A 72,089-nucleotide genomic window follows, 5' to 3' on the forward strand; every position below is an offset into this window, starting at 1 on the left:
ACAGATAGGTTTCAGCACATGGACCTCATCTCAAGCTTGTTTTCACCACTTCTAAATTTCCATCTCCTGAGTGAAGTTGAGATCCGTCAACAATGCAAATCACTGCTGGACAATTATCCAAATGACCTTACTTCCAGTTTGGAAAACGAAATAATCCACCTTAAAAGTATCTGCAAAGCAACCTTTGGAGAACATGTCTCTGGCCCTCTTTCACTGCTGAATGCAATTTACAAGCTGCAGTTGGAAGACATTTTCGGAGAAGTTTGTATTGGATTACGAATCTTCTGCACTCTTCCAATTACAGTCGCAGAAGAGGAGCAAGCATTCAGCAAACTTGCCATTATAAAAAACCACATGCGAGCAACCATGCTTGAAAGCCGCTTAAATCGTTTAGCATTGTTGTCAATTGAACATGAAATAGCACGGAGTATTGATTTCACTGATGTTATAAAAGATTTTGCTTCCTTGAAAGTAAGAAGACTCTTGTAACTTTCAATGCACAGGGTGTCATTTATTTTGGTTTGTAAAAAGAAAAATGTTGATGTTGTTTATCACATAGTTTGTTAAATATTAGAGAATCTTCCTTTTTCTGTATTGCAGAGAGTTGTATTATTTTGTAATTATATACTGTGGATGTTCCATTAAAGTTTTGTTTTCCAGACGTTAGAGAGTCTCTAATTTTATTTTTAATATACTTGTGTCCTGTAGGTTATATGGGTCCCTGTCCTGTTTCCTGAGGGGGAGGAGGGGGGGGGGGCGCAGAGATATCAGTGTACCGGGCCCCAAAATTTCTGTTGCCGGCCCTGCTCACACATACTTACCTACATCCCACGCCGGTCACGTCCACTTGTCCAGTAGAATCCAATAGGGGAATCTGTAAAAATGAGAGACAGATTACTTACCTACATCCCACGCCGGTCACGTCCACTTGTCCAGTAGAATCCAATAGGCCATACATGTGGAGGAGAGAGTGCACACAATTTGTTCTGTGGCAGACTTACTTACCTATACACTCAGGAGTATGCATTCAGGAGTTTGGAAGGAGAGAGAGAGAGAGAGAGAGAGAGAGAGAGAGAGAGAGAGAGAATGAACGAACCTCGGCTGACTGAAACTGTTTCCGGACACCAACTGCTCCTGCTGTTGCCGGCGGAGGGAGCAGGTCTGACAGCGGCTCTTCTCAGCAGCACCCGGCATGGACAGAGAAGTAGGGGGAAGATATGCGGCAGGTGTGGGGCGGAGGGAGCAGCTCTGACAGAGGGCTCTTCTTAGCGGCACCCGGCGCGGACAGAGGAGGGGGAAGTGACAGCGGGTTCTTCTCAGCGGCACCCGGCGCAGACAGAGGAGGCGGAAGATATGCGGCAGGTGTGGGGTGGAGGGAGCAGCTCTGACAGCGGGCTCTTCTCAGAGGCACCCGGTGCGGACAGAGAAGGAGGGGGAAGATATGCGGCAGGTGTGGGGTGGAGGGAGCAGCTCTGACAGCGGGCTCTTCTCAGCGGCACCTGGCGTGGACAGAGAAGGAGGGGGAAGATATGTGGCAGGTGTGGGGTGGAGGGAGCAGCTCTGACAGCGGGCTCTTCTCAGCGGCACTCGGCGCGGACAGAGAAGGAGGGGGAAGTGACAGCGGCCTCTTCTCAGCGGCACCCGGCACAGACAGAGAAGGAGGGGGAAGATATGCGGCAGGTGTGGGGCGGAGCGAGCAGCTCTGACAGCGGGCTCTTCTCAGCGGCACCCGGCGCGGACAGAGAAGGAGGGGGAAGATATGCGGCAAGTGTGGGGTGGAGGGAGCAGCTCTGACAGCGGGCTCTTCTCAGCGGCACCCGGCGCGGACAGAGAAGGAGGGGGAAGTGACAGCGGGCTCTTCTCAGTGCCACCCGGCGCGGACAGAGAAGGAAGGGGAAGTGACAGCGGGCTCTTCTCAGCGGCACCCGGCGCGGACAGAGAAGGAGGGGGAAGATATGCGGCAGGTGTGGGCCGGAGGGAGCAGCTCTGACAGCAGGCTCTCGTAAGCAGTGCCCAGTGCGGACAGAGAAGGAGGAGGAACATGCCGCCATCCAATCACATCTGGCCCTATCGACGAGGCACTTATAATAGTGCCGCTTCCTCATCGATTTTCAATGGGCTTTTACAGCCCAGTGATTGGTCACGCCCCCCCGCTTCATCCTCCGTCCCATTCACAATGGGAGGCACTGCTATTAGTGCCTCCCAACCTACTTCCGTGTCTTACAATGGTTAAAATAATATAACGAAGATACTTATGACACAGGATATGTGTCATAAGTATCTTCCTTGTATTATTTTACTCATTAATGACAGGGGAGGCACTGCCTCCCCTGACCACACGTCCCTGGTTTAAAGTGTAGCTGCATGATTGTCCAGGAGTATATTCAATGTTACCAATGTTCTCATATGATTTGAGATAGGGGGCACCTGTATAAATACCTGCCTGAGCTGTCAAAGATAGAGGTGCAGCTTACAGGTGGTGTTTAGCTCTAAAATTGTGATGTTTTGCACTATAAGCCACATCTGATCAATTATAGCCTCACGTGATTTTACAGAGGCTTTTTGAATTTTAACATATTAATAGCAGACACCAAGCTACCTCATCTAGTGTGATATTGACTTGTGAAACTTAACACCCCTGTTAGACCACTGTGGGATGTATTCAATGTTATATTGTGTTTCTGTATGATTGGGAACAGTGGGAAGTCATTATTGTCAAGTATCAGCTGTTACTAACTCTGCTGAGGCACCTGTACCGGATACTTTGGCAGCTGATACAAATCACTCTGCTTGTGTATATGTATATATATATATATATATATATATATATATATATCTATCTGTGCCGTGATCAGAGAGGAATTGTTTCATTTGGAAACATTCATTTTTTATTTTATTTTTTTGAGACCTTGTATTGAACTGCAGTGTCCAATGGTTCATTAGCAAACGTAACATCTGCAGTTCTGACTAAGGAGGATTAGAGCCAAATGGATACACCATCTATTGTCTGAGAAAGAATACAGAACATATTAGGATACCTATATGCTTGGCTACACAGATCTCTATATTATTTCAGTATCTTGCACTATATCGATTATTGTTAGCTCTTGTATAAAGAAGAACAACCGCTACCTGCTGCAATCAGGACAGATTACTGTCCTATCCTATGTATGAGAAGAATATCCAGTTATTATGGACTAATCTCACCCACTATTCTCACCACTAGGACGAATACCACGTCTAATATTAGAACGCTAAGGAAATTAGTTTGCTAATCACACTTAAATTGTACTTCCCACTTATTTTATAGGTAATTTTGTTAAATACAAGTTAAGTTTTAATTGAAAACAAACATTTCAATATTCTTTAAAAGAGTGCTCCAAACAAGGGAGTTTTCTTCTTTCCAATGTGTTATGGTCTCACCACCAGAGTCGGATTGGCCATAGGGTTCACAGGGAAGATTCCCGGTGGGCCGGTGCACCCGTGGGGCCTGTTTTGTTTGAGGACATGTGGTCCTTTTTATAGACATAATGAATAAGATGCTAAATAATTTGCATATATGAAAATTACTTTGCCACTTAGCCTGTGATTGCAGATGATCTAGTGTATGCTCTGTATGCCTGCTTGGCTGTTATATAAGATTAAGTGAATAGGGATAATTTTATTTCTTTTTAACTTCCCCCTTGATGCTGGACATGCCCACTATCTGGAAAGTCTTGGGAAGGGGGGGGGGGGGGTGTTGCTGCCATGCCCTTACACCTCTGGTGCTGCCCATGTGGGGCCACTAGTACAAATTTTTCCAGGGCCGCTTTTTGCTCCCAATCCGCCCCTGCTCACCACCACACACACCGGATATATGTGTGGCAGCCACAGTGGTGCAAGTAGAAATATTTTCTTAGTGGTACTGAGTGCCGAAAAATGGGCGTAGTCATGTGTTGCGAGAAGGCGTGGCCACATGGCACCAGTGGGAGTGGCTACATGACACTAGCGGACATCACAGACCCTTTTCTTTGGATTATGGGGGCAAGGCTAGAAATATATAGTAGTACCTCCAGTATAATAAATACATATAGTAGTGCCCCCAATTTGATAATATATAGTAATGCCTCCAGGATGCTTTGTGGTGCATTATAATTGTGGTAATGGCGGTCAGGGGTGCAAAGTGTGTTGCAGGTGGTACTGCGTACCCGCTGCCAAATTCTTAATGGTACTCCGTACCCGAGCGTACCCGCATACTTGCACCACTGGGCAGCCGTACAGTGTAAGGTAAGTGCTGCTGCTGGATGGGACTACTATAAAGGGCAGGGGACAGCAGTGCTGCAAGTATGGCGGTACAGGGCGGTACTGCATACCGGTAAGAAATTCCCAGCTGGTACCCAGTACCGCCGGGCCGCCATCTTGCAGCCACGGTATCGGGGAGAGTAGAGCGCAGCATGCGCCTCTCCTCTCCTGCCCGTCTCCTGCCCAGTCAGTCCGGTGACCAGTCTCTCTTACTCCGAGTCCGGTAGTGGCGGCGTGTATTACAATCAAACGCTGGATAGTGAGCCAATCAGAGCTCATGGACCGGTAGCCAATCAGGAGCCACCGCTGCCGGACCGCGAGCCATAATTGGCTCACAGACCAGAGCCTGATTTGAGATACAGGATGCCACCGCCACCGCAGGTGGAGACCGGACTGAGGGCAGGAGAGGCGCGTGCTGCACTCTCCTCTCACTGACAGTGACACTGCACAGCCGGCCCCAGGCAGCAGCAGCAACAGTGAGTTGCACTCAGACTTGCTGACTTTCAGGATGCTCCCTCCGGGAGGGAGCAGCCAGGTCGTCTGAAAAGGGGGTGGAGCTGTGAAACAGGGGCGGGTCTCTGAAATAAAGGTGCAGTCTGGGGGCGTGGAGATGTGATCGCATAATCGCGACCACGCCCCCCGCTATGCAATGCCCACATTACATGCGCTGCAAAGTGGGGGGAAGGCCTACGATGATGCGATTCACTGCAAATCGCATCATCAGCATCCCTAGACCACTCATTTTCAAGACTTTCCTGCCTTTCCGGGGGCACTACCCGATTTTTGGGAGCCTCCCGGCCAATCCGGGTAGGGAAAGCAAGTATGGTTGCACTGCTGGGGGCATATGTGTATCTGGCACTATCCAACCTGATTGAGGCCCTCAGAGCAGGCATGTCAAATTCAAAATCCCAACTGGGCCGAATAATCAAGGTCTTAGGTCTATTTACTAAGCCTTGGATGGAGATAAAGGCCCTCATTCCGAGTTGTTCGCTAGCTGCTTTCGTTCGCAGCGCAGCGATTAGGTAAAAAAGCTGTACTTCTGCGTATGGGGCGCAGTGCGCATGCGCGATGTACTTTCACAAAAGCTGATGCAGTTTCACACAAGGTCTAGCGATGCTTTTCAGTCGCACTGCTGGCCGCAGAGTGATTGACAGGAAATGGGTGTTTCTGGGAGATAACTGACCGTTTTCAGGGAGTGTGTGTAAAAACGCAGGCGTGTCGGATAAAAACACAGGAGTGGCTGGGGAAACGCAGGCGTGGCTGGCCGAACGCAGGGCGTGTTTGTGACGTCAAAACAGGAACTAAATAGTCTGAAATGATCGCTAGCTAGGAGTAGGTCTCGAGCTACTTTGAAACTGCGCAATCTTTTTTTGTAGCAGCGCTGCGATCCTTTCGTTCGCACTTCTGCTAAGCTAAGATACACTCCCAGAGGGCGGCGGCTTAGCGTTTGCACGGCTGCTAAAAGCAGCTAGCGAGCGATCAACTAGGAATGAGGGCCAAAGTCGCTGGAGATAAAGTACCAGCCAATCGGCTCCTAACTGCCATGTCACAGGCTGTGTTTGAAAAATGACAGTTAGGAGCTGATTGGCTGGTACTTTATCTCCAGCGACTTTATCTCCATCCAAAGCTTAGTAAATAGACCCTTGTGTGGGCCTCAAGAAAAAGAAAGAGTCTTATATGTCTTATATATCAGTGTGAGCTGGAGCTGTGTTATTCCCCCTCATATATCACTGTACAGACACCTCTCCCCTTTAATATCTAATAATAAAATCACTTATCAGTGTGACCTGACAGCTGTGTTATTTCCCCTCATATATCACTGTGCGGTCCCCTCTCCCCTATATAATAATAATAATAATAATAACAACACATATCAGCGTACGCCGAGGGCTTTGTTATTCCCCCTCATTTATCACTGTGCATTTCCCTCTCCCCTATATAATAATAATAATACCACATAATTATCAGTGTGAGAAGACAGATGTGCTTTTCTCCCTCATATACAGTAGCGGATCTTGCCACGGGCAAGCAGTACTTTTGCCCGGGGCGCCGCCTTCCGGAGGGCGCAGGGCGCCCTCCGGAGGGAGCCGCACCAGGGCAAGATCCGCTACTGGTGTGTGCCCCCTGCTGCCCGCTGCCCGCCGCCCCCGGCCGCTACCGCTGGGAAGGGAAACTAGACGCGTACGCGTCTAGTTTCCCTTCCTGGAGAGGTCCTTTACTGTGCGGTGCGCGATGACGTCATCGCGCAACGCACAGCAAAGGTCCTCTCCACGAAGGGAACTAGACGCTACGCGTCTAGTTTCCCTTCGTGGAGAGGACCTTTGCTGTGCGATGCGCGATGACGTCATCGCGCACCGCACATCAATTCAGCTGTACAGGGGGCGTAAATGACCACGCCCCCTGTACAAAGCCACGCCCCCTAAAGCCGCCCGGGGCGCCACAAGCCCCGGAGCCGGCCCTGCTCATATATCACTGTATGGATTGGACCCCTCTCCTCTCACTTTAATTAATATTTATAACAATAGCTGTAAAGATCTCTGTTGGTGAGACTCACACTCAGTCTTCAGCATCCTCATGTGCACTCTTTACTCTCAGGGCTGCTTCCCTCCTCACAGGAGACATGTGATCTAACTGTTAGACAGTGGATCACTCTGCATACCCTCCAACATTATTTTACACATAAAAATCGGTACAAATTAGGAAAGGGGAAGTGGCCACGGGTAAAGTGGCATGGCCACGCCCCTTTTACTATACTGTCAATGGAACAATGGAGAGTCAAAAATCGGTACAGACCATAGAAAAAAGGTACTGTACCTGCCAAAAAGGTATAGTTGGAGAGTATGCACTCTGCTGTCTGTCTCCATTCCCAGCACTAGAGGTAGCTTCCCTGCTCTAGTGTTTTCCCTCCTAGTGTCAGCTCAGTGCAGAAGGAGGTGCTTAGTGCACAGTCTGAGAGTTCTTCATGGGAGAGACATCTTCCTGGGAGAGACATGCAGCTTCTGCTCTCCTGAGTGTGTGACCTTGTCTACCCCGCAGCCACATCCTGTGTGTACTGAGACGCTGTGTCACCATTGTACTGCTTCACATGTATACTGTCAGTTCCTGCAGAACATCTTCTATATACTACAAGCTGTTTTCTCTAACGTCCTAGTGGATGCTGGGGACTCCGTAAGGACCATGGGGAATAGACGGGCTCCGCAGGAGACTGGGCACTCTAAAGAAAGATTCAGTACTATCTGGTGTGCACTGGCTCCTCCCTCTATGCCCCTCCTCCAGACCTCAGTTAGAATCTGTGCCCGGCCAGAGCTGGGTGCTCCTAGTGGGCTCTCCTGAGCTTGCTAGAAAAGAAAGTATTTTGTCAGGTTTTTTATTTTCAGAGAGCTTCTGCTGGCAACAGACTCTCTGCTACGTGGGACTGAGGGGAGAGAAGCAAACCTACTCACTGCAGCTAGGTTGCGCTTCTTAGGCTACTGGACACCATTAGCTCCAGAGGGATCGAACACAGGTACCTAACCTTGATCGTCCGTTCCCGGAGCCGCGCCGCCGTCCCCCTCGCAGAGCCAGAAGAACTGAAGCAGCAGAAGCAAGAAGACATCTAAAGCGGAGGCAGAAGACTCCAGTCTTCACTTAAGGTAGCGCACAGCACTGCAGCTGTGCGCCATTGCTCCCACAGCACACCGCACACTCCGGTCACTGTAGGGTGCAGGGCGCAGGGGGGGGGCGCCCTGGGCAGCAATTAAGTACCTTTTGGCAAAAATAGACATATATACAGTCTGGGACTGTATATATGCCCGAGCCCCCGCCATTTTTTACACATGAAAGCGGGACAGAAGCCCACCGCTGAGGGGGCGGGGCCTTCTTCCTCAGCACTAACCAGCGCCATTTCTCTTCACAGCTCCGCTGGAAGCAGCTCCCCAGGCTCTCCCCTGCAGTATCCAGGTATAAGAAGGGAAAAAAGAGAGGGGGGGCACATAAATTTAGGCGCAAAAACGTTATAATCAGCAGCTACTGGGTGGACACTAATTACAGTGTAAATCCCTGAGTTATATAGCGCTGTGGTGTGTGCTGGCATACTCTCTCTCTGTCTCCCCAAAAGCCTTTGTGGGGCCCTGTCCTCAGTCAGAGCATTCCCTGTGTGTGTGCAGTGTGTCGGTACGTCAGTGTCGACATGTTTGATGAGGAGGGTTACGTGGAGGCGGAACAAGTGCAGTTGAATGTGGTGTCGCAGCCGTCGGGGCCGACACCGGATTGGATGGATATGTGGAACGTCTTAAATGATAATGTAAGCTCCTTACATAGAAGATTGGATAAGGCTGGAGCCTTGGGACAGTCAGGGTCTCAACCCATGTCTGATCCTGCAGCTCAGAGGCCGTCAGGGTCTCATAAGCGCCCACTATCTCAGCTGGTTGACACAGATGTCGACACGGAATCTGACTCCAGTGTCGATGATGATGAGGCAAAATTACAGCCTAAAATGACCAAGGCCATCCGCTACATGATTATTGCAATGAAGGAGGTATTGCACATTGCAGAGGAAAACCCTGTCCCTGACAAGAGGGTTTATATGTTTGGGGAGAAAAGACAAGAAGTGACTTTTCCCCTTCACATGAGTTAAATGAATTATGTGAAGAAGCGTGGGGTTCCCCTGATAAGAGAGTGGTGATTTCCAAAAAGCTAATGATGGCGTATCCTTTCCCGCCAACGAACAGGTTACGCTGGGAATCCTCCCCTAGGGTAGACAAAGCGCTGACACGCTTATCTAAGAAGGTGGCCCTGCCGTCACAGGATACGGCCGCCCTAAAGGATCTTGCGGATAGGAAGCAGGAAGCTATCCTGAAGTCTGTTTATACACATTCTGGTACTCTACCGAGGCCAGCCATTGCTTCGGCCTGGATGTGTAGTGCTGTAGCAGCATGGACAGATACTCTGTCGGAGGACATAGATACCCTGGACAGGGACGCTGTTTTACTAACCCTGGGGCATATCAAAGACACCGTCCTATATATGCGGGATGCCCAGAGGGACATTTGCCTGCTGGGCTCTAGAATAAATGCAATGTCCATTTCTGCCAGAAGGGTCTTATGGACTCGGCAATGGACAGGGGATGCCGACTCTAAAAAACACATGGAGGTTTTGCCTTACAAGGGTGAGGAATTATTTGGGGACGGTCTTTCGGACCTTGTGTCCACAGCCACAGCTGGGAAGTCAAATTTCTTGCCTTACGTTCCCTCACAGCCAAAGAAAGCACCGTATTACCAAATGCAGTCCTTTCGTTCTCAAAAAAGCAAGAAAGTCAGAGGTGCATCCTTTCTTGCCAGGGGCAGGGGTAGAGAAAAGAAGCTGCACCAGGCAGCTAGTTCCCAGGAACAAAAGTCCTCCCCGGCTTCCACTAAATCCACCGCATGACGCTGGTGCTCCACGACTGGAGCCAGGAGCGGTAGGGGCGCGTCTCAGAAATTTCAGCCACCAGTGGGTTCGCTCACAGGTGGATCCTTGGGCTATACAAGTTGTGTCTCAAGGATACAAGCTGGAATTCGAAGTGACACCCCCTCACCATTTCCTAAAGTCGGCCTTGCCAGCTTCCCCCACGGAAAGGGAGGTAGTGCTGGCGGCAATTCACAAGCTGTACATCCAGCAGGTGATAATACAGGTTCCCCTCCTTCAACAAGGAAGGGGTTACTATTCCACGATGTTTGTGGTACCGAAACCGGACGATTCGGTAAGGCCCATCTTGAATTTAAAATCCCTGAACATTTATCTGAAGAAATTCAAGTTCAAAATGGAATCGCTCAGAGCGGTCATTGCAAGCCTGGAGGAGGGGGATTTTATGGTATCTCTGGACATCAAGGATGCTTACTTGCATGTCCCCATTTATCCACCTCATCAGGAGTACCTCAGGTTTGTGGTACAGGGCTGTCATTACCAATTCCAGACGCTACCGTTTGGCCTGTCCACAGCACCGAGAATATTTACCAAGGTGATGGCGGAAATGATGGTGCTCCTTCGGAAGCAAGGAGTTACAATTATCCCATACTTGGACGATCTCCTCATAAAGGCGAGGTCCAGGGAGCAGTTGCTGATCAACGTAGCACACTCTCAGGAAGTGTTGCGTCAGCACGGCTGGATTCTGAATATTCCAAAGTCGCAGCTGATTCCTACGACGCGTCTGCCCTTCTTGGGCATGATTCTGGACACAGACCAGAAGAAGGTGTTTCTCCCGGAGGAAAAGGCTCAGGAGCTCGTGACTCTGGACAGAGACCTACTAAAACCAAAACGGGTATCGGTGCATCACTGCACGCGAGTCCTGGGAAAGATGGTGGCGTCATACGGAGCCATTCCCTTCGGCAGGTTCCATGCGAGGATCTTTCAGTGGGATCTGCTGGACAAGTGGTCCGGATCGCATCTTCAGATGCATCGGCTGATCACCCTGTCTCCCAGGGCCAGGGTGTCTCTTCTGTGGTGGCTGCAGAGTGCTCACCTCCTCGACGGCCGCAGGTTCGGCATACAGGACTGGGTCCTGGTGACCACGGATGCAAGCCTCCGAGGATGGGGGGCAGTCACTCAGGGAAGAAACTTCCAAGGGCTGTGGTCAAGTCAAGAGACTTGTTGTTAGGCGCCGGGGTCCGCTTGTCTGCGCGGCCCGGCGCCTAGCAACTAGAGACGCCGTGCGCGTACAGCCGCCGGCTCCCTAGCAACGCTAGACGCCGGGCGCGCAGAGCCGCACGGACCCTAGCAACGGGGACGCCACTGGCGGACCGCGTTCCCCATTGCTAGGCTTTAGGAAATTAAGATATTCACCTGCTCTCTGGCCGTGCAGCAAGGCAGCTGCACGGCATTTATTCTAATCAGCCTTTAGCAGCTGATTGGAGGACTCCTTGTTAAATACACTCCCAGGGCTTCTCACAGACGCCGGTAATAGCTTCCTGCATGCTGCCTTTGTTTGCTGAGAGTCTGTTTCCAGTCCTGCTGTATCCGGTCATTCCAGTCCTCAGAAGTCCGGTATTCGGGAGTTGTCATCTCATCCCAAGAGGTCGTTTGGTTCCCAGGAGTCCTGACTGATCACCGTTTTATATCCAGTGGTGTTCGTGAGTTGCGGCTCTGCCGTGTGTTGCGGCTCAGCCGCTTTATCTTTGATATTTTGTGTTTGGAGCATTTGCGGAGGGTTCCGCTTCCACAAGTCCTCTCTGGTACTCGGCGGTGCCGGGTAGGAGAATTGGACAAGTGGATATTTTGGTTGTCCTTTTCCCTGGCGGTTGTTCTGCACATATTATAGTTTTGACTTTGCTTAGCCCCTGGCCTGGTTGTTTAGTTAGAGGGCCTCTTGTTATCACCCTGTCTCGGGTTTCCCTTTGTCTCTCATTAAGACCGGGGGGCATCGAAGTTGGGCAGACATAATCCGCCCTTCAAACGCGGCTGCCAAGGGCTCAAGAAACCATAGTCTCGCAGGGGATTTCTGACAACACGGGTGAGACAACAGAGTTAGGGCGCCAGGGGCTATTTTCCTGTCCTGCTCCCTTCCCCAGCATTCCGTTCCAGTGCTCCGGTCCTTGCCATAAGATCTCCTCTGACCAGAGTGCTGGAATCATAACATTATTACCGGCCATACCAAAACTTAAAATTAAACGGGGTTTAATTTTTTCTCATTCAGTTTTGTGAGTTTATCGGCCTCATGAATCCAACAGGTTTAGGGCCAAATCCTGGTCAGCTCTTAGTCAGCCAGATTCAAGAACTTACTCAGATGGTTCAGGATCTTTCTCTTCGGGGGAAGTCGCAGGAAGATCTTTTGCGAGCTTCCCCAGGGGTAGTCCCTGAACCAAAGATGCATTTGCCTGACCGTTTTTCTGGTGATAGAAAAGAGTTTTTTAATTTTAAAGAATCCTGTAAACTTTATTTTCGTTTAAGACCGACTTCCTCGGGTACTGAATCTCAGCGGGTCGGGATTATTATTTCTTTGCTCCAGGGGGATCCTCAGACCTGTGCATTTGGTTTAAGAGCAGAGGATCCGGCATTGTTGTCAGTTGACGCTTTTTTTGAGTCTTTAGGGCTCTTGTATGATGACCCTGATAGAGAGGCGTCCGCTGAAAGTCAGTTGCGCGCTCTCAGACAGGGTAGAAATCCTGCGGAAGTTTATTGTACGGAGTTTCGCCGTTGGTCGAACTACTGTGGCTGGAATGACCCAGCCCTGCGCAGTCAGTTTCGCCTCGGCTTATCAGAGTCTATAAAAGACAGTCTCCTTCAGTACCCCGCTCCTGAGACTCTCGATAAACTCATGGAGCTTTCTATTAAGATTGATCGTCGTCTCAGAGAGCGGAGGGCTGAAAAAGGAGCACCTGTAAGGTCAAGTCCGTGTGTATATTCCATTCCTGAAGACGTAGAGGAGCCCATACAGATGGGTCTCTCCCGGCTGTCTCCTGAAGAAAGAGCCAGAAGGCAAAATTCTGGTCTTTATCTGTACTGTGGGGGTAAGGGACATTTTGCTCGTAATTGTCCGAACAAGTCGAGGAAACGCTTTGACCAGGTGAATTGTGAGGGGGTTCACCTAGGTCTGCAGCTTATCTCCTCGAATAACTCCCTTTTAGTCCCAGTTAAAGTTTCCTTTGGCAGCCTCAGTTCTTCGGTGTCGGCTTTTGTTGACAGTGGAGCTGCAGGAAACTTTATGGATTTAACTTGGGCTAAGGCCTTAGGCATTCCTCAGTTATCTTTGGGTAGGTGTGTCACCATGCATGGCTTAGATGGGAGTCCGCTGTCTAATGGGATTATTTCTCTCCATACACCCCCTGTACTACTTACAGTAGGAGCTCTACATTCTGAGAAAATCGAGTTCTTTCTTACACATTGCCCAGCAGTTCCAGTTGTTCTGGGTCACCCTTGGCTGGCCTTTCATAATCCCACCATTGATTGGCGGTCGGGGGAGATTTCACAATGGGGTACTTTTTGTGATAAGGAATGTATCACGTTTCCAGTCAGAGTAGCAGCTATCATTCCAGAACTCATTCCGGTGGAATACCAGGAGTTTGCTGATGTTTTCTCCAAAGGCAATGCGGACATTCTGCCTCCCCATCGGACTTATGATTGTGCTATTGAGTTAATTCCTGGTGCCGCATTGCCAAAGGGAAGATTATATGCATTATCCGGGCCAGAAACTGCGGCTATGAATGATTATGTAAAGGAGAGCCTTGAGAAAGGATTTATTAGACCATCAAAATCTCCTTTAAGTGCAGGCTTCTTCTTTGTGGAGAAAAAGGATGGCTCGCTTAGACCTTGCATTGATTTTAGAGCCCTGAATAAGATCTCAGTTAAAAACACCTATCCTTTGCCGTTGATTTCTGTACTCTTTGATCAGTTACGTTCTGCTATGATTTTTTCTAAAATTGACCTTAGAGGAGCGTACAACCTCATCCGAATTAAATCTGGAGATGAGTGGAAAACGGCCTTCAGTACTCAGTCGGGTCACTACGAATACCTGGTGATGCCGTTCGGCCTGTCCAATGCTCCGGCAGTTTTTCAAGACCTCATTAACGATGTGCTCCGTGACTTCCTAGAGAAATTTGTGGTCGTTTACTTAGACGACATCCTGATTTTTTCTGAATCAATGGAACAACATGTTACCCAGGTGCGTCTGGTTCTTCAAAAGTTACGTGAGAATCATTTATATGCCAAGTTGGAGAAGTGTGAGTTTCATGTCACGGAAGTATCTTTTTTAGGGTACATAATTTCCCCTCAGGGATTTTCCATGAAACCAAAGAAACTCCAGGCCATCCTTAGTTGGGCGCAACCCACCAATTTAAAAGCAATTCAGCGCTTTTTAGGGTTTGCGAATTATTATAGGAGGTTCATTCATTCTTTTTCTGACCTGGTTGCTCCCATTGTAGCTCTGACAAAGAAAGGAGCGGATTCTACCAACTGGTCGCGTGAAGCTGAGTTGTCCTTCCGGGCCTTGAAACAAGCCTTTGTCTCGGCTCCAGTCCTCAGACATCCTAATCCGGAATTGCCCTTTGTGGTGGAGGTTGATGCCTCGGAGGTTGGAGTGGGGGCTATCCTTTCTCAAAAGGATCCGGAGTCTCTGGAGTTACATCCTTGTGCCTTTATGTCCAGGAAATTCTCCTCCGCTGAATCCAACTATGACGTTGGTAATCGGGAGTTACTGGCGGTAAAGTGGGCTTTCGAGGAGTGGAGGCATTGGCTGGAGGGAGCAAAACATACTATTTCGGTATTGACTGACCATAAGAACCTGCAATACATTGAATCGGCTAAGCGGCTTAATGCCCGGCAGGCACGTTGGGCATTATTTTTTACGCGTTTCAAATTTATAATCACTTTCAGGCCTGGTTCCAAGAATACTAAGGCTGATGCCCTGTCACGTAGCTTTCTTCCGGTTCACAATAACAATCCTGTTACCCCCATACTTCCACCTTCGGTCATCTGGGCGGGCCTCACACAAGATTTATTTACCCAGTTAAAACAGCTTCAACACCAAGCTCCTAGAATTACTCCTGCGGGTCGTCTTTACGTCCCTGAGTTTTTGAGAGCTACTGTTTTAACGGAATTCCATGATAACAAAATTTCAGGGCATCCAGGAGTCTCTAAGACATTGGAGTTAGTCTCTCGCTCAGTATGGTGGCCTGGTCTTTCTAAAGACGTCAAGGAATTTGTTTATTCATGTCAGGTTTGTGCACAGCATAAGGTTCCCCGTTCCTTGCCCATCGGGCAACTTATGCCCTTAAATGTTCCTCTCAGGCCGTGGTCTCATATTTCCATGGATTTTGTGGTTGACCTTCCCCTTTCAGCCGGATTCCGAGTCATATGGGTGGTAGTGGACCGTTTTAGTAAAATGGCTCATTTTATTGCTCTTCCCCGATTGCCTTCTGCCCAAGGGTTGGCAGTTTTGTTTCTCCGCCATGTATTCAGGCTTCATGGGTTGCCTACTGATATTGTTTCTGATCGGGGTCCACAATTCATCGCACAATTCTGGAAATGTTTTTGTGCCTCATTGAAGATGAAATTGTCGTTAACATCCGGTTACCACCCACAATCCAACGGGCAAACCGAACGAGTTAACCAATCATTGAAACAATATTTGCGCTTGTATTCAGCCAAACTCCAGAATGATTGGTCTGAGTTTCTTCCGTTGGCTGAATTTGCTTACAATAATTCTAGTCATTCCTCCACTAAAGAGTCTCCATTCTTTTCAGTTTTTGGTTTTCACCCCAGAGCTAATTCTTTTTTTCATCATTCCTCAGTCTCCTCGCTAACCTTAACCTCCCATCTCAAAGCCATTTGGAAAAAGGTGCACCTTGCTCTCAGAAAAGCGGCCTTTCGAGAGAAGAAATTTTCTGACAGGCTCCGACGTCCTTGCACTTTTAAGGTGGGAGATAGGGTGTGGTTGTCGACTCGCAACATCAGGCTTCGACAATCCTCGGCTAGACTGGGACCCAAATTTATTGGGCCATTTCTTATTATTAAAAGAGTCAACCCAGTTGCCTTTCGGTTACGTTTACCAAGATCTCTCAGCATTGGAAATACGTTTCATTGTTCCCTGTTGAAACAATATGTTTCTTCCAGTAGATTTCCTCGGAAGATCTCTCAGGGTAGATCTCCAGTGGATGTACAGGGACAACAGGAGTTCTTGGTAGAGAAGGTTCTCGATTCCAAATTGTCCCGGGGTCGGCTGTATTTTCTAGTTCACTGGAAAGGCTATGGTCCGGAGGAAAGGTCTTGGGTCCTGGATAAGGATCTTCATGCCCCGAGGCTCAAGAGGGCATTTTTTCGGGAATTTCCTCAGAAACCTGGCTTTAGGGGTTCCTTGACCCCTCCTCAAGGGGGGGGTACTGTTAGGCGCCGGGGTCCGCTTGTCTGCGCGGCCCGGCGCCTAGCAACTAGAGACGCCGTGCGTGTACAGCCGCTGGCTCCCTAGCAACGCTAGACGCCGGGCACGCTGAGCCGCATGGACCCTAGCAACGGGGACGCCACTGGCGGACCGCGTTCCCCGTTGCTAGGCTTTAGGAAATTAAGATATTCACCTGCTCTCTGGCCGTGCAGCAAGGCAGCTGCACGGCATTTATTCTAATCAGCCTTTAGCAGCTGATTGGAGGACTCCTTGTTAAATACACTCCCAGGGCTTCTCACAGACGCCGGTAATAGCTTCCTGCATGCTGCCTTTGTTTGCTGAGAGTCTGTTTCCAGTCCTGCTGTATCCGGTCATTCCAGTCCTCAGAAGTCCGGTATTCGGGAGTTGTCATCTCATCCCAAGAGGTCGTTTGGTTCCCTGGAGTCCTGACTGATCACCGTTTTATATCCAGTGGTGTTCGTGAGTTGCGGCTCTGCCGTGTGTTGCGGCTCAGCCGCTTTATCTTTGATATTTTGTGTTTGGAGCATTTGCGGAGGGTTCCGCTTCCACAAGTCCTCTCTGGTACTCGGCGGTGCCGGGTAAGAGAATTGGACAAGTGGATATTTTGGTTGTCCTTTTCCCTGGCGGTTGTTCCGCACATATTATAGTTTTGACTTTGCTTAGCCCCTGGCCAGGTTGTTTAGTTAGAGGGCCTCTTGTTATCACCCTGTCTCGGGTTTCCCTTTGTCTCTCATTAAGACCGGGGGGCATCGAAGTTGGGCAGACATAATCCGCCCTTCAAACGCGGCTGCCAAGGGCTCAAGAAACCATAGTCTCGCAGGGGATTTCTGACAACACGGGTGAGACAACAGAGTTAGGGCGCCAGGGGCTATTTTCCTGTCCTGCTCCCTTCCCCAGCATTCCGTTCCAGTGCTCCGGTCCTTGCCATAAGATCTCCTCTGACCAGAGTGCTGGAATCATAACACTTGTCTGCACATCAATATCCTGGAACTAAGGGCCATATACAACGCCCTGAGTCAAGCGGAGCCTCTGCTTCGAGACCAACCAGTGCTGATTAAGTCAGACAACATCACGGCAGTCGCCCATGTAAACCGCCAGGGCGGCACAAGAAGCAGGGTGGCAATGGCGGAAGCCACCAGGATTCTTCGGTGGGCGGAGAATCACGTGCAAGCACTGTCAGCAGTGTTCATTCCGGGAGTGGACAACTGGGAAGCAGACTTCCTCAGCAGACACGATCTCCACCCGGGAGAGTGGGGACTTCATCAAGAAGTCTTCAAGCAGATTGCAAATCGGTGGGAACTGCCACAGGTGGACATGATGGCGTCCCGCCTCAACTAAAAGCTAAAAAGGTATTGCGCTAGGTCAAGGGACCCTCAGGCGATAGCTGTGGACGCACTGGTAACACCGTGGGTGTTCCAGTCGGTCTATGTGTTTCCTCCTCTTCCTCTCATACCCAAGGTACTGAGAATCGTAAGAAAAAGAAGAGTGAAAACAATACTCATTGTTCCGGACTGGCCAAGAAGGACTTGGTACCCGGAACTGCAAGAAATGCTCACAGAGGAACCATGGCCTCTGCCTCTCAGACAGGACCTGTTGCAACAGGGGCCCTGTCTGTCCAAGACTTACCGCGGCTGCGTTTGACGGCATGGCGGTTGAACGCCGGATCCTAGCAGAAAAGGGCATTCCGGATGAAGTTATTCCTACGCTGATAAAGGCTAGGAAGGACATGACAGCAAAGCATTATCACCGTATATGGCGAAAATATGTTGCTTGGTGTGAGTCCAGGAAGGCCCCTACAGAGGAATTCCATCTGGGTCGATTCCTGCACTTCCTACAGTCAGGTGTGACTATGGGCCTAAAATTAGGGTCCATAAAGGTCCAGATTTCGGCCCTATCCATTTTCTTTCAAAAAGAACTGGCTTCACTGCCTGAGGTTCAGACGTTTGTTAAGGGAGTGCTGCATATTCAGACCCCTTTTGTGCCACCAGTGGCACCTTGGGATCTTAACGTGGTGTTGGATTTCCTGAAATCCCACTGGTTTGAGCCACTTAAAACCGTGGAACTAAAGTATCTCACGTGGAAAGTGGTCATGCTGTTGGCTTTAGCTTCAGCTAGGCGTGTGTCAGAATTGGCGGCTTTGTCATGTAAAAGCCCCTATCTGGTTTTCCATATGGACAGGGCAGAATTGCGGACTCGTCGGCAGTTTCTGCCAAAGGTGGTGTCATCTTTTCATTTGAACCAACCTATTGTGGTGCCTGCGGCTACTCGTGACTTGGAGGACTCCAAGTTGCTGGACGTAGTCAGGGCCCTGAAAATATATGTAACCAGAACTGACTCGCTGTTTATCCTGTATGCATCCAACAAGCTGGGTGCTCCTGCTTCAAAGCAAACCATTGCTCGCTGGATCTGTAACACGATTCAGCAGGCTCATTCTGCGGCGGGATTGCCGCAGCCGAAATCAGTGAAAGCCCATTCCACAAGGAAAGTGGGCTCTTCTTGGGTGGCTGCCCGAGGGGTCTCGGCATTACAGCTTTGCCGAGCTGCTACTTGGTCGGGTTCAAACACTTTTGCAAAATTCTACAGGTTTGATACCCTGGCTGAGGAGGACCTTGTGTTTGCCCATTCGGTGCTGCAGAGTCATCCGCACTCTCCCGCCCGTTTGGGAGCTTTGGTATAATCCCCATGGTCCTTACGGAGTCCCCAGCATCCACTAGGACGTTAGAGAAAATAAGAATTCACTCACCGGTAATTCTATTTCTCGTAGTCCGTAGTGGATGCTTGCCGCCCGTCCCAAGTGCGGACTTTCTGCAATACGTGTATATAGTTATTGCTTAACAAAGGGTTATGGTTATGTGGCATCGGTTGAGTAATGCTCAGTTGTTGTTCATACTGTTAACTGGGTAAGTTTATCACAAGTTGTACAGTGTGATTGGTGTGGCTGGTAAGAGTCTTACCCTGGATTCCAAAATCCTTTCCTTGTAATGTCAGCTCTTCCGGGCACAGTTTCCTTAACTGAGGTCTGGAGGAGGGGCATAGAGGGAGGAGCCAGTGCACACCAGATAGTACTGAATCTTTCTTTAGAGTGCCCAGTCTCCTGCGGAGCCCGTCTATTCCCCATGGTCCTTACGGAGTCCCCAGCATCCACTACGGACTACGAGAAATAGAATTACCGGTGAGTAAATTCTTATTATCTCTGTTACATGAATAAACCAATCATCCTGGCTAAGTGCCGTTGTGTGGACTAACATCCTTATCCGACACCGCAACACTCTGCCAACAGGTTATGGGTCCAGGACCCCAAGTTGGAAAGGCATTCTAAAACAGAGGTACATAAGAAATAAAAGTGCAGCTGATTAAAGAAGGAGTACTTTTATTAAATATAAAGAAGAATGTATAGTACAGGGAACAGCGTTAGCTTTACAAAGCTAAAAGGCTCAGAGAATTACACAACGTGGAAATTCGCCATGGCGATGCAGCTTAAGCAGGAAAAGTTGTGGAAAGTCACAATTGAGCCAGGAGCAGACCCAAACCCAGTTGAAGTGGATAGAGCCATCGGGACGATAGGTTTGGCTGTGGAACAACACGTCTACTCCATTATCAGCGGGAAAGTGTCAGCTAAAGACATGTGGACGACGAGGAAGTGGCGGTGGCGATGTTACAAAATCTGATGCCAGAATTCGATTTCCTGGTAGTAGCTTTGGAGTCTAACGATACCAAGCTGACAACAGAAATTGTAAGAGACAAGCTGCTGCAGTTCCAAGAACGTATTCCTGTCGAGATACATGCTGAGTGTTCTGCCTTATTCACAAAAGGTGCTAAGTCCAGAAAGCTCAAGTTCAAGTGCTTTATATGTCACAAGGTGGGGTACAAGGCCTCAGATTGCAGACTGAGAAACCGCAGTAGTACGCAGAAGAAGCGTGACAAACCAAATGAGTCAGTATTGAATGTAGCAGATAGTCACAAGAAGAATTGCTGGTACATGGACTTGGGGGCCACTAGGCATTTCAGTTGTAATCAGGAATGGTTCAGTTCACTGACAACTTGTGAACCCATTTCAGTAAAAGGGATTAGAGACAAAGTCCTTACTGCTTCAAAACTTGGAACAATCACAGTGCGTCTAAGAATTAAAGGTGAAACAGTTATTATGGACATCCAAGACGTCTTGTTCGAGCCAGAATTGGGAAGCAATCTCATTGCTATAAGCATCCTGGAGAAGAGAAAAAGGGTTACAGAGTCCAGTTTGCAAAGGGCAAATGTAAGGTGCAAAATGAGAATGGGACTGTAATTAATTCAGCAACCTGGTGCAACCAACTGTATGTCCTGGACACCGAGCAGTGTTCTGCAATGGTGGCCTCTGATTCAAACCAGTCAATGGAACTGTGGCACAGGTGCCTAGGTCATCTGGGATATGACAACGTCCAGAAAATACTCGATGGAATGGCAACTGGAATCACGGTGAGTAATACTAAGAGACCTGTGTGTGAGAGTTGTATAAAAGGAAAGCAGACTTGCACCCCATTTCCTAAGTCTACTAGTAAACCAGAAATACCACTAGCCCTAGTGCATACTGATGTATGTGGTCCGATGGAGATGGAATCAATGAGTGGCTACAGGAATTTTATAACATTTATGGATGATGCCACAAGGATGACACGTGTATTTCATGAAAGCTAAAAGTGGAGTTGCCAATAAAATTGTGGAATACAAGAACCTGGTGGATACTCAGACGTGTCAGAAATTAAAAGTCTTGAGATCCGACAATGGCGGAGAGTATGACAACAGAGTTTTAGCAGTGCCTGAAAAAATATGGCATACCACATCAACTAACAATTGCTTACACGCCAGAACAAAACGGTGTGAGTGAGCATTCAAATTGTACAATTGTTGAGAGAGCTCGGACTATGTTGAGTGACGCAGGCCTAGAGAAAAGCTTTTGGGCAGAAGCAGTGTCTCCTGCAGTATATCTTAAAAACCATGCGCCCACAGTAGCTGTAAAAGGTAAAACGACACTGGAGGCATGGTACAAGAAAAAGCCACCTGTCAATTATCTCCATGTCTTCGGCTGTAAGGCTTATGGACATATACCTAAGGAGAAAAGACGGATATTAGATCCAAAGTCAGTGGAATGTATTATGCTAGGATACTGTGAAGAAAGCAAAGGATACAGGCTTTGGGACATTACAAACGTCTTCTAAAGTCTAGAGAAGTAGTTTTCCATGAGACAGCACCAATCACCGGAACAGTAGAACAAGAATCACAGCAACAATATGTATCACTGGATGTACAGGAAGCGGAAAGCCTGTCTGAACCTGAAAGAGTTAATGTAGATACCCAATCAGGAAACAGAAGTTCCATGAGAAGCAATAAAGGTGTTCCATCCAAAAGATACAGTGAGGAATATGCAAATATAGCTTACTGTGAACCCCAAAATATACAGGAAGCAAAATCAAGTAGTGAGTGGAAAGAATGGAAGTCAGCAATAGATACAGAGCTGTTAGCTCTGGATTATAACAGTACATGGACTGTAGTTGACAGGCCGAATAACCATAAGACAATCAAGAACAAGTGGGTCTTTTGCAGAAAGCTGAATGCAGACTGGACTGTTGCTTGTTATAAAGCTTGCCTTGTTGCTAAAGGATCTACACAAAAATCTGGGATCGACTACGGAGAGATCTTCTCACCTGTCGCAAGGTACAGCACCTTGAGGTTAGTCATTGCTATTGATATACTTCATGATTTATTGTAATACCAGTTAGACTTTGATTCTGCATTCCTAAATGGAGAATTAATTGAGGAGATTTATATGGAATCACCTGAGCATTATGATGAGAGTATGTTCCAAGAGGGAAAAGTTTGCCTCTTAAAGAAATCTTTGTATGGCCTAAAGCAGGGGTGGGGAACCTGCGGCCCTCCAGCTGTTGTTGTACTACACATCCCAGCATGCCTTGCAACAATTTTAGCATGGCCAAATAGCAAAACTGTAGCAGGGCATGCTGGTATGTGTAGTTCAACAACAGCCGGAGGGCCAAAGGTTCCCCACCCCTGGCCTAAAGCAAAGTGGTCATTATTGGTATGTAAAGCTGGATGCTGTACTGCTAGAGATGAACTTTGTTAGGTCAGAGACTGATAACTGCTTATAACACAAAACTATAGAAGAAAAGCGGTTCATCATAGTTGTATATGTGGATGATCTATTGCTAACAAGTCAAGAAGAGCACATTACTGATGTAAAACAGCAGCTGAAGCAAAGATTCAAGCTAAAGGATTTAGGCCCTGCAAATCATTTGTTAGGCATGAGGGTTAGGGTTACAAATCCTAAAAGATGGGACTGTTACAATTGATCAACAGACATATATTGAAGCAATACTTCGCAAGTATGGAATGTCTGATGCAAAACTAGTGAGCACTCCTATTGACAAAAGCATACAGATGGTAAAGGCCATGTCACCAACCAGCCAGGAGGAGATAGAGGAAATGAGAGAGGTTCTTTATAAAAATGCTTTTGGTGGCTTAATGTATGCAAGTATTGGGACTCGCCCCGACATCACACATGCAGTGAGCCAGGCAAGCCAGTTTGCAATTAACCCTGGGAGGCAACACTGGATTGTAGTTAAAAGAATCTTAAGGTACTTAAAAGGTACAAGTTCATTAAAGTTGGTGTTTACAAAGTCAAAAGGTACGACTTTTGAAGTTTTCTGTGATGCCGAATGGGGATCAGATGAGGATGACAGTCATTCCTAAATGGGATACTTCTTCATTTTGGCAGGTGCAGCCATCAGCTGGGCAAGCAGAAAGCAACCCACTGTTGCCCTATTCACCACAATGGTGGAGTACATGGCACTTACAGAAACTGCAAAAGAAGCTTTATGGATGAAGGAGACTTTATGTGAGCTTAGTCTTCTTTACCACAGTGAGACTATCAACATTGCATGTGATAACAAGGGAGCAATTGATTTGTCTTCCAGCACCAAGCATTAGGGATGGTCCAATCACATTGCCATTAGACATCACTTTATCCCTGAGTTAGTGGAGAACAAGTCTGTCAATGTGGATTACATAGCAAGCGAGAGCAATGCTGCAGATATGTTGACAAAGGGACTGTCATCACACTTGCTGAATATGTTCATGACAAAATGTGGACTGGAATACTTTTGAGAAATGTTGATTTGTTTTACTGTTTGCTTACCATGCTTTTTTAATGTGTTTTCGGTTACAGGAAAACTTTATTGAGAAATGTTTTGATAAAGTGTTATGCAAATGTATGTAACTGGAGACAGCCTTGAGCGAGGGGGGGTGTTAGACAGTGGATCACTCTGCTGTCTGTCTACGTTCCCAGCACTAGAGGCAGCTTCCCTGCTCTAGTGTTTTCCCTCCTAGTGTCAGCTCAGTGCAGGAGGAGGTGCTTAGTACTCAGGGGCAGATTTATTAAGCCTGGTGAAGTGATAAAGTGGAAGGTGATAACGCATCAGCCAGTCAGCTCCTAACTGTCATTTTTCAAACCCAGCCTGTAACATGGAAGTTAGGAGCTGATTGGTTGGTGCGTTATCACCTTCCACTTTATCACTTCACTAGGCTTAATAAATCTGCCCCTCAGTCTGAGAGTTCTTCCTGGGAGAGACAACTGCACTGACGTGCAGCTTCTGCTCTCCTGAGTGTGTGACCTTGTCTACCCCGCAGCCACATCCTGTGTGTACTGAGATGCTGTGTCACCATTATACTGCTTCACATGTATACTGTGAGTTCCTGCTGCTGCTGAACATCTTTTATATACTACAAGCAGTTATCTCTGAGTTTGACACTGCTAATGTAGAGAGTACCACTGAATACAGCAGCCCCAGCTCCTTGATGAAACACAGCCTCCCTGAAGGACACAAGTACCAAGGACATGCAGTAAGTTAAATAGCTCAGGAGGCACTGGCTAGAACCAGAGCCATATTTGCATGCATTATATGAGCCAAAGCATATATGTGTACATTATACACAGGTGCAGCAGTATAAACTCCTGGAAATTTGGTGAGTTTTGATCTGAGATGTGCGGAAAAGATAGGTACAGTAGGTGAGGCACTGCCTCTCCTGCCATAGACTTTTTACTCCAGAGTTTTGGCTATTAAAAGGATTAGAATAATGCAAAGAAGATCTTTCAAACAAATTCTTTGTATTTTTCATATACTTTATACAGTCAAAACTCTGGTGCAAACGTTAGTATGACAGGAAAGGCTCTGCCTCACCTGCCTCACCCCACTGCACGTCACTGACAGGTACCCCTTTAGTAGCACCAGCCCCTTGATTGACAAAAACATAGCACCCCTGGTTGGACACCGCTCGGACGCGTCCATTCACTACAACCTCCACAACCAGAGTAAAATGGCGCAATCACCAGGGGCCTTATATAGAATCCAACATCCGTGAGAATCCGACAGTGCGAGAATGATGTTTTGCTTCGTTTTGGGATCTGAGTAAGACAGGAAACCCCGAGCCAGACTCGGATCCCTGCTCAGATCGCAATGTTTGGGTGGGTCCGGTTCTCGGACAACTGGACCCGCTCATCTCTGGTATATGCTAGGAGATAATAGTAGTATATGCACCAGGTATATGCCAGAAGAGAACAGTAGTACAGCATATGTGCCAGGTTCACCCCAGGAGAGATCAGCAGTACAGTATATGTGCCAGGTTCACCCCAGGAGAGGTCAGCAGTACAGTATATGTGCCAGATACACCCCAGGAGAGATCAGCAGTACAGTATATGTGCCAGGTACACCCCAGAAGAGATCAGCAGTACAGTATATGTGCCAGGTTCACCCCAGAAGAGATCAGCAGTACAGTATATGTGCCAGGTTCACCCCAGGAGAGATCAGCAGTACAGTATATGTGCCAGGTTCACCCCAGGAGAGGTCAGCAGTACAGTATATGTGCCAGATACACCCCAGGAGAGATCAGCAGTACAGTATATGTGCCAGGTACACCCCAGGAGAGATCAGCAGTACAGTATATGTGCCAGGTACACCCCAGGACAGGTCAGCAGTACAGTATATGTGCCAGGTACACCCCAGGACAGATCAGCAGTACAGTATATGTGCCAGGTTCACCCCAGGAGAGATCAGCAGTACAGTATATGTGCCAGGTTCACCCCAGGAGAGGTCAGCAGTACAGTATATGTGCCAGATACACCCCAGGAGAGATCAGCAGTACAGTATATGTGCCAGGTACACCCCAGGAGAGATCAGCAGTACAGTATATGTGCCAGGTACACCCCAGGACAGATCAGCAGTACAGTATATGTGCCAGGTTCACCCCAGGACAGATCAGCAGTACAGTATATGTGCCAGGTTCACCCCAGGACAGATCAGCAGTACAGTATATGTGCCAGGTTCACCCCAGGAGAGATCAGCAGTACAGTATATGTGCCAGGTTCACCCCAGGAGAGGTCAGCAGTACAGTATATGTGCCAGATACACCCCAGGAGAGATCAGCAGTACAGTATATGTGCCAGGTACACCCCAGAAGAGATCAGCAGTACAGTATATGTGCCAGGTTCACCCCAGAAGAGATCAGCAGTACAGTATATGTGCCAGGTTCACCCCAGGAGAGATCAGCAGTGCAGTATATGTGCCAGGTTCACCCCAGGAGAGGTCAGCAGTACAGTATATGTGCCAGATACACCCCAGGAGAGATCAGCAGTACAGTATATGTGCCAGGTACACCCCAGGAGAGATCAGCAGTACAGTATATGTGCCAGGTACACCCCAGGACAGATCAGCAGTACAGTATATGTGCCAGGTACACCCCAGGACAGATCAGCAGTACAGTATATGTGCCAGGTTCACCCCAGGAGAGATCAGCAGTACAGTATATGTGCCAGGTTCACCCCAGGAGAGGTCAGCAGTACAGTATATGTGCCAGATACACCCCAGGAGAGATCAGCAGTACAGTATATGTGCCAGGTACACCCCAGGAGAGATCAGCAGTACAGTATATGTGCCAGGTACACCCCAGGACAGATCAGCAGTACAGTATATGTGCCAGGTTCACCCCAGGACAGATCAGCAGTACAGTATATGTGCCAGGTTCACCCCAGGACAGATCAGCAGTACAGTATATGTGCCAGGTTCACCCCAGGAGAGATCAGCAGTACAGTATATGTGCCAGGTTCACCCCAGGAGAGATCAGCAGTACAGTATATGTGCCAGGTACACCCCAGGACAGATCAGCAGTACAGTATATGTGCCAGGTTCACCCCAGGACAGATCAGCAGTACAGTATATGTGCCAGGTTCACCCCAGGAGAGATCAGCACAACAGTATATGTGCCAGGTTCACCCCAGGAGAGATCAGCACAACAGTATATGTGCCAGATACACCCCAGGACAGATCAGCAGTACAGTATATGTGCCAGGTTCACCCCAGGACAGATCAGTAGTACAGTATATGTGCCAGGTACACCCCAGGACAGATCAGCAGTACAGTATATGTGCCAGGTTCACCCCAGGAGAGATCAGCAGTACAGTATATGTGCCAGGTACACCCCAGGACAGATCAGCAGTACAGTATATGTGCCAGGTTCACCCCAGGACAGATCAGCAGTACAGTATATGTGCCAGGTTCACCCCAGGAGAGATCAGCAGTACAGTATATGTGCCAGGTACACCCCAGGACAGATCAGCAGTACAGTATATGTGCCAGGTTCACCCCAGGACAGATCAGCAGTACAGTATATGTGCCAGGTTCACCCCAGGAGAGATCAGCAGTACAGTATATGTGCCAGGTACACCCCAGGAGAGGTCAGCAGTACAGTATATGTGCCAGGTACACCCCAGGACAGATCAGCAGTACAGTATATGTGCCAGGTACACCCCAGGACAGATCAGCAGTACAGTATATGTGCCAGGTTCACCCCAGGAGAGATCAGCAGTACAGTATATGTGCCAGGTACACCCCAGGAGAGGTCAGCAGTACAGTATATGTGCCAGGTACACCCCAGGACAGATCAGCAGTACAGTATATGTGCCAGGTACACCCCAGGACAGATCAGCAGTACAGTATATGTGCCAGGTTCACCCCAGGAGAGATCAGCAGTACAGTATATGTGCCAGGTACACCCCAGGAGAGATCAGCAGTACAGTATATGTGCCAGGTTCACCCCAGGAGAGATCAGCAGTACAGTATATGTGCCAGGTACACCCCAGGACAGATCAGCAGTACAGTATATGTGCCAGGTTCACCCCAGGAGAGATCAGCAGTACAGTATATGTGCCAGGTTCACACCAGGACAGATCAGCAGTACAGTATATGTGCCAGGTTCACCCCAGGAGAGATCAGCACAACAGTATATGTGCCAGGTTCACCCCAGGACAGATCAGCAGTACAGTATATGTGCCAGGTTCACCCCAGGACAGATCAGCAGTACAGTATATGTGCCAGGTTCACCCCAGGAGAGATCAGCAGTACAGTATATGTGCCAGGTACACCCCAGGACAGATCAGCAGTACAGTATATGTGCCAGGTTCACCCCAGGACAGATCAGCAGTACAGTATATGTGCCAGGTTCACCCCAGGAGAGATCAGCAGTACAGTATATGTGCCAGGTACACCCCAGGAGAGGTCAGCAGTACAGTATATGTGCCAGGTACACCCCAGGACAGATCAGCAGTACAGTATATGTGCCAGGTACACCCCAGGACAGATCAGCAGTACAGTATATGTGCCAGGTTCACCCCAGGAGAGATCAGCAGTACAGTATATGTGCCAGGTACACCCCAGGAGAGGTCAGCAGTACAGTATATGTGCCAGGTACACCCCAGGACAGATCAGCAGTACAGTATATGTGCCAGGTACACCCCAGGACAGATCAGCAGTACAGTATATGTGCCAGATACACCCCAGGAGAGATCAGCAGTACAGTATATGTGCCAGATACACCCCAGGAGAGATCAGCAGTACAGTATATGTGCCAGGTTCACCCAAGGAGAGATCAGCAGTACAGTATATGTGCCAGGTACACCCCAGGAGAGGTCAGCAGTACAGTATATGTGCCAGGTACACCCCAGGACAGATCAGCAGTACAGTATATGTGCCAGGTACACCCCAGGACAGATCAGCAGTACAGTATATGTGCCAGGTTCACCCCAGGAGAGATCAGCAGTACAGTATATGTGCCAGGTACACCCCAGGAGAGGTCAGCAGTACAGTATATGTGCCAGGTACACCCCAGGACAGATCAGCAGTACAGTATATGTGCCAGGTACACCCCAGGACAGATCAGCAGTACAGTATATGTGCCAGATACACCCCAGGAGAGATCAGCAGTACAGTATATGTGCCAGATACACCCCAGGAGAGATCAGCAGTACAGTATATGTGCCAGGTTCACCCCAGGAGAGATCAGCACAACAGTATATGTGCCAGGTTCACCCCAGGACAGATCAGCAGTACAGTATAGGCTGGGAGATGTGGCTTTACAGTGAAAGCAGATTTTTTTCTTTAAAATAAAATAAATAAAATCCAGTAGAACGTAAGTTAAACTATTTTGCCAGATACCTGTACATCTTATCTTATTCTTAAATGAAACTGAAATAATGTAAAGTTACTGATAACTCTAAACTACAGATCACAAGCAGACTGTACTGTAGTTCCCATATTAAATGACAGTCTAATTCAATAACTGTGCCTGTGCTTTTATTTTTACTATACAAATTATTAGTAAACAGCAAAGAAGATGTATAACTTACAGTATAAACATGATCTTTGTATTATTCTAATCATTTTTACAGTCAAAACTCACCAAATTTGAAGGGCTCTGCTGGGAAAATGTCAGGGAGTGAGCAGAGGTGAGTTAGCTGTGAGCTGGAAATACAAGAACTGTCAGGGAGAGAGCAGAGTTGAGGCAGCTATGAGCTGGAAATATAGGGACTGTCAGGGAGAGAGCAGAGGTGAGGCAGCTGTGAGCTGGAAATACAAGAACTGTCAGGGAGAGAGCAGAGTTGAGGCAGCTATGAGCTGGAAATATAGGGACTGTCAGGGAGAGAGCAGAGGTGAGGCAGCTGTGAGCTGGGGATACGGGGACTGTCAGGGGATAGCAGAGGTGAGGCAGCTGTGAGCTGGGGATACAGGGACTGTTGGGGAGAGAGCAGAGGTGAGGCAGCTATTAGCTGGAAATACAGGGACTGTCAGGGAGAGAGCAGAGGCGAGGCAGCTATGAGCTGGAAATATAGGGAGTGTCAGGGAGAGGGCAGAAGTGAGGCAGCTATGAGCTGGAAATAATAGGATTTTAATACCTACCGGTAAATCATTTTCTCTTAGTCCGTAGAGGATGCTGGGGATGCTTCAAGAACAATGTGGTATAGACGGGATCCGCAGGAGACATGGGCACTTTAAGACTTTGAATGGGTGTGAACTGGCTCCTCCCTCTATGCCCCTCCTCCAGACTCCAGCTATAGGAACTGTGCCCAGGGAGACGGACATTTTGAGGAAAGAATTTATTGTTAAACCACGGTGAACGTCTTACGAGCTCACACCTCAAGCATGCCGAAGAACGTGGCATTCAATAGAACACCAGTCGACGGCATGAAAAATATGCAGCAATATGCTGACATAAAACGTAACACAACCTGTGTGCAACACAACCAATAACAGCATAACGCATGCTATGGCATGAATAACATCAGCAACAGGCTGACTTAAACGCAACACAACATGTGTGTAACCATAACCAATAACTGCAGATACAGTACGCACTGGGACGGGCGCCCATCATCCTCTAAGGACTAAGAGAAAAGGATTTACCGGTAGGTATTAAAATCCTATTTTCTCATACATTCTAGAGGATGCTGGGGATGTTTCAAGAACCATGGGGTTTATACCAAAGCTCTAGAACGGCCGGGAGAGTGCGGATGACTCTGCAGCACCGATTGACCAAACAAGAGGTCCTCATTAGCCAGGGTATCAAACTTGTAAAACTTCGCAAAACTGTTTGAACCCGACCACGCAGCTGCTCGGCAAAGCTGCAATGCCAAGACCCCACGGGCTGCCGCCCAGGATGAGACCACCTTTCTGGTAGAATGGGCCTTCACCGATTTCGGTAATGGCAATCCAGCCGTAGAATGAGCATGCTTAATCATATTACAGATCCAGCGTGCAATAGTCTGCTTGGAAGCAGGCACCCCAATCTTGTTGGGAGCATACAGGATAAACAGATCCTCCATTTTCCTGATCTGAGCCATTCTGGCGACATAAATATTCAAACTCTGACCACATTGAGAGACTTCAATTCCGCCAAAGGCGTCAGTAGCCACAGGTACCACAATAAAGGTTGGTTCATGTGAAACGATGAAACCACTTTTGGCAGAAATTGCTGACGAGTTCTCAACTCCGCTCCATCTTCATGGAAGATTAAACAGGGGCTCTTGTGAGTCAAAGCCGCTAATTCAGACACCCGCCTTGCGGATATCAAGGCCAACCGCATGACCACTTTCCAAGTGAGGAATTTCAACACAACCTTATGTAAAGGTTCAACCAATGAGATTGCAGGAACTGCAACCCCACGTTAAGATCCCATGGTGCCACAAGGCGCACATAAAGGGAGGTTGGATATGTAACACTCCTTTTACGAAAGTATGAACTTCTGGAAAGGAAGCCAATTGTTTTTGGAAGAAACCAGACAAGGCTGAAATCTGAACCTTAACTGAGCCCAACTTAATACCCGCATCCACTCGATTTTGTAATAAAATTGGAGATATCGACCCAACTGGAATTCCTCCATAGGAGCCTTCTTGGATTCACACCAAGACACATACTTTCTCCAAATACGGTGGTAATGTTTTGACGTTACTGCTTTTCTGCCTGAAGAAGAGTAGGGATGACTTCACTGGGAATACCCTTTCGGGCTAGGATCCGACGTGCAACCTCCAAGCCGTCAAATGAAGCCGCGGTAATTCTTGGTACACGCACGGCCCCTGCTGTAACAGATTCTCTCGTAGAGGAAGAGGCCAGGGATCTCCTACAAGTAATTCCTGAAGATCCAGATACCAGCCCTCCTTGACCAGTCTGGAACAATGAGGATCACCTGAACCTTTGTTTTTCTTATGATCTTTAGCATCTTTGGAAAGAGTGGAAGCGGAGGGAACACATAGACCGACTGAAAAAACCCACTAGGGCGTCCACCGCTATTGCTTGAGGGTCCCTCCACCTGGAACAATATCTCTGAAGTTTCTCTTTTTTTCCCCCCAAAATATATTTTATTGAGGTATAAGTATAAGCCAAGATGGGCGATACACACAGTAAATACAGGACCCGATGTACAGAAATAATAGCTTGCTACCAGAGAGTTATAAACGGGTAACTGTATAATCTCGAAAATACCTCACATTTTCCGTTTTCAAACTGTTACGCACACCAGTGCTAACAGGAGTATACCGGTGTATGAACAGAGAGGGATGCGAAGCAAAACGAACTCACAGACAGTATAACACAACATACACAGGAGGTGATGGAATAACTAATAAACACAAAATGAACGGGGAAGCCCAAAGGCTCAGGAATTGGGTGTCTCCCTAGTGTCAGGAATGCTCAGATGGAATAGAGCGGACAATGAAGCGAGATGTAGTGATTTAACATGTGGAGCACCCGAAATGATGTTGCTAAGAGCAACAGAAAAAACCCCAAAGGGTTACCAACGGGTGTGGTAATAAACTCCTTGGTCAGAGATAGAAATATAGACACAAGGAGAGTATCCACAATCCTAACCCCCACTTGCAGGGCACAGGTTCAGCTTACTGCCACTAAACTGACACCTGGACGCCCTGCACAGTGAGGGAGGATTAAGCAAGCAGGTCTGAGAGTACAGCCGCAAACCTGCTGGGTTCACAGAATAGCAAAAGAACCCAGCAGGTTAAACAACTGACTCCAGTCTTACTGCTAGGTCCGGATTGGCAGAATGAAGTACCGAATCCCAAGGCCTATTCGCAGTAAGCAACAAGTAAATACAAAGTCGCACAGTACTAGCTAACTCTCTGGAACTGACTAACAAACAAAGATTCAGCAGCATTTGCCTAGCCTGAGAGGATGGTTTATATAGCAGGTGCTGTCCACGCCCCACTCAGACCTCACAGACTGTGAGCACAAAACCAGCACCGGATTCCCTGCCGTGCACAGAGCCTGTAACCACTACACAGTAAAAACCCGGACCGGAGTATCAGCTGCGCTCAGGTTACTTCGCTAACACTTGCCTCCCGGTTGCCATGGCGACGTGGCAGCACAGAATAGGAGATCCTAACAGTACCCCCCCTCTGACGAGGGGTCAAAGAACCCCTACCACCAGGTTTATCGGGGAACTGCGAGAAGAAAGAGCGTATCAGTTTGGGGGCATGAAGATCACAACTGCGCACCCACGACCGCTCCTCCGGGCCATACCCCTTCCAGTGCACCAAAAATGACAGCCGACCCCGAACCATCTTGGAGTCAAGAACCCTTTCAACTACAAACTCCCTCTGACCCCGTATCAGAAGAGGAGAAGGTCTTCCACTGGAAGAAGGATTACTAACCGCCAGTTTTAAAAGGGAACAATGAAATGTTTTATTGATACCCAATGAACGGGGCAGATCTAACTGAAATGCCACCGGATTGATAACCCTGGTGATCTTATAAGGGCCGATGAACCGGGGGCCTAACTTATGAGATGGCTGTCTCAACTTCAAATTCTTAGTGGACAACCAGACGAAGTCTCCTAATTTGAAGCTGCAGGGTCTTCTCCGCTTATCAAAAACCCTTTTGGTCACTAATGACACAGACACAAGGGCTTTCTTAACTTTCCTCCAAATACCCCTAAGGGCCGAAACCACAGAGGAACCACCAGGCGTGGAATCCAGGGGGTCAAAAGAATTGGCCTTAGGATGAGGCCCATACACACAAAGGAAGGGAGAGATCCCTGTAGCAGAGTGAGCCGCGTTGTTATAGGCAAACTCCGCCATGGACAGATGAGCAACCCAGTCAGTATGACACTTGGAGACATAACACCTGAGGAACTGCTCCAAGGACTGGTTCACCCTCTCAGTCTGCCCATTAGACTGTGGATGGTAGCCTGACGACAAGCTCACAGAAATCTGGAGATCAGAACAAAATGCCCTCCAGAATTTGGCCACAAACTGGGATCCACGGTCAGAGACCACATCAAGTGGCAACCCGTGGAGGCGCACAACATGCTGCATAAATTACTCAGACAGGCGTCTGGCCGATGGCAGCCCAACCAGTGGAACGAAATGCGCCATCTTCGAAAACCTGTCAACGACAACCCAAATGGCTGTCATCCCCGAGGATTTGGGCAAGTCCACCACAAAATCCATGGAAATGTGGGTCCATGGCGTAGATGGAATAGAGAGTGGATGTAATGGGCCGACAGGAACCCCTCTAGGAGTTTTATTTCGGGCACAAACGTCACATGCCCGAACCCACTGATCCACATCCCTAGCCACCGAGGGCCACCACACCGCCCTAGACAGCAACTCCCGAGTTCTGGCAATACCCGGATGCCCTGCCGACCTCTTGGCATGGAATTCCAGGAACACTCGCTGTCTTAACCTAGGAGGCACAAACAAGAGACCTACCGGAAGGTCTGGAGGAGCCTGCTCCTGTGCTCTAAGGACTAATGACAAGAGGTCCTGGGTAATGCCCACTTTAATACATGATGGGGACACAATGGGCAATGGCTCCTCGGTGGTCTCTTGGACTGGAGCAAAACTCAGCGAGAGCGCATCAGCCTTGATGTTTTTTGACCCAGGGCGATATGTTATCAAAAAATTAAAGCGAGCAAAAAACAAAGCCCATCGTGCTTGCCTGGCATTGAGCCGCTTCGCTGACTCTAAATATGCCAGATTCTTATGGTCGGTGAGAATTGAGACCACAAACTTAGCCCCCTCAAGCCAGTGTCTCCACTCCCCGAGTGCATCCTTTATAGCCAACAATTCCCGGTTACCCACATCATAATTCATCTCGGCAGACGAAAATTTACGGGAAAAGTAAGCACAGGGATGAAGGCGATTATCAGACACCCCCATCTGAGAGAGCACTGCCCCAATACCTATCTCAGAGGCATCCACTTCTACCACAAAAGGACGCTCTGGATCTGGGTGTCGCAGCACCTTGGCCGAGACAAATGCCCTTTTGAGACGGGCAAAGGCCGCTTTGGCCTCACAAGACCAGTGAGCAACATCCGCCCCTTTCTTAGTGAGTGCCACCAAGGGGGCCACTATAGACGAAAATCCAGCGATGAACCGTCTATAAAAATTTGCAAAGCCCAGAAAACGCTGAAGCGCCTTCAAACTAGTGGGCTGCACCCAATCCAGGACTGCCTGTACCTTAGAACCCTCCATTTGGAAACCTTCTGAGGAGATAATATACCTTAGAAATGCGATTTGCTGGACTTCAAATTCGCACTTCTCCAGCTTCGCCCCAAGCTGGTGGTCTCTGAGTTTCTGGAGGACTAAGCGTACATGCTTCCGATGTTCCTCCAGGGAATGGGAGAAGATTAGGATGTCATCTAGATAAACAACTAAAAATCTATCCAAATATTCCCTGAGCACATAGTTCATGAATTCCTGGAAGACTGCCGGGGCATTAGAGAGCCCAAAAGGCATCACCAAATATTCATAATGCCCTGAGTGGGTATTAAAGGCAGTCTTCCATTCATCCCCCTCTCTTATTCGGATTAGATTGTAAGCACCGCGTAGGTCAATCTTAGAAAAAATGGTGGCAGTACGAAGCTGGTCAAACAAAACCGAAATGAGAGGCAGTGGGTACGAGTTTTTAATCGTGATACGGTTCAATTCCCTGAAGTCGATGCAGGGTCGCAACGAACCGTCCTTTTTACCCACGAAGAAGAACCCCGACCCAACTGGGGACTGTGAGGGTCTGATAAATCCCTTAGCCAAGTTCTCCTGAATGTACTCTGCCATAGCCTGAGTCTCAGGACGTGACAAGGGAGTACAACCTGCTCTTGGGAAGCTTAGCATCCGGCAACAAATCAATGGCACAGTCATAGGGGCGATGGGGAGGTAGTACCTCCGCAACTTTTTTGGAGAACACATCCGCAAAATCTGCATAACATCCTGGCAATCCTGGCAAACTTAGCTGCGAGAGCCTGACTGGAAGGCTCAAGCAACTCCTGAAACAATCACTACCCCAACTAAGAATCTCCGACCCAGAAGACTGGGGCCTAAGCCTGAAATATAGCTTACAGCTCTCCTTGAAACAAAAGAACTGCGAGCGATCTCCAGAAAAACGATGCGGGAGATTTACTTTCGGCTCCTTAACCCCTAAACTTGCCGCTGCTGCTGCGGGAGCTCCGCTAGCGGCCTGCGGGGTGTGCATTTTAATGGACATCTCATTAAATTGTCGAGTCAGGACCTGCACCTGATCGACCACCTGTTGCAAAGTATTTTGAGGGGTATGCTCCATATTCCCACAAAATTTCAACAGGAGTAGGGCTGCTGAATATGTTACGCACACCAGTGCTAACAGGAGTATACCGGTGTATGAACAGAGAGGGATGCAAAGCAAAACGAACTCACAGACAGTATAACACAACATACACAGGAGGTGATGGAATAACTAATAAACACAAAATGAACGGGGAAGCCCAAAGGCTCAGGAATTGGGTGTCTCCCTAGTGTCAGGAATGCTCAGATGGAATAGAGCGGACAATGAAGCGAGATGTAGTGATTTAACATGTGGAGCACCCGAAATGATGTTGCTAAGAGCAACAGAAAAAAAACCCAAAGGGTTACCAACGGGTGTGGGAATAAACTCCTTGGTCAGAGATAGAAATATAGACACAAGGAGAGTATCCACAATCCTAACCCCCACTTGCAGGGCACAGGTTCAGCTTACTGCCACTAAACTGACACCTGGACGCCCTGCACAGTGAGGGAGGATTAAGCAAGCAGGTCTGAGAGTACAGCCGCAAACCTGCTGGGTTCACAGAATAGCAAAAGAACCCCAGCAGGTTAAACAACTGACTCCAGTCTTACTGCTAGGTCCGGATTGGCAGAATGAAGTACCGAATCCCAAGGCCTATTCGCAGTAAGCAACAAGTAAATACAAAGTCACACAGTACTAGCTAACTCTCTGGAACTGACTAACAAACAAAGATTCAGCAGCATATGCCTAGCCTGAGAGGATGGTTTATATAGCAGGTGCTGTCCACGCCCCACTCAGACCTCACAGACTGTGAGCACAAAACCAGCGCCGGATTCCCTGCCGTGCACAGAGCCTGTAACCACTACACAGTAAAAACCCAGACCGTAGTATCAGCTGCGCTCAGGTTACTTCGCTAACACTTGCCTCCCGTTTGCCATGGCGACGTGGCAGCACAGAACAGGAGATCCTAACACAAACAAATAACATAATTACTAGGAGAGGTGACTGGAACATTATACAAGATAATCAGTGCAAAAAGAGGCAAAAAAAAAAAAAAAGTTTACCTCTATAAAATCAGAAATGGTCTAAAATGATACTAAAGCTGTAGTTATATAAAGGCATCCTACAACAGGGAGGATGCATAAAACAAATTAATACACACAAACGAAACAAAAAAAAAATACAACAAAAACCGTGTCCGCCAAGGCCAGGGGGCCACCGACCCATCCATGGAGCAAATATCTGAACAGAGAAAAGAGAAAGATACAAGTACTGGAGGTATAAGAGAAGTCGAAGCGGGGATAGAGAGAGGTGGAGGAGATAAAGAGAGAGAGGGGTGATGATGTGGAGGATAGGGAGAGGACATCTGCAGTACAGAGTTATGGGATAGAGATCTAAGATCTAGAAGTTGGTGGCAATACCAGGTGGTGTGGTGGAAACATTGTTGAATGGCAAGTTTGGTGGGTGTGGGTAGTGTATGTATGAACTTTCCCCAGCATTGGAACAACGCGGGAGTTAGAGTCTCCTTATCAAGAGTAGTCTCCAACCAATCCATGGTAAAGAGAAAGAGCAGTCTAGAGGTAGCCATGGCTAAGGAGGGGGGAGTATCGTGTATCCACTGTTGAAGAATAGCCTTCCTCCCCACAGCCGACAAAAGTGTCACTAGTTTTTTGTCGGGAGAGGGAATGTTTGGCTGATCTAGGAGGTATCCGAAGAGGGCCCAAGAGGCGGTACATTGAAAGTCAATACCCAGTGTAGAGGAGCTATACGCCTGTAACCCACCCCAAAATGTTTGTATATGAGGGCAATGCCAGAAGCAATGCATGATGTCCGCTACCAGTGCGGAGCATTTGTTGCATGCTGCAGACTCCGAGAGGCCCATCAAGTGACTTCGTTTTGGGGATATGTAAGCCCAGTGTAAAATCTTGTACGACATTTCCTGGTAGATACTCGCTGGAATAAGTTTCTGTTATGCACACCAGTGCCAGCAGGAATGTACTGGTGTCTGAACGGAGAGGGATGCAAAACAAATGAACTCACAGACAGACTGGGGAATATGACATTACATACACAGAAGGTGATAGGGTAACAAAATAAACACAAAGTGAACAGAGAAACCCAAAGGCTAAGAAACTGGGTGTCTCCCTAGTATTAGGAATGCTCAGATGGAAAGAAGCGAGATGTTGTGATTTAATACGTAGAGAACCCGAAATGCTGTTGCTAAGGGCAACAGCAAAACCCTAAAGGGTTACCAACGGGTGTGGCAGTAAACTCCTTGGTCAGAGATGGAATAATAGACACAAGGAGAGTCTCCACAATCCTAGTCCTCACTTGCAGTGCACTGGTTCAGCTTACTGCCACTAAACTGACACCTGAACACCTTGCACAGTGAGAAAGGATTTTGGCAGGCAAGTCTGAGAATACAGCCGCAAACTTGCTAGGTTCACAGAGTAGCAAAAGAACCCCAGCAGGTTAAACGACTGACTCCAGTCTTACTGCTAGGTCTGGATTGGCAGAGTGTACTACCAAATCCCAAGGCCTATTTGCAGTAAGCAACAAACAAATACAAAGTTTACACAGTACTAGCGAGCTTTCAGGAACTGACTAACCAACAAAGATTCAGCAGCATCTGCCCAACCTGAGAAGAGGGTTTATATAGCAGGTGCTGTCCACGCCCCACTCAGACCTCACAGACTGTGAGCACAAAAACCAGCACCGGATCCCCTGCCGTGCACAGAGCCTGTAACCACTGCACAGCAAAAGACCCGAACCGGAGTATCAGCTACGCTCAGGTTACTCCGCTAGCACTTGTCTCCCGGTTGCCATGACGACGTGGCAGCACAGAGCAGGAGACCCTAACAGTACCCCCCCTCTGACGAGGGGTCAAAGAACCCCTACCACCGGGTTTATCGGGGAACTGCGAGAAGAAAGAGCGTAACAGTCTGGGGGCATGAAGATCACAACTGCGCACCCACGACCGCTCCTCCGGGCCATACCCCTTCCAGTGCACCAAAAATGACAGCCGACCCCGAACCATCTTGGAGGCAAGAATCCTTTCAACAACAAACTCCCTCTGGCCACGTATCAGAAGAGGGGAAGGTCTTCCACTGGAAGAAGGATTACTAATCGCCCGTTTTAAAAGGGAACAATGAAATGTTTTATTGATACCCAAAGAACGGGGTAGATCTAACTGAAATGCCACCGGATTGATAACCCTAGTGATCTTATAAGGACCGATGAACCGGGGGCCTAACTTATGAGATGGCTGTCTCAACTTCAAATTCTTGGTAGACAACCAGACGAAGTCTCCTAATTTGAAGCTGCAGGGTCTTTTCCGCTTATCAAAAACCCTTTTGGTCACTAATGACACAAACACAAGGGCTTTCTTCACTTTCCTCCAAATACCTCTAAGGACCGAAACCACAGAGGAACCACCAGGCGTGGAGTCCAGGGGGTCAAAAGAATTGGCCTTAGGATGATGCCCATACACACAAAGGAAGGGAGAGATCCCTGTAGCAGAGTGAGCCGCGTTGTTATAGGCAAACTCCGCCATGGACAGATGAGCAACCCAGTCAGTCTGACACTTGGAGACATAACACCTGAGGAACTGCTCCAAGGACTGGTTCACCCTTTCAGTCTGCCCATTAGACTGCGGATGGTAGCCTGACGACAAGCTGACAGAAATCTGGAGATCGGAACAAAATGCCCTCCAGAATTTGGCCACAAACTGGGATCCGCGGTAAGAGACCACATCAAGTGGCAACCCGTGGAGGCGCACAACATGCAGCATAAATAATTCAGACAGGCGTCTGGCCGATGGCAGCCCAACCAATGGAACGAAGTGCGCTATCTTCGAAAACCTGTCAAAGACAACCCAGATGGCTGTCATCCCCGAGGATTTTGGCAAGTCCACCACAAAATCCATTGAAATGTGGGTCCATGGCTTAGATGGAATAGAGAGTGGATGTAATGGGCCAACAGGAACCCCTCTAGGAGTCTTATTTCGGGCACAGATGTCACATGCCCGTACCCACTGATCGACATCCCTAGCCACCGAGGGCCACCACACCGCCCTAGATAGCAACTCCCGAGTTCTGGCAATACCCGGGTGACCTGCCGACTTCTTGGCATGGAATTCCAGGAACACTCGCTGTCTTAACCTAGGAGGCACAAACAAAAGACCTACCGGAAGGTCTGGAGGAGCCTGCTCCTGTGCTCTAAGGACTAATGACAAGAGGTCCTGGGTAATGCCCACTTTAATACATGATGGGGACATAATGGGCAATGGCTCCTCGGTGGTCTCCTGGATTGGAGCAAAACTCCGCGAGAGCGCATCAGCCTTGATGTTTTTTGACCCAGGGCGATATGTTATCAAAAAATTAAAGCGAGCAAAAAACAAAGCCCATCGTGCCTGCCTGGCATTGAGGCGCTTCGCTGACTCTAAATATGCCAAATTCTTATGGTCGGTGAGAATTGAGACCACAAACTTAGCCCCCTCAAGCCAGTGTCTCCACTCCTCGAGTGCATCCTTAATAGCCAACAATTCCCGGTTACCCACGTCAAAATTCATCTCGGCAGGCGAAAATTTACGGGAAAAGTAAGCACAGGGATGAAGGCGATTATCAGACACCCCCATCTGAGAGAGCACTGCCCCAATACCCATCTCAGAGGCATCCACCTCCTTCACAAAAGGACGCTCTGGATCTGGGTGTCGCAGCACCTTGGCCGAGACAAATGCCCTTTTGAGACGGGCAAAAGTCGCTTTGGCCTCACAAGACCAGTGAGCAACATCCGCCCCTTTCTTAGTGAGTGCCACCAAGGGCGCCACTATAGACGAAAATCCAGCGATAAATCGTCTATAAAAATTCGCAAAGCCCAGAAAACGCTGAAGCGCCTTCAAACTAGTGGGCTGCACCCAATCCAGGACTGCCTGTACCTTGGAACCCTCCATTTGGAAACCTTCTGGGGAGATAATATATCCTAGAAATGCGATTTGCTGAACTTCAAATTCGCACTTCTCCAGCTTCGCCCCAAGCCGGTGGTCTCTGAGTTTCTGGAGGACTAAGCGTACATGCTTCCGATGTTCCTCCAGGGAATGGGAGAAGATTAGGATGTCATCTAAGTATACAACTAAGAATCTATCCAAATATTCCCTGAGCAGTGGCGTGCGGTGAGGTCTGTGGCTGGTGAGGCACTGCAGTCATAATGTTCGCACTGTTGACCCATACCACCACTGTGTTTGTAGACATGCCCCCTCACAGAGAGCCTTCCTCATGCTGACGGCCAGGCCAAGCAGCAGAGGTTTGCAGTTGCAGCGACTCTTGCAAGAGAGCCCGCTCACCCTCTGGGGCTCCCAGCACCTGTAGTGATCCCCACTGCCGTGATCCTCCCCTCCATGGCACTCCCTGCTCACCTGGACCACCGACCAGCGCTCACTTGGAAACCCGTTGGCGATGCAGTGTACAGGGAGGATCCGGGTATGGTGCAGGGACACTCGGGACCCATAGACAAGTAGCAAACAACTCTCTAACCCACTGCTGACAGTGTCGGCAGACACCATGTGACCTGGTTTCGGGGACAGCGGGAGACACACAGGGAAAGGACCCTTATACACGTTACGCCACACACTAGTGTCCCTTATACACGTTATGCCACACACTAGTGCCCCTTATACACGTTATACCACACACTAGTGCCCCTTATACACATTATGCCACACACTAGTGCCCCTTATACACGTTATGCCACACACTAGTGCCCCTTATACACGTTATGCCACACACTAGTGCCCGTTATACATGTTATGCCACACACTAGTGCCCCTTATACACGTTATGCCACACACTAGTGCCCCTTATACACGTTATGCCACACACTAGTGTTCCTTATACACATTATGCCACACACTAGTGCCCCTTATACACGTTATGCCACACACTAGTGCCCCTTATACACGTTATGCCACACGGTAGAGCTCATTCATGTTATGTCACACAGAGCTTAGCGTTATGCCACATAGTAGTACCCCTTATACACATTACTAAGTTTACATAGTCACAGTAAAATGGAAGCACAATAATAGTTTCATACAGAATAATCTAATTGCTATAGGTAACATTAATGTATGTGGTAAGACTACTGTATTTAATCTGAAGTAAACTGAAAAATTAAACATAGCTGTATTAACTAGTATAGCCAAGGATTTATCCAGTCAGACACAAAATAAATGCACTCCTATGTAATATAAGGATATCGCTATAAGGACAATGGACCCAGACTGAAGTAGGTATAATAAATAGCTGCAAACATTCCACTTTATGTCGCAGATCTCATTATATATCAATTAAGGTATAACTTGCAAGTGTAGGCCAAGTGTTTCATGAAGGCTCTTTGGATTCAAAATATTGAGGCTGTCACTCCAACCTTCAGGCAGCAGGTGCTGTGCAATGGGAATCCTTCCCTGCGTGTCTAGCCTCCAGGGGCTCCAGTGAGTGGTGGACTCAGCGGCGCATGTGTACCTTAGGCCCTTCCTCCTTAATCTGACCCTCCCCCACCATGGTAACCAGCTAGTAAATCAGAATCACATATAACGATATTAACAGCTGACTACTGGATCGAGTACTCTGTTATCTGGTTGTATGTGAAACCGGTTTACTAGTTACTAGCTGGGCAGGGGTGTGAGTGGTGTTGGGGATGGAAGGGGCGGGGCCTCAGACAGCGCAGGTTGTGAGCGAAACAGGAATTGATTTTGATTCCTGTACACACTTCCAGTCTCCAGCAGATCTGACTGATATAGAATAGATTATTGATGATGTCCGTGGGGAAGCTATGTGGCATGCTCTCTATTGAAAGGCAGGGTGTGCTTGTTGTGTATCATTATTATTAACAAGAAAAAAGTAGTAAAATAGAGAAATCATCACCCGGACAATGGTGGTCATTCCGAGTTGATCGCAGCCAGCAACTTTTTGCTGCTGCTGCTGCTGCGATCAACTAGTCCCCGCCTATGGGGGAGTGTATTTTAGCTTAGCAGGGCTGCGATCGCTTGTGCAGCCCTGCTAAGCTAAAAAATTTCAAGCAAAAGTAGACTAGTCCTGGACATACTTACCCTGTGCGACGATCTCTGCGATGCTGGGGCCGGCTTTGACATCAGACATCCGCCCTCCGTTCTACTGGACACGCCTGCGTTTTCTTCTCCACTCCCCGAAAACGTCAGGCAATGGTCCGGTGACGCCCAGGAACGCCTTCTTTCTGTCAATCTTCTTGTGGTCGTATCTGCCACCACTTTCTTCGTTCTCCGCGATGTACCCCTGTTGCCGGGCAATGACGCGTGTGCGCAGTGCGGCCGCCACGCATGCGCATTCCGGACCCGTTTGCACCGCAGCGACAAACCGCTGCATGCAAACGGGTCGGAATTATCCCCAGTAGGCAGCCTCCTCAGACCAGACATGCTGTTAAGTGTAATAGCCCCAGTAAATCTGCTTCTCCTGCCAGCCTCTGGAAAGGGAAGTTTATCATCTCATCTGCCGGCGCCGAGGACACTATCAGCAGTAGCTGCTCTTCACGCTGCAGCAGCTGGAAGCAACAACGCAAACCAGCAAGGCTGTAGACCGCGCCTCCCTGCTTTGCATCATTTACTGAGCGGTGCGCGCGGACACTGGGGACCCGTGGACCAGCAGCACACCCACCACTGACTGTGCCAGCAGACACCATCTGACCCGGCCAGCTGCGGGGACAGCGGGAGAAACATGGGGAATGAGTAGATGCAGTGGCGGAACTAGCAAGTGGTAGGCCCAGGTGCAACAATATGCATTGGGCCCCACCACATATTCCAATTAGTGACCGTGCACGCTGAAGGTGTAGTCTCATTGAAAAGGGGTGTACTCCTTATACGTTACGCCACACATTAGTGCTGCTTATACATGTTATGCCACACACCAGTACCCATTATACGCTACACCACACAGTATCGCCTCCTATACAAGACAACCGCATTAAAATATTAGATTGAACAAGACTGCAGCTCATTATAAGAAACTGTTAAGGAAAAAGATAGATAGATAGATAGATAGATAGATAGATAGATAGATAGATAGATAGATAGATAGATAGATAGATAGATAGATAGATAGATAGATATGATGCTGAATTCCTTTTATATAAACATTATTAAATGAATGATGAAATATTTGATAGCTGATAACATTCTGTCACACATATTAAAACTGAAGTTAAACGGAGATTAAACAAATAAAACAAATACAATGTGCAAAGTGGCATTGAACGGATAATTAAGGCAGATCAGTGGTGAGATGGTGGGGCGTGACACCTGTACGGAAACCGGTGGAGAGATATATTTAAATTCATCCACCCGGTAATTCTTAGGAGCCCATACTGACCGAGGTGGCTGTTGAAGGAACGGACTGCGGCGCTGCTGATGTCCCGCTGTTTTTGAGCCGTATCTGAGTGGGCGGAGCATCAGCGTGACCGGAGTACGGACCATAGCACCGGTGAATTCTGGCAGGCGGGCAGAGCAATCCCCAGAGACAGCTCTTACAGCGGAGAAGCGGCTGAAGACCAAAGCCTGCACTCCGCTGACAGGACACAGTACTGCTGTTATAGGTGGACCTGGAATTCTAAAGCCCTGAAGTGACGGTAGGCGCACTGGTAGTAGTTACGCCTCTGAGTGGATGGGGGCACACAGTGGTCTCTGTGCCCGAGGCAGGTGGGGAGGCAGAATTACTTACTGCGGCATGGTATGTTGGGCAGCGGCGCCCTCCTAAATGTGGTGCCCACGCTGCACACAGCGGCTGCCTCAACCAGGTCCAGGAGTAATGATCAGGCCGGCCCTGCCCCCTGCCCAATCACATCTTCCCCAGTGACAGGGGCGTGCTTTCATATGGACTGAGAGCACGCCCCTGTCAAAGCGGCACTTCTGTTAGGTGCCGCTTCTACTGCTTTTTTTAATGTGCTTTCACCGTCCAGTGCTTGGCCCCGCCCCCTGCTTCCGGCGCTTTCACACTGACAGCGGGAGGCACAGAGAACGGTGCCTCCGAAGCTAATTTAAAACTGTTTTTTGTATATGGCAAAAATTATTAAACCAATACACAGTCAAAAGCAGATACTTATGACACAGAACATGGTGTCATAAGTATCTTCAAGTTCTTTGTATTATTTTTATCATTATGACAGGGGAGGCACTGCCTCCCCTGCCTCCCCTGACTGCACGTCCCTGTCCCTGAGCACATCGTTCATGAAGTCCTGGAAGACTGCCGGGGCATTACAGAGCCCAAAAGGCATCACCAAATATTCATAATGCCCTGAGTGGGTATTAAAGGCAGTCTTCCATTCATCCCCCTCTCTTATTCGGATTAGATTGTACGCACCGCGTAGGTCAATCTTAGAAAAAATGGTGGCAGTACGAAGCTGGTCAAACAAGACCGAAATGAGAGGCAGTGGGTATGAGTTTTTAATCGTGATACGGTTCAATTCCCTGAAGTCGATGCAGGGTCGCAACGAACCGTCCTTTTTACCCACGAAGAAGAACCCCGACCCAACTGGAGACTGTGAAGGTCTGATAAATCCCTCAGCCAAGTTCTCCTGAATGTACTCTGCCATAGCCTGAGTCTCAGGACGAGACAGGGAGTACAACCTGCTCTTGGGAAGCTTAGCATTCGGCAACAAATTAATGGCACAGTCATAGGGGCGATGGGGAGGTAGTACCTCTGCAACTCTTTTGGAGAACACGTCCGCAAAATCTGCATAACATCCTGGCAATCCTGGCAAACTTAGCTGCGAAAGCCTGACTGGAAGGCTCAAGCAACTCCTGAAACAATGAGTACCCCAACTAAGAATCTCCCCAGAGACCCAGTCAAATTGAGGATTGTGGGCCCTTAACCAGGGTAACCCCAACACCAATGGGGCAAAAGTACAGACAGTCACATAAAAGGACAATTTTTCAGAGTGTGTGGCTCCAATAAACAAAGAAATCTGGCTAGTGCAAAAGGTAATCTTACCCTGGGATAATGGTTCCCCGTTTAACCCACGAATCTCAATTTCCGATGCCAAGGGTACTAAGGGAACAGAGTGTTTCAGGGCGAATTGGCGGTCCATAAAAACCCCGTCGGCCCCACTGTCCACAAAGGCCTCAGTCTTGACAGTTTGACCGAGGATCTTCAAGGTCACCGGAATGATAAAAGTCCTCTTGGGAAATTCTGACTTCTGGCCTGACAGGATATTTCCCATCACCCTCAGGCCCTGAAGTTTTCCGGCTTTTCTGGGCATGATACTACCACATGACCTTTATTCCCACAGTACAAACATAACCCCTGCTGTCTCCTCCGCGTCTTCTCACGCGAGGAGAGGCGGGTAGCCCCAATCTGCATAGGCTCCTCGGAAAATTCCTCAGAGTCTGAGGTTCCCTTGGGAAAGAAGGAAACCTCGGTCTCCCTTTCAAGCCTGCGCTCTCTCAGCCGTCTATCCACCCGAATGGATAACTGCATGAGCTGATCCAAGCTATCAGGCAAGGGATATTGTACCAGTTGGTCTTTTAACTGGTTAGAAAGACCTCTTCGGTACTGGTGTCTCAGGGCTGGGTCATTCCACTGGGTATCATGGGCCAACCTCCGAAACTCTGTACAATAAACCTCAACTGGCCTTCGCCCTTGCTTAAGGATCGAAATCTGAGCCTCGGCTGAGGCCGTCTTGTCAGGGTCATCATACAACATGCCCAGTGCCGTAAAAAAAGCATCAACACTTTTAAGCGACGGACAGTCAGGCTGCAACCCATATGCCCAAACCTGTGGGTCTCCTTGTAGCGAGGAAATCACTATGCCCACCCGCTGAATCTCCGACCCAGAAGACTGAGGCCTAAGCTGGAAATATAGCTTGCAGCTCTCCTTGAAACAAAAGAACTGCGAGCGATCTCCAGAAAAACGATCCGGGAGATTTACTTTCGGCTCCTTAACCCCTGAAGGTACTGCTGCTGCGGGAGCTCCGCCAGCGGCCTGCGAGGTGTGCATTTTAATGGACAAATCATTAAATTGTCGAGTCAGGACCTGCACCTGATCGACCACCTGTTGCAAAGTATTTTGAGGGGTATGCTCCATATTCCCACAAAATTTCAACAGGAGTATTGGGCTGCTGAATATGTTATGCACACCAGTGCCAGCAGGAATGTACTGGTGTCTGAACGGAGAGGGATGCAAAACAAATGAACTCACAGACAGACTGGGGAATATGACATTACATACACAGAAGGTGATAGGGTAGCAAAATAAACACAAAGTGAACAGAGAAGCCCAAAGGCTAAGAAACTGGGTGTCTCCCTAGTATTAGGAATGCTCAGATGGAAAGAAGCGAGATGTTGTGATTTAATACGTAGAGAACCCGAAATGCTGTTGCTAAGGGCAACAGCAAAACCCTAAAGGGTTACCAACGGGTGTGGCAGTAAACTCCTTGGTCACTCAGACCTCACAGACTGTGAGCACAAAAACCAGCACCGGATCCCCTGCCGTGCACAGAGCCTGTAACCACTGCACAGCAAAAGACCCGAACCGGAGTATCAGCTACGCTCAGGTTACTCCGCTAGCACTTGTCTCCCGGTTGCCATGACGACGTGGCAGCACAGAGCAGGAGACCCTAACAGTTTCAGAGATAAATTAAAAGAGTCCAACACTGCTTCCGGGGACATAGAGGGGAGTTGAGAAGACCATTTTTCAAGTTGTAGGAGGTCGATAGAGGGGACAATGTCTGCGCGGATTCGGGTGTAAATAGTCGAGATAGAGTAAATGCCGGAGTGCACAGTGGCGGATCCAGGGGGGGGGGCACCCAGGCACGTGCCCCCCCTGTCATTTTTTTTTTAACGAGGAGAAGCTTGTTAAGCTGCTTACACTGTCCGAGTGACAGTGAGAACCTGGCTGCTGCTGCTGCTGCCGCTGGTGGCTGCCTGTAGGGGGAGCTGCAGCGGAAGCGCAGCTCCTCTCAGGCAGTTCAAGGGGCCATGAGACAGAGCTACGTGAGGCAGTGGCTGCTGTCTTCGGCTCCCACTGTAGTGTAAGGTGAGGAGGGGGTTCTGTTTACTGTTAATGAGTGTGTGTATTGCTATGTAAATGTATAGTGTGTGTGTGTAACTATGTATATATGCTGTATGCATGTGTACTGTGTGTGCATATATGCTGTGTGTGTGTGTAGGTATGTACAGTATGCTGTGTGCATGTATAGTGTGTGTGTATGCTGTGTGCATATATACTGTGTATATGTATGTGCAGCGTGTGTATGTATAGTATGCTGTGTGCACGTATACTATGTATGTGCATGCATACTATGTATGTATGTTTGCATGTATACCGTGTTAGTATGTATGTATGTATACTGTGTGCATTTATACTGTGTGTGTGTGTGTGTGTGTGTATGATGTGTGCATGTAAACTGTGTACGCATGTATGCTGTGTACAGTATGTGTGTGTATGTCTATGTACAGATGTTCTGTGTGTGTATATATATATATATATATATATATATATATACTTAACACAATCAGCAGCGGCGGCACCCACGAGTCTTACTCACAGTCAATAAAGTGCAAAAAGTGCTTTTATTTCATCACTTTGTGTCCGACGTTTCGGGGCCACAACGCCCCTTTTTCGAGGTGATATATCACCTCGAAAAAGGGGCGTTGTGGCCCCGAAACGTCGGACACAAAGTGATGAAATAAAAGCACGTTTTGCACTTTATTGACTGTGAGTAAGACCCGTGAGTGCCGCCGCTGCTGGATGTGTTAAGTATTGGATTGTTCCGGATGGCACCAGGGCAATAATCCATGATAGGAGAGAGTGCTGATTCAATTTTGTTTGTTTATATATATATATATATATATACATACACACGCACACACACAGCTTGTGCAGTGTGCTGGCTGCTCAATTACAAACACACACACGTACGGAACCCCCCCCCATGAAAATCCTGCGTTTGCCACTGATACCATACAGTAACAGGGTGCGTAGTCAGCTGTGTTAGCGTGCATTGCCTCCGTGTCCCTTACAGCAGCACCAGTCCCGGCTCCCGGCAACGTCGCACATCTGCTGTAATTAGGATGCGACACTGCCACAGCCTGACAGGGGAGCCGGGAGAAGAAAGCAGGCTTTGCTGCTGTGAGGTGGGTGAACGTCAGGGGACAGGTAGATGCTGAAAACAGGACGGGGGACAGAGGGCATAGGCGTAGGAACGGGGGGGGGGGGCAGCTTGACCCCCCCCACAAACATGATGCGTCGCCCCTTTCTGTACTAGCCGGCTGTCTGTGGTGCCCCCCCTGTCATTTTGTTCTGGATCCGCCCCTGGGAGTGCATGAGCGTGTCTAGGGGGTTCAGGAAATCATTGTTAGTGAGTCGTGTCAGGACCGAGCGGACATAGTGAGAAGCCTGAAAGAAATAAAATTTGTGGCTAGGGCTAATGTTATATTTATCTATGGCCTCAGTGAAAGTGAGTGGTTCATGGAGAAAGTTGAGGAGGTCGCGAACGTGTGTGATACCCGCCGTGTGCCAGCTGTTAAAAGGGAAGGAGGCATGTCCATTGTGGAAATCTAAGTTCCCCATAAAGGGGAGAAACGGAGAATAAAGGCCGTGTATATCTAATGATTTCCTAGACCTTTTCCATGCCAGAATGGTAGAGGTTAAGAGGGTATTATCTAGATGAGGCTTCTTCAGAGTGGCACTACTGGCATGTAGGATGTAGCTAAGAGACAAAGGGGCGCACAGTTGAGAGTCTATCAAGGAATTGGTGAAGATATTCCTGGCGCTGAGCCAGTCCATGGCTATGCGAAGGAGGCAGGCCCTATTGTACTGCTCTATGTTGGGCAAGTGTAATCCCCCATTCTGTACTGATTGGGACAGATTGAGAAAATTTATCCGAGGTCGTTTATTGGCCCATATAAACTTAGATATATGTGAGTTGAGAAGGGACAAGTCCGATTTTGTGAGCAAGATAGGGACCATCTGAAGTATATAGAGCAATTTAGGAAAGCTGGCCATTTTGACAAGATTGCAGCGCCCTAAGAGGTTAAGGGGAAGATTTTACCAGAGACCAAGCTCAGTCTGAATTTTGGTGAGAATAGGTTGAACATTGTGGGAGTAGAGAAGGGAGGGGTCCGCGGGTAAGTGAATTCCTAGATAAGTGAGGTGGGTGGGGGCCCATCGAAACGGAAAGGGGGGTTCCCAGCCCACAGTGGCCTGTCTAAATATGGCTAAAGCTTCCAATTTGTCAAAATTAATCGAGAAGCCTGCAAAGGAAGAAAAGCAGTTTATAGCTTCCTGTAGTACCGGAATGGATTGTTTAGGATTAGAAGTGAGAAGGAGGATGTCATTTGCGAACGCTATAATTTTGAGTTCCTGAGTGCCAATCAGAATACCTTTAAAACTGGTTAAGTTTGTGATATACCGTATGAAGGGTTCTAGGGCTAGATTGAAAAGGAGGGGAGAAAGGGGGCATCCCTGCAGAGTCCCTCTCTCAAGAGTAAAGGGGGTGGAGGAGATGTTGTTAACCATCACCTGTGCTGTGGGGTTAGTATAAAGGGAGTTGATAAGGCCACAAAACTTTTCCCCAAAATGTTGGTGGCGTAAAACCCGATCAAGGTGAGGCCAGGCGATTTTGTCAAAGGCCTTTTCTGCGTCAAGATTAATCAAAATATTATCGACTAAATTGTGGGAAGGAGAGTAGGTGATGGCGGCCAGGGCTGCCCTAATGCCCTTGACCGACTGTCTATGTTTAAGGAAACCTAATTGGGCTGGTGATATGATTTGAGATAAACACAGTTGTAGACGAGTGGCCATTAATTTGGTCAGAATTTTGAAGTCTTGGTTTAGGAGGGATATCGGTCTGCAGGAACCAGGAAGGGATGGGTCTTTACCGGGCTTTGCTATAACAATTATTTTAGCTTCATTAAACCTGATCGGGGTTTGTTTAGAGGAGAGAATAAGGTTGTAAAGGGATGTGAGAGTGGGCGCGAGGTCCTCATGCATCATTTTGTAAAATTCCGCTCTAAAGCCATCAGGGCCAGGACTCTTGTTGTTGGGCAAGCTCTTGATTGTGTCAATAACCTCCTCGGCGGTGATTGGGCTATCAAGTAGTTCCCTTTCTTCCTGAGAGAGGACCGGAAGATCAGCAACTTCAAGAAAGGGGTAGTTAGCAGCAGGATCATCAGGGCCTTTGGCGTATAGGGAGCGATAGAAGCGCATAAATTCAGTGCAAATAGAATCAGGGTCCGAAACTAATTTACCGGAGATACCGATAATGTTAATCCAAGTGCGGGATTTAGGTCCCTTAATCAAGTTAGCCAACAATCTACCTGATTTGTTGCCCCATCTATGAAACTTATTCCTTTGATAATCATAGGAGAGTTGAGCTCGTTCAGTAAGGAAAGTGTCGTATATTAGCTTCGCTGAGAGATATGCTTCTTTGTGGGCTGGAGTGTCGTGTCGTTTATAATTTCGATACGAGGAGGTTAGCGACGTGCTCAGAGTCTGCAGCTGCAAAGAGAAATTTTTCCTCTTGGAGTGAGTGTAGGACATGATATGCCCTCTCAGAACCGCCTTGGCAGCCCCCCAAAATATAGGGGAGTCTAGTAACTGGTCAGTGTTGTCTAAGGTATAATTGAGCCAGGATTGTTTGAGGTGGAGAAGGAAGTCAGTGGAGTGGCGGAGGTATGCAGGGAAGCGCCAACTTGGGGTGATGCGAGGAGGTAGGGTCAGTCAAATGTCAATTGATATGGGAGCATGATCGGAGATGATAATGTCTGCAATAGATGTGTGGGTAACCCTGGGGAAGAGGGATGTTGAGGTGAAAATGTAGTCGATGCGAGAGTGGGATGAGTGAGGGTGAGAATAAAAGGAAAAGTCTTTCTGAGTCGGGTGAAAGATGCGCCAGGGGTCAAGCAAATCAAGTTGTGTACAGAAGGAAGTCAGTATTTGAGAGTTGGAAGTAGAGGAAGAGGCACTCACCCGAGATCTGTCCATGGATGGGTCGGATACCAAATTGACATCGCCACCCACAACCAAATTGTGGCCACCCCATTGTAGGAGCGTCGATAGGAGAGCTGCAAAAAAGAGTCGGGCGAGACATTGGGAGCATATACGTTGAGAAAGGTATACATGGTATTGTCAATCAATGCGTCGAGCAAGATGAACCTGCCATCAGGGTCAATATGCTTCCTGCTAAATGATTGTTGTAAGCTAGTGTGGAAAATAATGGCCACTCCCCGGGATTTAGTGTGGAATGGGGCCGAGATGCATTCCCCTATCCAAGGAGCTCGTAGGGAGTTCCGAGGGTCGTCCAACCAATGTGTCTCCTGAAGAAACACAACTTGGGGGTTCATACGTTTTAAGTGTGATACTACCTTCTTTCTTTTAACGGGATGGTTAAGTCCCTCTACATTCCAGGAGATTATGCGTAATAGAGCTTTACCAGAGACTCCAGTATCATGTGAGTGTGGGGCGGGTGGAGAAGCCATATCAGCCCACATCTACAGTCGGAAAAAACATGGTGAAAATGGGAGGAGCAAGATAGGGCCTCGCCCCGTCCCAGCAAGCGGGGGGAGGGCAACCTAGGAGGGGGATGAGTCCCCGGGTCAGGCAGACACAACAAATAAAAAAACAGAAAAACAGCAATATAAACATCTGAAACATAAAATAGGGATTAAGTGAACTAGGGGTATCCATGTCTCACAAACACGGTACTCCACACATGAGACCCGAAATTAAAGAATGAGGCAGTGATGAGTGGTAAACAAGTAAATAACTGTTACAGTCAAGTATCGGGTAGGGAAAAGTGTAGCCTTGCCTCTCCTGAGTCATCAAAGAACATTGGTTTGCCATTCTCGAATACTCGGAGGCGGGCTGGGTAGAGGAGGGAGAACTTGACTTTGGTATCGAAAAGGTGCTTGCAAATGGGAGCAAACTCTCTGCGTTTGGCAGGTACGAGGGCAGAGAAATCTTGGAAGATGAGGAGGCGATCTCCATTGTAAGATAAGGAAGCCGAGGATCATCATCTTGTCAGCATAGTTCAAGATTCTCATGATGACGGGGCGGGGCCGTCCATTGGGGTTCCTTCGCTTCGGTCCTAATCTATGGGCTCTCTCCATAACGAGTGGGACTCCTTTAAGGTCCATAGCTAATTGTCCCGGGATGCCAGATGAGAGGAGATCCATAAGTTCGTGACCCTTGACCGACTCTGGGATGCCAATGATCCTCAGGTTGTTATGTCTACAGCGATTTTCAAGGTCATCGATCTTCTCTGATAGGTCAGCAATTTCGGATTGATTGGCTTGTATGGTTCGATGGGCTGTGGATAGGTCATCTTCTAGCATAGATATCCGCTGCTCCGCTTCATCCAAGCGAGTAGAGTGTTGGTTGAGTTGGGTTAACGTAGATTCGATGGCCTCTTTGATGCCAGCCAATTTTTCGTCTAACAGGGGCCCCAGAACGGCCACCAGGTCATTATATTTCATCTTCGGCTGTTTTACGGGTGGTCTGGATCTACGTGTGCGTTGGGAGGCGGAGCGCGAGGTCGAGCGGTCAGAGTCAGAGGAATTGCCACCAGGAGTACCGTCACAGGATGGCAATGGAGCCCCTGTAGAGGTCATTGATGTAGGAATTAAGAACTTTTCCATGCAGTCATAGAATAGCTTCCGCAGTTATGGGCTCACAGAGAGTAAGATATGTCGAGAGCGTATCGGGTCTCACATGCGAAGCGCCGGGCCGACACGTCGTCACATCACAGCAGACTCAGCATTAGATATATCCAGGGGGGGTCAATGATGAAGAGGGGACATATATGGAGTAGAGCAACCCCCTCCGTGAGGCTCAGATGCACCCAAGGGCCAATCCGAGTGTCCAGCAGGGGGGGGGGGGGTTAGTGAAAGGGCCTCCGGCCGTAGCGTAGGCTTATTAGGGACTTGCAAAGGAGGTACAATAGCCCCAGCGTAGTCCAGGATGAGGCCAAGCAAAGAGCAAGGGTAGGGCGGTGGTGTCGTAGGGCTGCAGAGAAACCGGGAGGGGTGACGAGTTTTAAATCAAAGGTAAGGTATCGTGGGCGTACAAGCAGATAAGGGTGTTGTACCGCATACAGATATCGAGAGGGAGGAGTGGGGAGAGTTCCTCACCGCACCATCGGTAGGTCTCAGCAGCGACAGTGCGGCTCCCGTCTCCCACCCCCGTAAGATTCCAGAGTAGACTTTAAGCGGAGGGAGGGTGGCTGTCAGGTAGAGCAAGGCACCAGGTGCCTAGAGTATAGCTGAGCTCTCCGGACGGCTGAGAGGGAAGGCAGAGAGCTCCCGCCAGTGTCCACTACGAGGGTCAGGCTGATGGTCAAGAGAAATATAGGAAGTGGGGTAGGGAGGCACACCTTACCAGGATTACAGCTGGTTATGTGGCAGTGGTGTCCCCCCTTCCGATCCCACGATGCCGCCCGAGGCAGTGGCGGGAAGATGGCCGCCGGGACCCGCCGTCTCGGCAGTGAAGCACAGCGCGGCTCCAGGTCAGATCCCTCTGCGGTGTCAGCGGTCGCGGGCAGCACGAGGCCTGCTGTGGTCAGCGATCCGGGCCGGGGGTGACCAGGCAGAGGTGACGGGTCCGGATGCTGCAACCTCGGTGCGTCCGGAGGTCCGGCGGGTCCGCTCCGAAATCGAGGCCCCGGCTTGTATGGAGGACGACTCCGCGGCTGCAGGTGATTAGCAGTGGGGGGATGAGGGGGAGGTAGGAGAGGGATGGGGAGGCAAAAAATAAAACGGGAGTGAGCGGGCTATGAGGGATATAGGTGGAATAAAAGCAGGAGCTGTGTATAGCTGCAACTGCTCTCCTCTGATGCTAAGCCACGCCCCTATCTCTGAAGTTTTTTATTGAGGCGAGACGCCATCATGTCTATTTGAGGAATTCCCCAATGACTTGTCACTTCTGTGAAAACCTCTTGATGAAGACTCCACTCTCCTGGATGGAGAACGTGTCTGCCGAGGAAGTCTGTTTCCCAGTTGTATACACTCGGAACGAACATCGCTGACCGAGCGCGTATATGTTTCGTCGCGCAGTGGAAAATCCCTCTGGCTTCTGCCATTCCTGCTCCGTTTTTCGTTTGTAGAAAACCATTATAAACGGCCCTTAACTCTAGACCGTTAATGTGGTGACAAGTATCCTAACTTGACCCTCTTCCTTGGAAGTGTTCCTCCTGTGAGACAGCTCCCACGCCTCGGAGGCATGGATCCGTGGTCACTAGGATCCAGTCCTGGAACCCTAACCTGCGCTTAAGAAATGAGAACTGCGCCACCACCACAGGAGTGAGATTCTGGTCTTGAAAAACAGGATTATCCCAGGTGGGAACCGGACCACTTGTCCAACTGGTCCCGCTAAAAACACCCTGGCATGTAACCTGCCCACTGAATGGCCTCGTAGGCTGCAACCATCTTTTTTAGCAACTGAATGTATTGATGGATTGACACTGTTGCAGGGCTGATCAGACTCTGGATCCTCAGAGCCTTTTTCCACTGGAAGAAAACAACAACTTGGTTACTTAACCTTGCCGTAATCAGGCGAGCGTCCCCGTACAGAATAATAATGACTACTTACTATCGAAGGACAACCATCATATCGCCCTCACCTTGGTGAAATTGGTAATGACAATCCTGAATTGCAAATCTCAGGTAAGCCTAATGCGAAAGAAACCATAATTAGACCTCCTTTCTCCTTTTTCAGATTGGAGATCCCTGCCATGAGAGATTTCATCTTGGATTTTAACTTCTTTAAGCAGAAATTTTGGGATTTCAGATATAGGATTGGTCTGACCGAGCCGTCCGGCCTCGGGAGCACGAAAAAGCTTGGATAACAGCCCTTTTTTTTTTTTTGACAGGGACACCAGGACAATGGCCTGATCCTAACACAACTCTCGTATTGTGTCGCATACTACCTCTCCGTCTGTAGGAGAATCGGTAAGGTCGATTTGAAAAATCGGTGAGGGGAAACGTCTGGAAACTCCAGTATGTCCCCCTAGGGACTCTATTCTTAAAACTCACTGGTCCACGTCCTTTCCAGGACTGACTGAGAAGTTTTAGACGTGGTCCCACCGGTGTGGGCTCCCGCAAGATAGACCCAACGTCATGCGGTGGATCTTACCTTCCTTTACCTGTAAAGAAAAGGGAAATACGTATCTATTTGGACGAAATGACTGCATCCTACAATAATGCTACAAATCGAAAATTTTGTCTTAACGGCGCAAAAATATCAAAGAGTCTTACATAAAGAATGAGAATGTGGAGTTTTCTGTGTTCCTAAAAATCCCGTAATTCTTATGTCCTTAGATTCTGTGAATCAATTTCCTTAACTCAAGCAGAGAGAAAAAGAGATCATGGTGCAGATCCACTTGTAGGGGATTAAAGGAATTTATTATACACAGGGAACTCACAATTTAACAGATTAAAACAAACATATAACCACTATGAAGTGGTAAAAGCAGGGTGTTGTCGTCACTGGTGGTCAAAGTTACCCTCCTCAGGTGGACTCAGGGCTGCACTGTAGGTTCCGGATACCATATGAGCGCAGTAGGTAGCTAAGATGTCCCAGATCAGGTCACACTCCGTTCCAGAATCACCAGCTCAACGCGTTTCGGACTGCTATGGTCCTTCGTCAGGAGCATAATGGTGAATGGGAGGCACAAGATATTTATACATAACATAATCAGCTAAAACAGGATCCACATGGAGCGGCTCGTTCCCGCCCGCGGTCGTCAGCAGGAAACGCCGTCACCGGAAGTTCCGCTACCCGGAACCGGAAGTGACTATGCGTTCCACCGTCGTCCAGGAGAGCTTAGCAGGAAACTCCGTCACCGGAAGTTCCGCTGCCGCGACAGGAAATCAGCATGCGTTCCACCTTCAGAAACCAGGAAGTTGTCAGTGCATTCCATCTCCAAAAGTCAGGAAGTCCCGTACCTATTTTATAAGGTGGTGTCCTTAAAAAGAAGTCCCATATGCACAAAAGTAGCGACAAAGGGTTCCTCTTTAGTCCAAGTAAATCCACAAATTGACATGTAATTAAAAACAAAGAAATAAATATATTAAAACTACATCTATTTCATAGGATACCAGGAACATATTAAAATATAGGGATATACAATAAAAGATGTGGCAAGTTAGAACTATAAAAACCATTTTAATTCAAAATCCCCGTTAAAGCCTTCTGGGGTTAGGGTTTTAAGTTTAAAAATCCACTTCATTTCAGATTTGGCTAATTTGCTCTCGATGTCTTTATTTCTCCAAGATGAAGTGACCCCTTCTATCCCCCAAAAAGCTTTGATAGCAGCTGGATTACATTTATGAAATTTCTTAAAATGTGCAGATACAGTGTGGCTTTCTAGACCTTTTCTAATGTTGTACGTATGTTCTGCTAATCTTATTTTTAGATTCCTACTGGTCTTACCTATATATACTAAGCCACATAGGCACTCAAGTCCATAAATCACATTTTTTGAATTACAGGTAAGGAATTATTTTATTGGGTAAGTATTACCTTTAACACAGAACTCTTTTATTTTACTTGTTCCTTTTACCAATTTACATATGGTACACAAACCACATCTGTGAAAACCAACAGTTCTAATGCTGGTTCTTTTCACCTCCTCAATTGCACTATTCACAAGTTTATCTTTTAGTGAACGTGCACGTCTATATATAAAACTTGGTTTATCAGGAATTTTAGAACCAATAATCGGATCCTGTTTCAGGAGTTTCCAATTTTTCTAAATATTGATTCAATTTCTTTAATGCGTCACCAACCGTTGTGAGGGAACATAGGGCACGAAGGTAGACTTACCAGTGGCATCTGCCGAGATCAACTTAACAAGGGCAACACCAAACCAGGCTTCACCTTCATAGGGAAGAGACTCCATTTCTACTCGGAGTCAGCATCAGCATTCCATTGGTGAATCCACAACGCCCTCCTAGCCGAGACCGCCATGGAACTCAAGAGTCCCATACCTCTTGTAGTCGCACGGCAGTATGCTGCAATGTTCTAGATATGACCCAACTTAAGGAGTATCCCATCTCTCCCCAGGGTACTTATGTTGGATGACAAGGTAACCGACCATTTTTTAACACAAGCACTCCCCCATGCGCACGTAATGCAAGTATAATCAAAGCATATAATTAAAAAATCACTTAGCTTCCTGTATACGATCCTTTGTGACAGGGCCCCGTGCAGAAAAGGGGTTGACTCTCACTTTATTCTATCAACGGCGGGAAAATAATAAACACTCGGACTCCTCGTGAGGATTTGAAACCATCTTGTCACGGCTGACCTAGAGCTTTTTCAACAGAGCGACCAGCACATGAGAAGGAATAACTTTACTTCAGCATTCATTATAAATTTTAATATGAATATACACATTTAAATACACATATAAACACATATATCTATATATATATATCTATATATATATATATATATATATATATATATATATACACTGCTCAAAAAAATAAAGGGAACACTTAAACAACACAATGTAACTCTAAGTCAATCACACTTCTGTGAAATCAAACTGTCCACTTAGGAAGCAACACTGATTAACAATCAATTTCACATGCTGTTGTGCAAATGGAATAGACAACAGGTGGGAATTATAGGCAATTAGCAAGACACCCCCAATAAAGGAGTTGTTCTGCAGGTGGTGACCACAGACCACTTCTCAGCTCCTATGCTTTCTGGCTGATGTTTTGGTCACTTTTGAAAGCTGGCGGTGCTTTCACTCTAGTGGTAGCATGAGACGGAGTCTACAACCCACACAAGTGGCTCAGGTAGTGCAGCTCATCCAGGATGGCACATCAATGCGAGCTGTGGCAAGAAGGTTTGCTGTGTCTGTCAGCGTAGTGTCCAGAGCATGGAGGCGCTACCAGGAGACAGGCCAGTTCATCAGGAGACGTGGAGGAGGCCGTAGGAGGGCAACAACCCAGCAGCAGGACCGCTACCTCCGCCTTTGTGCAAGGAGGAACAGGAGGAGCACTGTCAGAGCCCTGCAAAATGCCCTCCAGCAAGCCACAAATGTGCATGTGTCTACTCAAACGATCAGAAACAGACTCCATGAGGGTGGTATGAGGGCCCGACGTCCACAGGTGGGGGTCGTGCTTACAGCCCAACACCGTGCAGGACGTTTGGCATTTGTCAGAGAACACCAAGATTGGCAAATTCGCCACTGGCGCCCTGTGCTCTTCACAGATGAAAGCAGGTTCTCACTGAGCACATGTGACAGACGTGACAGAGTCTGGAGACACCAAGGAGAACTTTCTGCTGCCTGCAACATCCTCCAGCATGACCGGTTTGGCAGTGGGTCAGTAATGGTGTGGGGTGGCATTTCTTTGGGGGGCCACACAGCCCTCCATGTGCTCGCCAGAGTTAGCCTGACTGCCATTACGTACCGAGATGAGATCCTCAGACCCCTTGTGAGACAATATGCTGGTGCAGTTGGCCCTGGGTTCCTCCTAATGCAAGACAATGCTAGACCTCATGTGGCTGGAGTGTGTCAGCAGTTCCTGCAAGACAAAGGCATTGATGCTATGGACTGGCCCGCCCATTCCCCAGACCTGAATCCAATTGAGCACATCTGGGACATCATGTCTCGCTCCATCCACCAATGCCACGTTGCACCACAGACTGTCCAGGAGTTGGCGGATGCTTTAGTCCAGGTCTGGGAGGAGATCCCTCAGGAGACCATCCGCCACCTCATCGGGAGCATGCCCAGGCGTTGTAGTGAGGTCATACAGGCACGTGGAGGCCACACACACTACTGAGCCTCATTTTGACTTGTTTTAAGGACATTACATCAAAGTTGGATCAGCCTGTAGTGTGTTTTTCCACTTTAATTTTGAGGGTGACTCCAAATCCAGACCTCCATGGGTTAATAAATTTGACTTCCATTGATAATTTTTGTGTGATTTTGTTGTCAGCACATTCAACTATGTAAAGAACAAAGTATTTGTTCAGATTTAGGATGTGTTATTTTAGTGTTCCCTTTATTTTTTTGAGCAGTGTATATCTCATATATATATTTTTGTTAGGAACAGCAGGGTCCCTAGTGAATTTAATACGTTCTTAATGTGTATGAAACATGTACTGAATGCGGATGTTGTGGATCTAATCAGGAAACATCATGGTCGACATAAGAAATAGTGTTTGTGTCGATATCAGGGTGTAGTAACTGGGCAAAATTAAATTTTTGCAACCCGAGGGGTCTGAGGGAAATATATTATCAATATTACGCCCTCCACAAAAATTACTACATCTGTGTTCGAGCCACAGATCTGTGACCGGCACTCCTACAGCAAGGATTGAATACCTGGGTGCCTTCCCGTGGCACTGCAAGGCCCAGCAGACAAGGTAAGGTGATGGGCGGCACTCCAAAGGATTTTCTATGAATAAAACAGCTCACCAGGCCGATTAGCGTGTCAACGTTTCAGGTGTCTTTATTCACACCTTTCGTCAGGATACAAAATGTATAAAACAGACATACCTTATATAACACCACACACGTGAGACACGCCTCGTGCCCTCCGCTTCCGGCCCTCTGCGCTGACGTCATCGACGTCATCCTCCACTGCTACGTGGAGGGTGAGAAAGGTGGTTGTCATACCAACAGTAGTAAACGGAGCTGAAGACGCGCTGCGTCCAGCTCCTGTAAGCAGTTCAAACCCCGCCTCGTGGGCGGAGGTAGTAGTCATAGCTACCACTCTGACACACCACAACACAAACGCCGGGGAGCCGGAGCACAGAGCCCGAGGCAACCTTGTGCAGGAACAGAAGGGGAAAAAAAGCCGCTGAACGCGGCGACCATTAACCCATAAAGAACTGGGGATATTAGATGACTTAACATCCATTCCCAAATCCTTCAATATAACCAGTGTAGAAACCCACACCAACATAAAAGCCAGATGGAATAGAAAAGGATAGTAATCAGGCTAACAATTACTCCATAAAAGCAGTAAGCCTACTCCAATCACAAAGCCTCACTGGGTTCCAAACAATTATATTAGGGTTGCAGTTGGTGCCATTAGGGTAACTAATAAAAATACATTAGAGAAAAAAGTAGAAAAAATATATATAGATTCCTAAAAATGGTAAAGATTTACTATCAACAGTAGCACCCAAATCAGGTATATTGGGTTCATAAAAGTCCAAAAAACATGCCCACATATTACATGGGCTCAGTATGCGGTAAATCCATAACTACAACCTAATGAATTTAAGAGGAATGACCCTGATGGCAAACACTGACAAAAAGACATGCAGAAGGCAAAGGAGAAAAAGTTAGAAGCGGAATATCATAGAAAGCAAGAGAGGGAGAGGTTTTCATTTAGTCCAAATGGAGCAACCGTATTGAACTCGAATATCCAATGCGCCTCCAGCTGAAGTAGTTTCTTATTCCGATCCCCTCCTCTAGGTAACGGGGGAACATGGTCGATTAGTTTATACCGTAGGGCAGCCATTGTATGTCGCGCTTCCCTAAAATGTCTTGCGACAGGCTGTTCGATCTCTTTTCCTTCCAGGGATTGTCTTATGGCCGACCTATGTTGCGCTGCCCGTTCTCTAAAGGTACAGGAGGTCTTGCCAATATAGGCAAGCCCACAGGGGCATTTAATGATATAAATCACGTATTTGGACGTGCAGGTTAAAACATGTTTTATAGGGAACTTTTTTCCTGAGTGTGGATGTAGCACAACCGGACCCACTTCCAAATATCTGCATGTAGTGCAACCTATGCATCTGTATGAACCAGGTTTCTTTGTAAGGAAATGTGACCGTAGTTCTCTCCTCTCTGCCGTGGTGTCATTGTGGACCAGCCAGTCCTTAAGGTTGCGTCCCCTCCGATGACAGTTCAACACCCTATATTGGTTGAGAGATGGTAAAGATTTGTCCGTCTTAATGATTGGCCAAAATTTTCGAACCTTCTTCCTCACTATTTTACTTGCGGTATTAAAGGTGGTAATTAACGGAAGTACTTTCTCTGATGATTTTTCTTTTCGCTGTAGGCATTGGGTGCGTGGAAGTGCCAATGCTTTTCTTTTGGCACTAACTAGATCTTCGATTGGGTAACCTCTCTCAAGATACTTCCCAATCATTCTATCCAGTTCCAACTCACACTCATCTTCATTGCTGATAATGCGCCTTGCGCGAAGAAATTGCGAAAAGGGTAAACCCTTTTTCATGGCCGTGGGGTGAAAACTCTTAGCATGTAGCAACGTGTTTTTATCCGTTGGTTTATGATAAACTGTTGTCTGTAGATGATTTCCCCGTCGTGTAATCAGCACGTCTAGGTAGTGGATGACCTCCGCACTACATTCATATGTAAATTTAATATTTACGTCCAGATGATTAATGGTCTGCATCCGTTCATTAAATTCTTCTGGAGTGCCGGCCCAGATTAGAAGCAGGTCGTCTATGTAGCGTGTAAAAAGTATTAGGCCCTCCGAAAAAGACGGATTCTGTAAAAATAGACGTTTCTCTATATTCAACATATAGGCGTTCGCGAAGGCCGGAGCTACATTACTCCCCATGGCGCAGCCGAGCCGCTGGAGATAAAACTGTCCATCAAAATAGAAAAAATTCCGAGTGAGTGTCTTCTCAAGCAATGTAAGAAAAAATCCCACGTCTGGTCCTTTGTAGTTAGAATTGTCGGACAAAAGGGACCTCACGGCCTCAATACCCTCCAAATGGGGGATATTTGTGTACAAACTCACTACATCCACGCTTGCCAAAGTGCATTTTTCTGGAAGCTGCGTAAGTTCTTGTAGTAATAACAGTAGTTGGGTTGTGTCCAACAGGACCGTAGGTTCCGCTTGGATGACAGGCTGTAAATAACCATCCAGATATTTAGAGATGTTACTATAGAGGGATCCGCGGGCCGAGATAATGGGGCGTCCCGGGGGGGCGTCCAGATTTTTGTGGACTTTAGGCAGTGTATAAAGAAGTGGCGTAATTGGATGGTCGACCGTTAATGCTTTCAAGGTCTGTTTGTCGATTATGGCATCTTGGTGAGCTTGTGTCAGGATCATGTCGATCTCATGTTTAAATCTGTTCGTAGGATCTGTACCTAACTTGCTATAGACAGCTTGGTCATTTAATTGACGATAGACCTCTGCATTGTATGCTGATAAATCTTGCAGAACTATTGCTCCCCCCTTATCGGCTGCCCTTATCACCACAGACGTATTCTTGCTCAGATCTTGCATTGCTTGAAATTCCCCTTTAGAAAGGTTTAAAGGTATTCTGGATGGTTTACTGGCCTCATAATCAACACTGCTTTCTAGCATGCGAGTGTAGCTCTTGATGGCTGCATTGTGGGTTTGTGGTTCAAACGTAGATATGGGCCTTAAACAATGTTTGGCAGGTACACTTTCCTCCACAGAGGTGTCTTTCCCATAAAACTCCTTCAACTTAATATTCCTCTGATGTTTCCAGGAGTCGATTTTCCACTCAAAACGGTTGAACTTAGTCACCGGAACAAAGGATAACCCCTTATTAAGTAAAGAGGTTTCATCGGCTGATAGGACATGGGAGGAAAGATTGATGACGAGGTCACTTTTAGGTCTTAACGTTTTTCTCTGCCTCTCCCCTTGTTTGCTCCGCCTTGTTTTACCGCGGCATCTTTTCGTGGGGCAACTTTTGCCCGAGTCAATGCCCCTAAAGGGGGCTTACCAGAGTTAGAAGTTGTCGCTTGATCAGAATCAGTGGCCGAGCTATCCACAGCTGACCCCTCAGTGTCTGTCAAAAACCTCCTTGTGTTACGTCTTGGAAAGTACTTTTTGTTCCTTGCTGGAAATTTCCCTGTGGCCCAAGGATATACTGTCTGATCTTCATAATCCTTGTTTACAGTTGCTAATTTCGTCTTTTTATATTTAATTAGCTCTAGCCTATGGGAATCAACTTTGGCTTGTAATTTATTCAGCCAATCACCCTTGGTATCATCCACTAGGAGGTGCTTGGAGACACGTTCTATCTCATTTATTTTAGATTTGGTTTCGTTTAGAATTCTAGTGGATTCCTCCACGACCAAAATCATCAAATCTAGTGAACATTTGTTCAATACTGCCGCCCACCTCCTACAAAATTCAGGATTTGTTCTTCCAATTGTAGGGATATTCTTTATCCTGAATCCTCTGGGTATTTTACGTTCCCTATAATAATCTGAGATAGTGACCCCATGCAAATGGTAGTCAATCTCTCTTTTGCGTAGTTTTAGTAGGGAAAAATACACATCCTCAACAGATTCTCCTCCTGCTGCAGCCTGAAAGGTATCTTTTACTAATACAGCTTCAGCTTCAGACTCTGAAAAACTGAGTAAATCACCTGTAGGCAAATTAACGGAATGAAAACCCAAAGGTTTTGAGGTACCGGCTCCTGCTTCCATATTAAATTAATCTATGTAATGCTGTGCATTCAACTAGTCCCATCTGGCAAACAATTCAAACGTGAAGAAAATACACAAACAGTCCCAGTACTGACGTTATTTACACATAAGATAGCGTGGTTGCCATGTCAAAAAAAGTACTTGTAAATCCAAGCCTTCCTTAAACAAAAAACAGTTGTGACCGGCACTCCTACAGCAAGGATTGAATACCTGGGTGCCTTCCCGTGGCACTGCAAGGCCCAGCAGACAAGGTAAGGTGATGGGCGGCACTCCAAAGGATTTTCTATGAATAAAACAGCTCACCAGGCCGATTAGCGTGTCAACGTTTCAGGTGTCTTTATTCACACCTTTCGTCAGGATACAAAATGTATAAAACAGACATACCTTATATAACACCACACACGTGAGACACGCCTCGTGCCCTCCGCTTCCGGCCCTCTGCGCTGACGTCATCGACGTCATCCTCCACTGCTACGTGGAGGGTGAGAAAGGTGGTTGTCATACCAACAGTAGTAAACGGAGCTGAAGACGCGCTGCGTCCAGCTCCTGTAAGCAGTTCAAACCCCGCCTCGTGGGCGGAGGTAGTAGTCATAGCTACCACTCTGACACACCACAACACAAACGCCGGGGAGCCGGAGCACAGAGCCCGAGGCAACCTTGTGCAGGAACAGAAGGGGAAAAAAAGCCGCTGAACGCGGCGACCATTAACCCATAAAGAACTGGGGATATTAGATGACTTAACATCCATTCCCAAATCCTTCAATATAACCAGTGTAGAAACCCACACCAACATAAAAGCCAGATGGAATAGAAAAGGATAGTAATCAGGCTAACAATTACTCCATAAAAGCAGTAAGCCTACTCCAATCACAAAGCCTCACTGGGTTCCAAACAATTATATTAGGGTTGCAGTTGGTGCCATTAGGGTAACTAATAAAAATACATTAGAGAAAAAAGTAGAAAAAATATATATAGATTCCTAAAAATGGTAAAGATTTACTATCAACAGTAGCACCCAAATCAGGTATATTGGGTTCATAAAAGTCCAAAAAACATGCCCACATATTACATGGGCTCAGTATGCGGTAAATCCATAACTACAACCTAATGAATTTAAGAGGAATGACCCTGATGGCAAACACTGACAAAAAGACATGCAGAAGGCAAAGGAGAAAAAGTTAGAAGCGGAATATCATAGAAAGCAAGAGAGGGAGAGGTTTTCATTTAGTCCAAATGGAGCAACCGTATTGAACTCGAATATCCAATGCGCCTCCAGCTGAAGTAGTTTCTTATTCCGATCCCCTCCTCTAGGTAACAGGGGAACATGGTCGATTAGTTTATACCGTAGGGCAGCCATTGTATGTCGCGCTTCCCTAAAATGTCTTGCGACAGGCTGTTCGATCTCTTTTCCTTCCAGGGATTGTCTTATGGCCGACCTATGTTGCGCTGCCCGTTCTCTAAAGGTACAGGAGGTCTTGCCAATATAGGCAAGCCCACAGGGGCATTTAATGATATAAATCACGTATTTGGACGTGCAGGTTAAAACATGTTTTATAGGGAACTTTTTTCCTGAGTGTGGATGTAGCACAACCGGACCCACTTCCAAATATCTGCATGTAGTGCAACCTATGCATCTGTATGAACCAGGTTTCTTTGTAAGGAAATGTGACCGTAGTTCTCTCCTCTCTGCCGTGGTGTCATTGTGGACCAGCCAGTCCTTAAGGTTGCGTCCCCTCCGATGACAGTTCAACACCCTATATTGGTTGAGAGATGGTAAAGATTTGTCCGTCTTAATGATTGGCCAAAATTTTCGAACCTTCTTCCTCACTATTTTACTTGCGGTATTAAAGGTGGTAATTAACGGAAGTACTTTCTCTGATGATTTTTCTTTTCGCTGTAGGCATTGGGTGCGTGGAAGTGCCAATGCTTTTCTTTTGGCACTAACTAGATCTTCGATTGGGTAACCTCTCTCAAGATACTTCCCAATCATTCTATCCAGTTCCAACTCACACTCATCTTCATTGCTGATAATGCGCCTTGCGCGAAGAAATTGCGAAAAGGGTAAACCCTTTTTCATGGCCGTGGGGTGAAAACTCTTAGCATGTAGCAACGTGTTTTTATCCGTTGGTTTATGATAAACTGTTGTCTGTAGATGATTTCCCCGTCGTGTAATCAGCACGTCTAGGTAGTGGATGACCTCCGCACTACATTCATATGTAAATTTAATATTTACGTCCAGATGATTAATGGTCTGCATCCGTTCATTAAATTCTTCTGGAGTGCCGGCCCAGATTAGAAGCAGGTCGTCTATGTAGCGTGTAAAAAGTATTAGGCCCTCCGAAAAAGACGGATTCTGTAAAAATAGACGTTTCTCTATATTCAACATATAGGCGTTCGCGAAGGCCGGAGCTACATTACTCCCCATGGCGCAGCCGAGCCGCTGGAGATAAAACTGTCCATCAAAATAGAAAAAATTCCGAGTGAGTGTCTTCTCAAGCAATGTAAGAAAAAATCCCACGTCTGGTCCTTTGTAGTTAGAATTGTCGGACAAAAGGGACCTCACGGCCTCAATACCCTCCAAATGGGGGATATTTGTGTACAAACTCACTACATCCACGCTTGCCAAAGTGCATTTTTCTGGAAGCTGCGTAAGTTCTTGTAGTAATAACAGTAGTTGGGTTGTGTCCAACAGGACCGTAGGTTCCGCTTGGATGACAGGCTGTAAATAACCATCCAGATATTTAGAGATGTTACTATAGAGGGATCCGCGGGCCGAGATAATGGGGCGTCCCGGGGGGGCGTCCAGATTTTTGTGGACTTTAGGCAGTGTATAAAGAAGTGGCGTAATTGGATGGTCGACCGTTAATGCTTTCAAGGTCTGTTTGTCGATTATGGCATCTTGGTGAGCTTGTGTCAGGATCATGTCGATCTCATGTTTAAATCTGTTCGTAGGATCTGTACCTAACTTGCTATAGACAGCTTGGTCATTTAATTGACGATAGACCTCTGCATTGTATGCTGATAAATCTTGCAGAACTATTGCTCCCCCCTTATCGGCTGCCCTTATCACCACAGACGTATTCTTGCTCAGATCTTGCATTGCTTGAAATTCCCCTTTAGAAAGGTTTAAAGGTATTCTGGATGGTTTACTGGCCTCATAATCAACACTGCTTTCTAGCATGCGAGTGTAGCTCTTGATGGCTGCATTGTGGGTTTGTGGTTCAAACGTAGATATGGGCCTTAAACAATGTTTGGCAGGTACACTTTCCTCCACAGAGGTGTCTTTCCCATAAAACTCCTTCAACTTAATATTCCTCTGATGTTTCCAGGAGTCGATTTTCCACTCAAAACGGTTGAACTTAGTCACCGGAACAAAGGATAACCCCTTATTAAGTAAAGAGGTTTCATCGGCTGATAGGACATGGGAGGAAAGATTGATGACGAGGTCACTTTTAGGTCTTAACGTTTTTCTCTGCCTCTCCCCTTGTTTGCTCCGCCTTGTTTTACCGCGGCATCTTTTCGTGGGGCAACTTTTGCCCGAGTCAATGCCCCTAAAGGGGGCTTACCAGAGTTAGAAGTTGTCGCTTGATCAGAATCAGTGGCCGAGCTATCCACAGCTGACCCCTCAGTGTCTGTCAAAAACCTCCTTGTGTTACGTCTTGGAAAGTACTTTTTGTTCCTTGCTGGAAATTTCCCTGTGGCCCAAGGATATACTGTCTGATCTTCATAATCCTTGTTTACAGTTGCTAATTTCGTCTTTTTATATTTAATTAGCTCTAGCCTATGGGAATCAACTTTGGCTTGTAATTTATTCAGCCAATCACCCTTGGTATCATCCACTAGGAGGTGCTTGGAGACACGTTCTATCTCATTTATTTTAGATTTGGTTTCGTTTAGAATTCTAGTGGATTCCTCCACGACCAAAATCATCAAATCTAGTGAACATTTGTTCAATACTGCCGCCCACCTCCTACAAAATTCAGGATTTGTTCTTCCAATTGTAGGGATATTCTTTATCCTGAATCCTCTGGGTATTTTACGTTCCCTATAATAATCTGAGATAGTGACCCCATGCAAATGGTAGTCAATCTCTCTTTTGCGTAGTTTTAGTAGGGAAAAATACACATCCTCAACAGATTCTCCTCCTGCTGCAGCCTGAAAGGTATCTTTTACTAATACAGCTTCAGCTTCAGACTCGGAAAAACTGAGTAAATCACCTGTAGGCAAATTAACGGAATGAAAACCCAAAGGTTTTGAGGTACCGGCTCCTGCTTCCATATTAAATTAATCTATGTAATGCTGTGCATTCAACTAGTCCCATCTGGCAAACAATTCAAACGTGAAGAAAATACACAAACAGTCCCAGTACTGACGTTATTTACACATAAGATAGCGTGGTTGCCATGTCAAAAAAAGTACTTGTAAATCCAAGCCTTCCTTAAACAAAAAACAGTTGTGACCGGCACTCCTACAGCAAGGATTGAATACCTGGGTGCCTTCCCGTGGCACTGCAAGGCCCAGCAGACAAGGTAAGGTGATGGGCGGCACTCCAAAGGATTTTCTATGAATAAAACAGCTCACCAGGCCGATTAGCGTGTCAACGTTTCAGGTGTCTTTATTCACACCTTTCGTCAGGATACAAAATGTATAAAACAGACATACCTTATATAACACCACACACGTGAGACACGCCTCGTGCCCTCCGCTTCCGGCCCTCTGCGCTGACGTCATCGACGTCATCCTCCACTGCTACGTGGAGGGTGAGAAAGGTGGTTGTCATACCAACAGTAGTAAACGGAGCTGAAGACGCGCTGCGTCCAGCTCCTGTAAGCAGTTCAAACCCCGCCTCGTGGGCGGAGGTAGTAGTCATAGCTACCACTCTGACACACCACAACACAAACGCCGGGGAGCCGGAGCACAGAGCCCGAGGCAACCTTGTGCAGGAACAGAAGGGGGAAAAAAGCCGCTGAACGCGGCGACCATTAACCCATAAAGAACTGGGGATATTAGATGACTTAACATCCATTCCCAAATCCTTCAATATAACCAGTGTAGAAACCCACACCAACATAAAAGCCAGATGGAATAGAAAAGGATAGTAATCAGGCTAACAATTACTCCATAAAAGCAGTAAGCCTACTCCAATCACAAAGCCTCACTGGGTTCCAAACAATTATATTAGGGTTGCAGTTGGTGCCATTAGGGTAACTAATAAAAATACATTAGAGAAAAAAGTAGAAAAAATATATATAGATTCCTAAAAATGGTAAAGATTTACTATCAACAGTAGCACCCAAATCAGGTATATTGGGTTCATAAAAGTCCAAAAAACATGCCCACATATTACATGGGCTCAGTATGCGGTAAATCCATAACTACAACCTAATGAATTTAAGAGGAATGACCCTGATGGCAAACACTGACAAAAAGACATGCAGAAGGCAAAGGAGAAAAAGTTAGAAGCGGAATATCATAGAAAGCAAGAGAGGGAGAGGTTTTCATTTAGTCCAAATGGAGCAACCGTATTGAACTCGAATATCCAATGCGCCTCCAGCTGAAGTAGTTTCTTATTCCGATCCCCTCCTCTAGGTAACGGGGGAACATGGTCGATTAGTTTATACCGTAGGGCAGCCATTGTATGTCGCGCTTCCCTAAAATGTCTTGCGACAGGCTGTTCGATCTCTTTTCCTTCCAGGGATTGTCTTATGGCCGACCTATGTTGCGCTGCCCGTTCTCTAAAGGTACAGGAGGTCTTGCCAATATAGGCAAGCCCACAGGGGCATTTAATGATATAAATCACGTATTTGGACGTGCAGGTTAAAACATGTTTTATAGGGAACTTTTTTCCTGAGTGTGGATGTAGCACAACCGGACCCACTTCCAAATATCTGCATGTAGTGCAACCTATGCATCTGTATGAACCAGGTTTCTTTGTAAGGAAATGTGACCGTAGTTCTCTCCTCTCTGCCGTGGTGTCATTGTGGACCAGCCAGTCCTTAAGGTTGCGTCCCCTCCGATGACAGTTCAACACCCTATATTGGTTGAGAGATGGTAAAGATTTGTCCGTCTTAATGATTGGCCAAAATTTTCGAACCTTCTTCCTCACTATTTTACTTGCGGTATTAAAGGTGGTAATTAACGGAAGTACTTTCTCTGATGATTTTTCTTTTCGCTGTAGGCATTGGGTGCGTGGAAGTGCCAATGCTTTTCTTTTGGCACTAACTAGATCTTCGATTGGGTAACCTCTCTCAAGATACTTCCCAATCATTCTATCCAGTTCCAACTCACACTCATCTTCATTGCTGATAATGCGCCTTGCGCGAAGAAATTGCGAAAAGGGTAAACCCTTTTTCATGGCCGTGGGGTGAAAACTCTTAGCATGTAGCAACGTGTTTTTATCCGTTGGTTTATGATAAACTGTTGTCTGTAGATGATTTCCCCGTCGTGTAATCAGCACGTCTAGGTAGTGGATGACCTTCGCACTACATTCATATGTAAATTTAATATTTACGTTCAGATGATTAATGGTCTGCATCCGTTCATTAAATTCTTCTGGAGTGCCGGCCCAGATTAGAAGCAGGTCGTCTATGTAGCGTGTAAAAAGTATTAGGCCCTCCGAAAAAGACGGATTCTGTAAAAATAGACGTTTCTCTATATTCAACATATAGGCGTTCGCGAAGGCCGGAGCTACATTACTCCCCATGGCGCAGCCGAGCCGCTGGAGATAAAACTGTCCATCAAAATAGAAAAAATTCCGAGTGAGTGTCTTCTCAAGCAATGTAAGAAAAAATCCCACGTCTGGTCCTTTGTAGTTAGAATTGTCGGACAAAAGGGACCTCACGGCCTCAATACCCTACAAATGGGGGATATTTGTGTACAAACTCACTACATCCACGCTTGCCAAAGTGCATTTTTCTGGAAGCTGCGTAAGTTCTTGTAGTAATAACAGTAGTTGGGTTGTGTCCAACAGGACCGTAGGTTCCGCTTGGATGACAGGCTGTAAATAACCATCCAGATATTTAGAGATGTTACTATAGAGGGATCCGCGGGCCGAGATAATGGGGCGTCCCGGGGGGGCGTCCAGATTTTTGTGGACTTTAGGCAGTGTATAAAGAAGTGGCGTAATTGGATGGTCGACCGTTAATGCTTTCAAGGTCTGTTTGTCGATTATGGCATCTTGGTGAGCTTGTGTCAGGATCATGTCGATCTCATGTTTAAATCTGTTCGTAGGATCTGTACCTAACTTGCTATAGACAGCTTGGTCATTTAATTGACGATAGACCTCTGCATTGTATGCTGATAAATCTTGCAGAACTATTGCTCCCCCCTTATCGGCTGCCCTTATCACCACAGACGTATTCTTGCTCAGATCTTGCATTGCTTGAAATTCCCCTTTAGAAAGGTTTAAAGGTATTCTGGATGGTTTACTGACCTCATAATCAACACTGCTTTCTAGCATGCGAGTGTAGCTCTTGATGGCTGCATTGTGGGTTTGTGGTTCAAACGTAGATATGGGCCTTAAACAATGTTTGGCAGGTACACTTTCCTCCACAGAGGTGTCTTTCCCATAAAACTCCTTCAACTTAATATTCCTCTGATGTTTCCAGGAGTCGATTTTCCACTCAAAACGGTTGAACTTAGTCACCGGAACAAAGGATAACCCCTTATTAAGTAAAGAGGTTTCATCGGCTGATAGGACATGGGAGGAAAGATTGATGACGAGGTCACTTTTAGGTCTTAACGTTTTTCTCTGCCTCTCCCCTTGTTTGCTCCGCCTTGTTTTACCGCGGCATCTTTTCGTGGGGCAACTTTTGCCCGAGTCAATGCCCCTAAAGGGGGCTTACCAGAGTTAGAAGTTGTCGCTTGATCAGAATCAGTGGCCGAGCTATCCACAGCTGACCCCTCAGTGTCTGTCAAAAACCTCCTTGTGTTACGTCTTGGAAAGTACTTTTTGTTCCTTGCTGGAAATTTCCCTGTGGCCCAAGGATATACTGTCTGATCTTCATAATCCTTGTTTACAGTTGCTAATTTCGTCTTTTTATATTTAATTAGCTCTAGCCTATGGGAATCAACTTTGGCTTGTAATTTATTCAGCCAATCACCCTTGGTATCATCCACTAGGAGGTGCT

This window comes from Pseudophryne corroboree, chromosome 2 (assembly GCF_028390025.1).
Source record: "Pseudophryne corroboree isolate aPseCor3 chromosome 2, aPseCor3.hap2, whole genome shotgun sequence".
In the NCBI taxonomy this organism is placed as follows: Eukaryota; Metazoa; Chordata; class Amphibia; order Anura; family Myobatrachidae; genus Pseudophryne; species Pseudophryne corroboree.